General features: G+C 43.6%; 2 protein-coding genes, 1 long non-coding RNA gene and 1 pseudogene across 4 annotated transcripts; 2 read left to right on the forward strand and 2 right to left on the reverse strand.

Annotated features, from left to right (window-relative positions):
* Positions 1–1,638: 1,638 nt before the first annotated feature.
* Positions 1,639–14,450, reverse strand: prim1 (DNA primase subunit 1). Of its 2 annotated transcripts, none has more exons than XM_052482041.1 (13): positions 13,860–14,450; positions 10,452–10,609; positions 10,199–10,305; positions 9,965–10,038; positions 9,678–9,814; positions 9,347–9,405; positions 9,071–9,182; positions 2,948–3,037; positions 2,687–2,819; positions 2,437–2,506; positions 2,191–2,294; positions 1,986–2,084; positions 1,639–1,885 (listed from the first exon to the last, which is right to left on the reverse strand). In XM_052482041.1, the coding sequence occupies exons 1-13, from the start codon at positions 13,966–13,968 to the stop codon at positions 1,866–1,868; spliced, it is 1,272 nt and encodes a 423-aa protein (XP_052338001.1). In that variant the 5' UTR covers positions 13,969–14,450; the 3' UTR covers positions 1,639–1,865. The 2 variants fall into 2 exon arrangements, with proteins under 2 accessions (XP_052338001.1, XP_052338002.1); XM_052482042.1 differs by lacking the exon at positions 13,860–14,450 and adding an exon at positions 12,782–12,926.
* Positions 12,931–31,022, forward strand: LOC118359666 (uncharacterized). Its single transcript, XR_004820727.2, has 3 exons — positions 12,931–13,040; positions 29,904–30,040; positions 30,728–31,022. It is a non-coding gene; the product is annotated as an uncharacterized LOC118359666 (long non-coding RNA).
* A 2,621-nt stretch (positions 31,023–33,643) lies between these two features.
* Positions 33,644–42,540, forward strand: LOC118359433 (rho-related GTP-binding protein Rho6-like). The gene is made up of 5 exons (XM_052482605.1): positions 33,644–33,899; positions 34,509–34,596; positions 39,787–39,896; positions 40,048–40,182; positions 40,548–42,540. The coding sequence occupies exons 1-5, from the start codon at positions 33,780–33,782 to the stop codon at positions 40,791–40,793; spliced, it is 699 nt and encodes a 232-aa protein (XP_052338565.1). The 5' UTR covers positions 33,644–33,779; the 3' UTR covers positions 40,794–42,540.
* Positions 42,541–59,067: 16,527 nt separating this feature from the next.
* On the reverse strand, positions 59,068–69,649 carry LOC118360288 (voltage-dependent L-type calcium channel subunit beta-3-like; annotated as a pseudogene).
* Between the last annotated feature and the right edge of the window lie 2,440 nt (positions 69,650–72,089).

Below are 72,089 nucleotides of genomic sequence, written 5' to 3' on the forward strand. Positions count from 1 at the left end.
GTTAGTGTTATAATTCATGCCAAAGGTGTTCGACGGGTTCAGTGCTCTGTGCAGGCCAGTCAAGTTCTTCAACACCAATCTCGACAAACCATTTCTGTACAGCCCTCGCTTTGTGCATGGGGGCATTATCATGCGGAAACAGGAAAGGACCTTCCCCAAATTGTTGCCACAAAGTTGGAAGCACAGAATCGTCATGAAAGTCATTGTATGCTGTAGCATTAATATTTCCCTTCACTCAAACTAAGGGGCCTAGCCAAAACCATGAAAAAAAGTCCCAGACCATTCTGCCTCCTCCACCAAGCTTTACAGTTGGCGCTATGCATTGGGGCAGGTAGCGTTCTTTTGGCATCCGCCAAACCCAGATTCGTCCATTGGACTGCTAGATGGCGATGCGTGATTCAACACTCCTGAGAACGCCTTTCCACTGCTCCACGATATTGCTTTTAGACAGTTTGGATCTCGGTAGTGTGTTGCAATAGAGGACAGACGATTTTTAAGCGCTACGCGCTTCAGCACTCGGGGGTCCGTTTCTGTGGCCTGCCACTAAACGGCATAGCCGTTGTTGCTCCCAGACATTTCCACTTCACAATAACAGCACTTACAGTTGACCAGGGCAGCTCCAGCAGGGCTGCAATTTGACAAACTGACTTATTGGAAAGGTGGCACGTTGAAAGTCACTGAGCGCTTCAGTAAAGGCCATTCTACTGCCAATGTGTCTCTATGGAGATTGCATGGCGGTGTGTTAAATGTTATACACCTTTTAGCCACAGGTATTGCAAAATAGCTGTCTCCACTAATTTGAAGGGGTGTCCACATGCTTTTGTATATATAGTGTGTGTATGCAGCCAATAAAATGTGATTTGAATGGTATTAATGATTTTAGCTATAGTCACTGGTACATAGGCCTATCAAAAGTTTCATTCTGACAGTTAAATGAACTGCATAATATAGCTGGAGTATATATGCTAGGGGGGAAATGCTTCTGACCTTGTCTTCGACTCTCATGGCAAAGAATCGTCCCGCTGTGGCAATGCTGAGTAACTTTACAGCATAGAAACGCAGTTAAATTTAAAAAAGTTAATGTCCCGTTGTCTGTCACGAATGTTGAATAAAATTATATTGGATCTTACTCTGCCGATTGCCTGTGGGGTTGGTCCTCCAGTGGGTTGAAATTTGAGAAAATATCCACAGGCAATAAACAGACATCAAAACACAAGTCTCTGTGTGTGGCAATCAATATTTGTTTGCTTGAGGCCTAATGCACGTGCACAAGATGGTAGTACATAAACACGATGCACACATACTAACCAAAGTCTTGCAGGTGTTTTCATGATTTGGCGCATGTGCCAGGTGATAGAAATAAAAAGTCAGGGAAATATAACTTTCCTGTAGGATACTTTGTCTCAGATTTCAACCCACTGAAGGCCCAACCTCACAAACAACTTGTAAAGTAAATTCAAATATCATTGTATTATACATTCTGGCTTGTGTGGAAACTTTCCAAGTTTTTGCAGTGCTTTGTTTGACTCAATTGGTATCAGTTGGATTTATTAGGCAAGGCACGTGCCATGATGGAACTGACTAGATCTAGTTGGTCTCCACTACAGCAATACTAAGACACAAAATAGGTTGACAAACTGGAGGACAAAGTCAATTTAATGAGAAAACAATAAGCCATATAAAAGTTTGCACAACTGATATTTTCAATCATTCATAGAGTAATATAATTGCATGACAATTCTCAGACTGAAACCATTTGCTTACAGTGCATATGTAATGTGTATTCATCTTTTAAATGTCAGATTATCAACTAAAATTACATGCTTGTTTAAGATTAGACAACTATTGTTGGACACCGCACAGGGTTAGAAGTCCTTTTGAAGATCTGAAAAGAAATTGAGAAATAAGGCCATGATCATCAAATCTTTTAGAAATATTCATGCAAACAATTGTATTCTTCCACTATGGATTTAAATTACACTCACCACTGTTTTTAAGAACCTCCCCTTTCCTTGAGTGAGCCATCTCCTCCAAGAAATGATCAAACAGTTTCACATACTTCGCCAAGCTTGTTCGTTTGTAATCTGAAACCAATAAGCTTTTGTTAGTCAAATCAACGTGCAATGAACAAACGCATATCAGATCCCTTGGCTCCCTTAGTAATGAATTGCACTGGTCTCTTTGAATTACCTCTCATCTTCCGCCGCTCTCCTGCTTCTTTTTTATTCTCATTCTCCATGGTGTCCTCCTGCTCCTCTTCAGTCTTGGGCTGATCCAGCTCCTCACAGATCAGACTACAAGGAGATACAATAACAGGATCGGTGAGAAAACCAACAGAGAACACTACAGACAACACAAACCTTCTGTTTAGCCCTTTGGGAATACCATTTTTGAAAAGTTCTTTACAAAGTTATGACAAACTGACTGTGGGCTTACCTGATAGTGGGCACTTCAAAGGGGTCAAAGCGATCCAGTTCTCCCAGGTCAATAGGAACAGAGATGCGCCCTGTGGGGAGGTAAGGAACATAGGGAGGAAAGGTGTTGCGTGTTGGGCTGACATCCAAAGATTATCTCCCTCAATTGGATGAGAAGCATCCTTTGACTGTTTCTCTCACAGGCAACATTTGGGTTAAATGTTTGTCATGGTTCAACGTGTTAGTCTTGCACTTCATGAGTTTCTCCTCACCTGTTTTGGGATGGACGCTGAAGGGGCTCTTCAGCAAGTGGTTGACTCCTTTACTGACGTTAATATCCAGCCGAGGGTAACAGTACTGAAGCATGATCTCCATCTCAAAGTAGTGGCCCTTCTTGGCAGTCGTCTGGTTGAAAAAAGCAGTTTTCATAAGGGCATGCTTGGCTGCCATTGACATCACCACATTGTTTTACTGTGTTCAAACAGTGCTTATGTCGGGCTTTATTGCAGTGTTGTGTGATCATGGCCACCTACGCGTTTGTCTTGGGCCATACTTCTGAGTGCATCCCAGCGCATCTCAGGGTTCTTTTCAGTCTGGAAGTACTGCAGCAGCTTCTTTCTGACATGTGAAGTCTCCGCTAAGGATAGGCATGTTCTCCCTCAACATGTAATGATATATCACAAAACCTGCTAAACTGCGACACACAGAACACTGATGGCCAGTTTTTAGGCATACCCATCTAGTACCGGGTTGGACCTCCCTTTGCCTCCAGAACATCTGGAATTCTTTGGGGAATGGAAACATTGCTCAATTGGTATCAAGGTACCTAACGTGTGCCAGGACAACATTCCCCACAACATTACACCACCAGCCTGTACTGTTCACACTAGGCAGGATGGGGCCATGGACTCAGGCTGCTTACGCCAAATCCCAAGTCTGCCATCAGCATGATGCAACAAGGACCGTGATTCATTGGCCCAGGCAATGTTTTTCCACTCCTCAAATGTCCAGTGTTGGTGATCGGGTGCCCACTAGAGCCGCTTCATCAGCCCATCTGTGACAGGGATTGACACCACTGTTGTACTGTGCCATTCTTTGCCTGTTTGTGGCCCACCTGTTAAGTTGCACGATTATTGCCACTCTTAGAACCTAAATCAACGAGCTGCTTTCGCCCACAGGACTGCCACTGACTGGATGTTTTTTGTTTGTCGCACCGAAGCCTGTGGCGGTCATGACATTTTGTCAGTAGGTGATTGTCATTCAAGTAACTGCCAGTCTTACAGTAACCGTCTTGTGACGGCCGGCCGCCCAACAACCTGCCCGCTTGACCCTATCCCCTCCTCTCTTCTCCAGACCATTTCCGGAGACCTTCTCCCTTACCTCACCTCGCTCATCAACTCATCCCTGACCGCTGGCTACGTCCCTTCCGTCCTCAAGAGAGCGAGAGTTGCACCCCTTCTGAAAAAACCTACACTCGATCCCTCCGATGTCAACAACTACAGACCAGTATCCCTTCTTTCTTTTCTCTACAAAACTCTTGAACGTGCCGTCCTTGGCCAGCTCTACCGCTATCTCTCTCAGAATGACCTTCTTGATCCAAATCAGTCAGGTTTCAAGACTAGTCATTCAACTGAGACTGCTCTTCTTTGCATCACGGAGGCGCTCCGCACTCCAATTTGTAAGTCGCTCTGGATAAGAGCGTCTGCTAAATGACTTAAATGTAAATGTAAATGCTAAAGCTAACTCTCTCTCCTCTGCTCTCATCCTTCTAGACCTATCGGCTGCCTTCGATACTGTGAACCATCAGATCCTCCTCTCCACCCTCTCCGAGTTGGGCATCTCCGGCGCGGCCCACGCTTGGATTGCGTCCTACCTGACAGGTCGCTCCTACCAGGTGGCGTGGCGAGAATCTGTCTCCTCACCACGCACTCTCACCACTGGTGTCCCCCAGGGCTCTGTTCTAGGCCCTCTCCTATTCTCACTATACACCAAGTCACTTGGCTCTGTCATAACCTCACATGGTCTCTCCTATCATTGCTATGCAGACGACACACAATTAATCTTCTCCTTTCCCCTTCTGATGACCAGGTGGCGAATCGCATCTCTGCATGTCTGGCAGACATATCAGTGTGGATGACGGATCACCACCTCAAGCTGAACCTCGGCAAGACGGAGCTGCTCTTCCTCCCGGGAAGGACTGCCCGTTCCATGATCTCGCCATCACGGTTGACAACTCCATTGTGTCCTCCTCCCAGAGCGCTAAGAACCTTGGCGTGATCCTGGACAACACCCTGTCGTTCTCAACTAACATCAAGGCGGTGGCCCGTTCCTGTAGGTTCATGCTCTACAACATCCGCAGAGTACGACCCTGCCTCACACAGGAAGCGGCGCAGGTCCTAATCCAGGCACTTGTCATCTCCCGTCTGGATTACTGCAACTCGCTGTTAGCTGGGCTCCCTGCCTGTGTCATTAAACCCTACAACTCATCCAGAACGCCGCAGCCCGTCTGGTGTTCAACCTTCCCAAGTTCTCTCACGTCACCCCGCTCCTCCGCTCTCTCCACTGGCTTCCAGTTGAAGCTCGCATCCGCTACAAGACCATGGTGCTTGCCTACAGAGCTGTGAGGGGAATGGCACCTCAGTACCTCCAGGCTCTGATCAGGCCCTACACCCAAACAAGGGCACTGCGTTCATCCACCTCTGGCCTGCTCGCCTCCCTACCACTGAGGAAGTACAGTTCCCGCTCAGCCCAGTCAAAACTGTTCGCTGCTCTGGCCCCCAATGGTGGAACAAACTCCCTCACGACGCCAGGACAGCGGAGTCAATCACCACCTTCCGGAGACACCTGAAACCCCACCTCTTTAAGGAATACCTAGGATAGGATAAGTAATCCTTCTCACCCCCCTAAAAGATTTAGATGCACTATTGTAAAGTGGCTGTTGCACTGGATGTCATAAGGTGAATGCACCAATTTGTAAGTCGCTCTGGATAAGAGCGTCTGCTAAATGACTTAAATGTAAATGTTAAATGTTAAAATAAACATGTTTATAATCTCTGGCTTCAACGCATAGCCTCCAAGCCACTGATGTGGACCTTTAAAACATCTACATTTTTTAAAGTCTAATAAATCAATTTAAAATAGCCTACACCATCACAGTAAATACATAATTTATTTTAGACAGGTCTAAAGAAACATATGAAGAAAATGTAGTCCATTTCAGAGGGGGGGTTGCAAATACAGGACTAGTAAAGGCCCAGGACACTACTTTCGGGAAATAAAAAAATATATACATACATAAGGTTGAAGTCGGAAGTTTATATTCACTTTGGAGGTTGGAGTCATTAAAACTCGTTTTTCAATCACTCCAAATTTCTTGTTGACAAGCTATAGTTTTGGCAAGTCAGTTAGGACATTACTTTGTTCATGACACAACCAATTTTTCCAACAATTGTTTACAGACATATTATTTCACTTATAATTCACTGTATCACAATTCCAGTGGGTCAGAAGTTCACATACACTAAGTTGACTGTGCCTTTAAAAAGCTTGGAAAATTCCAGAAAATGTCATGGCTTTAGAAGCTTCTGATAGGCTAATTGACATCGTTTGAGTCAATTGGAGGTGTACCTGTGGATGCATTTAAAGGCCTACCTTCAAACTCAGTACCTCTTTGGTTGACATCATGGGAAAATCAAAATAAATCAGCCAAGACCGCAGAAAGAAAATTGTAGACCTCCAGTCTTGTTCATCCTTGGGAGCAATTTCCAAACGCCTGAAGGTACCACGTTCATCTGTACAAACAATAGTACGAAAGTAAACACCATGGGACCACACAGCAGTCATTCCGCTCAGGAATTAGACGCGTTCTGTCTCCTAGAGATGAACGTACTTTGGTGCGAAAAAAAGTATCTATATCCACAGTAAAACAAGTCCTATATCGACTGAAAGGCCGCTCAGCAAGGAAGAAGCCACTGCTCCAGGGATGCCATAAAAAAGCCAGACTACGGGTTGCAACTGCACATGGGGACAAAAATCATACTTTTTGGAAAAATGTCCTCTGGTCAGATGAAACAAAAATAGAACTGTTTGGCCATAATGACCATCGTTATGTTTGGAGGAAAAAGGGGGATGTTTGCAAGCCGAAGAACACCATACCAACTGTGTAGCACGGGGGTGGCAGCATCATGTTGTGGGGTGGTTTGCTGCAGAAGGGACTGGTGCACTTCACAAAATAGATGGCATCTTGAGGAAGAGAAATTATGTGGATATATTGAAACAACATCTCAAGACATCAGTCAGGAAGTTAAATGGGTCTTCCAAATGGACAATGACCCCAAGCATACTTCCAAAGTTGCAGAAAAAATGGCTTAAGGACAAGAAAGTCAAGGTATTGGAGTGGCCATTACAAAGCCCTGACCTCAATTCTATAGAACATTTGTGGGCAGAACTGGAAAAGTGTGTGCAAGCAAGGAGGCCTACAAACCTGACTCAGTTACACCAGCTCTGTCAGGAGGAATGGGCCAAAATTCACCGAACTTATTGTGGGAAGCTTGTGGAAGGCTACCCAAAACATTTGACCCAAGTTAAACAATTTAAAGGCAATGCTACCAAATACACTCAATTAGTATGTAAACTTCTGACCCACTGGGATGAAATAAATAAAAGCTTAAATAAATCACTCTACTAGTATTCTAGTATTCTGACATTTCACATTCTTAAAATAAAGTGGTGATCTTAACTGACCTAAAACAGGGAATTTTTTTACTAGGATTAAATATCAGGAATTGTGAAAAACTGAGTTTAAATGTATTTGGCTACGGTGTTTGTGAAATTCCAACTTCAACTGTATGTATGTATATATAAATTCCGATTTTTTTAAGGGGGTGATGCAGCACCCTCAGCGCCCTTACTTTCTGAGGCTATGGTAAGAACAATAGAATTGAAAAAAAAAACCCACTGTTTTCACACTCAATTGCGCAATGACTGGGTTTAGTTTCACTAGGTTCTGTAGGCTATGGGCTTTCCAAACATGTTCCAGGGGTCTTGGGCCAGTAGGCAGTGGTGTAAAAAGTACCCAATTGTCATACTTGAGTAAAAGTAAAGATACCCTAATAGGAAATCACTCAAGTAAAAGTCACCCAGTAAAATACTTCTTGAGTAAAAGTAAAAAATTATTTGGTTATATACTGAACAAAAATATAAACTCAACACGTTAAGTGTTGGTCCCATGTTTCATGAGTTGAAAAAGCCCAGAAATGTTCCATACGCACCAAAAGCCTTTCTCTCTCTAATTTTGTGCACAAACGTATTTACATCCCTGTTACTGAGCATTTCTCCTTTGACAAGATAATCCATCCACTTGACAGGTGGGCATATCAAGAAGCTGATTAAACAGCATGATGATTACACAGGTGGACCTTGTGCTGGGGAAAATAAAAGGCCACTAAAATGTGAGGTTTTGTCACACAACGTCTCAAGTTGAGGGAGCTTGCAATTTGCATGCTGACTGCAGGAATGTCCACCAGAGCTGTTGCCAGAGATGTAATGTTAATATCTCGATCATAAGCAGTTTTATAGAATTTGGCAGTACGTCCAACTGGACTCAACCACAGACCACATGTAAACACGCCAGCCCAGGACCTCCACATCCGGCTTCTTCCCCTCCGGGATCGTCTGAGGGGAGTGCTGAGGAGTTTTTATGTCTAAAAGTATTTTTGTGGGGAAAAACTCATCCTGATTGGCTGGGCCTGGCTCCCGAGTGGGTGGGGCCTATGCCCTCCCAGATCCACCCATGGCTGCGCCCCTGTCCAGTCATGTGAAATCCATAAATTTAGTGCCTAATGAAAGTATTTAAATGGACTAATTTCCTTATATGAACTGTAACTCAAAAAACAAAATCTTTGAAATTGTATTATGTTGCGTTTATATTTATTTTCAGTATATAAATAGTAAAGTACAGATACCCTAAAAAACTACTTAAGTTGTACTTCAAGTATATTTACTTCAGTACTTCACGCCACTGCCTATAGGCTACGTTTGGCATTATTTGGCCACTTCAGTTGTGATAAACCTTAGCAAAACATATAGGCCTATGGGCTAGGCAACATGATGCATGAGATTATGATTTGAAAAAGTTGCTGAAAAATGCATGCGCTGTGCATCATTCACATGTGATAATATCCTCACCATTTACACTTTTCTCAAATTAATCTTGTCTTCACATATACTAAATAATATGTGCAAAATTAGTTTGTATTTAGAATGGGCCATTATCATGCACCTGTCGGAACAGGAAAATTAAAAATGAATAAATAAATTATATCCGCATCATTCTTGGCAAAGCCTACACTGACATGCGTGAAAAGCCCAGGAGGCCGGCCATTTCTGAGACACTGGAACTGGCACTGACAACCATACCTCGCTCAAAGTCGCTTAGGTCACTCGGTTTAGCCCATTCTAACGTTCAACCGAACAGTAACAATGCCTCGATGCCTGTCTGTCAGCCTTATATAAGCAAGCCATGGCCATGTGACTCATCGTCTGTAGGAGCAATCTATTTTCGTGAACTGGGTGGGGTACCTAATAAACTGGCCACTGAGTGTATGTACTGTATGCACACCAAATATCATATGAAAAGTGGCACAGAGGAAAAGGATATCTTCAGGTAAAAGAGACAGCACTTTGTCTACAGCCTCTTTGCTACCCAGTATGTCCTGTCCCAGCAGAGCGTACTGGGAGAAGTAGTGCTCCACCACAGTCAGGGATTCCCTGGAGGGGAGATGAGGGTTAGAAGTCAACTGGTCAATCAAAATTCAACATGATTCTGCCCTTTAACAGTTAGACAACAACTTAAATGAATGGTCCTTTTCTCAACTAGTAGAACCCACAACAGCTAACAAGGATACAAGTATGGCTCTGAAACGTGATCTTACGTGATGAATGGATGAATTGGGTCTGACAGCACAACTTTCCTCACAGTCTCATCTCCACCCTGAAGAACAGAATTTGTGATGACAATCTCCAGTGTTGATATCACTTTGATGATGTTGATCTTATGATTGTTAGCATTTCTTTACTCAGAACTTCTTGACTCAAATGAACAGAAGTCGATAAATGTAAGGCTCCCGCATCACCTCTATCAAATATTGCATGTGATTGAGTCTACTAATCCATTAAAATATAGCCAAGAAGAGTGTAACCCTTGATTGTTGGAAACCTCTTTTAGCCTAGAGTGGGTTATGATGTCATGAGAAGTGGTCTTACCTTGACCAGACTCAAGTACTCAGCCACAGCGGAGCGTGCCGCCACAGAGAGCTTCCGGGCGGCCTCGTCACACACCCAGCAATGCACCCCTCTCCTGCCAGAGTACACCCACAGGCAGTGCCGGAAACCGAAGTCATCTGGAGCACCCCAGAAAAAAGTCAACAAACACAGGTAACAATGAAAATCAATCAACATCAGACAATTTTGTAAAATGACCAATAGAAAGATGGGTTCAAGACAAGAGCTCACTTTTAATCCTGTGAAAACTAACCGTTTTTCTGACTCACCTCGAAGGGCCCGGTCCAATATACGGATGGCAATGGTCATCAGAGTCCAGCACTTTGGGCAGATGTCTGCACCACTGCAAGACAAGACAGCTAATGAACGGTCCCAGATCCCCAAAACTTCAAAAATATTAATCCCCAAATTATAATCTGTTGTACATTCAAACATACTCCACAACTTTACAATCGTAAAGATGGTTGAACTACAGACACTTTCTGGCTAATGTGATCAAGTACCTGCAACAGCTTCTGACGTCATCATAGTCTGTCATATCAATATCAAACACCAGCTCCTTCTCCAGAGCCTGGAAGGACCCAGACTTGACTGTGTTGCGCTGATTGGGCTGAGGGTGGCAGAAGAAGAAAAATAGAATGGACACTTGAGTGACGAGAGGTGTGTGAGAGAGATAGAGACAGATAAAGGGAGAAGAGGGCAAGAGTATGTGAGTAAGTGGTGGTCAGATCCAGACAGTGGGTAATGGATCCTCACCCTGTGACTGTAGACTGCTCCAATGTCAATCTTGTACGGGTTCATCTTCTGCATCTCCTTCTCCAGCTCGTTCTGTGTGCTGAACGACTGATATCGTACGTAGATGTCATCCTTCAACGTGAAGGAGAACTCTCGATTCTGGAAGTAGTTCTTTGTCACTGAGGGGTTGCAAAAGAAGTTGTTCTCCACCATTAAACTTGACTGGTTGTGAACTAGATAGCAAGTGTGTTGTTGGAGGGGCAAAACTGTTTCAGTTAAAAAATGCCAAAGGCATGGGGCACAATGTCATTGTCTGCAAAGCTGTTAAAATCCTTACATGCCCTATGCTGTTGGAAATTTGAGACAAAATATCCCCAGTAATCTAGTGAGGAGATTCTATTAGGCATGTTTTGCACTGGATGCAAGTTGATTGCATTTGTTTTGAAAGGTGCCCTGTTCAAAGCCAACTGTGAACGCGGCTCAAGACAAGTGATGTAATTAAGCATGTCGACTAGAGGTCGACCCATTAATCGGAATGGCCTATTAATTAGGGCCGATTTCAAGTTCTCTTAACAACCGGAAATTGGTATTTTTGGGCGCCGATTTGTTAAATTCTTTTGTTTTTATACCTTTATTTAACGAGGCAAGTCAGTTAAGAACACATTATTTTCAATGACGGCCTAGGAACGGTGTGTTAACTGCCTTGTTCAGGGGCAGAACGACAGATTTTCACATTGTCAGCTCGGGGGAGCCAATCTTGCAACCTTACAGTTAACTAGTCCAACGCAATAACGACCTGCCTCTCTCGTTGCACTCCACAAGGAGACTGCCTGTTACGCGAATGCAGTAAGCCAAGGTAAGTTGCTAGCTAGCATTAAACTTATATTATAAATAACAATCAATCATAATCACTAGTTAACTATACATGGTTGATGATATTACTAGATATTATCTAGCGTGTATCTGACTGAGCGGTGGTAGGCATATTCATTTAATATTCATTCAAACAGCACTTTTTTTATTAAATTGAATAGACATGATTTGGAAAGGCACAGAGCGGTCAATTATTGGTCCCACAGTTATGCGGCATGTCAGAGCAAAAAACAAGCCACGAGGTCAAAGGAATTGTCAGTAGAGCCCTGAAACAGGACTGTGTCAAGGTACAGATCTGGGGAGAGTACCAAAAAATGTCTGCAGCATTGACGATCCCCAAGAACACCATGGCCTGCAACATTCTTAAATGGAAGTTTGGAACCACCAAGACTCTTCCTCGAGCTGGCCGCCTGGCCAAACAGAGAAATCAGAGGAGACGGGCCTTGGTTAGGGAGGTGACCAAGAACCCGATGGTCACTGACAGAGCTCCAGAGTTCTTCTGTGGAGATGCGAGAATCTCCCAGGAGGACAACCATCTCTGTTGCACTCCACCAAATCAGGTATTTATGGTAGAGTGGCCAGACAGAAGCCACTCCTCAGTAAAATGCACAGCAGCCCGCTTGGAGTTTGCCAAAAGGCACCTAAAGGAATCAGACCATGAGAAACAAGATTCTCTGGTCTGATGAAGCCTGAATGCCAAACGTCACATCTGGAGGAAACCTGGCACCATCCCGATGGTGAAGCATGGTGGTGGCAGCATGCTGTGGGGATGTTTCCAGTGGCAGGGACTGGGAGACTAATCAGGATCGAGGGAAATATGAACAAAGCAAAGTACAGAGATCCTTGATGAAAACCTCCTCCAGAGTGCTCAGGACCTCAGACTGGGGGCGAAGGTTCACCTTCCAACAGGACAACGACCCTAGGCACACAGCCAGGACAACTTAGGAGTGGCTTCGGGACAAGTCTCTGAATGTCCTTGAGTGGCGCAGCCAGAGCCCAGACTTGAACCCAATCCAACATCTCTGGAGAGACCTGAAAATAGCTGTGCAGCAACGCTCCCCATCAACCTAACAGAGCTCGAGAGGGTCTGCAGAGAAGAATGGGAGAGAGTCCCCAAATACAGGTGTGCCAAGCTTGTAGCGTCATACCCAATTACTCTCGAGGCTGTAATAGATGCCGAAGGTGCTTAAACACAGTACTGAGTAAAGGGTCTAAATACCTATGTAAATGTGATATCAATTTAGTATTTTTTTAATACATTTCCTAAATGTATATGGATTATGGCAGCCCCCCCACATCTCTCTGATTCAGAGGAGTTGGGTTAAATGCTGTAGACACATTTCAGTTGAATGCATTCAGTTGTACAACTGACTAGGTATCCCCCCTTCCCTTTCATAACAGATTATAGTTTTGGGAACAAAATCTATCTACTCCCACTGCGGTCCAAACACTTAAGTGACACACCCTTGTCCACTTACCCTCGCCTTATTCCCTTGGCGTAATCCGCCTCACCATCTTGGAGGGTAGTCCAAATTATTAGCCAAGCAAGGAAAGTTTGCAACCTAAGCCGATCAGCCCTTGTTTTTAGTCGGCTTTGCGAGTTACCAATTATGTTCACTCCTGGTCTGAAACGCCCCATAATTCAATTCGCGAAGATTGTACATCCGCTAAGAAAAGACAGCGAAAGATTAAAAACATCAATGGAGAAATCAATATACATCGTCACACATGTAACAGGTTTGACGATCTCATTCTGATTCACTTTTAGGACCGGTGACTTTTGATTAGCGTCTATTATTAACAACGAATGCAAATAAGTTAGAAATGTCGCTACTATGTAAAGTAAATATTTTTGTTTGGGTATCTTTTGGAAATTGTAGAAATATTTTTTTTTTCCTTCAGAAGTTCCAGCTAGGCAGGCTAACGTTAGTTAGTTAGGTAATTAATTTGCTACCTATCATACTGTAGGCATATATTAATAATTATATATTTAATATACGTAGACATGCACTCAATTGACTGCAGCGCATATAAACCGCCCACAAGTTTACTGTGGCTGAAAACAATCATCGCGGGATGAACAAGTGATTAATTTCAGGCTACGGGTGGTCCATTTAAAAATGATTCCTTCCTCCCTTGCCCTGCAAGTGTATATTCTTCAGACGTCATCAGAAGTGCCCATTTAATTTGGGGGCTGAGGGAATAGGGTGTTTCTTTTACGTGTTTGGACCGCGATTCTCTATCTGTGGAGAAACCATGTTACGCCTGATCCTCCCACTTCTCTCGATACGTCAAATAAAATAGTTACTCCAGCGATTTTTCTACCGACACTATTAGAGTTTTAGCCTATATTCATATTATACTGTCCTTTGCTGGTACTGCCGTTAAAAAAACTTTGCTGTTTATGTTTGTCTCATTTCTAGCAACATAACGTTCGCTGACAACCAACCGATAGAGTTTATTGAACATTCTGAATAAAACAACTGTTCGAGTGGGGAGAGAGAACTTCCCACTCGGAAGCGTAGAGGCTAGCAGTAGCTAGCTTACTGTACTCACCTCCTCCATAGTTCAGCCACCGGTGGTATTGAGAGAAAGGGAAAAGTCGGCGGTAGTACAGAGGCAATAAGTCCGGTAGAGAAGCCTGGTCGTAATCAGCAGTTGTCATTTCTGAAGTTATTCAAATGTATTGATTTAATCGAAAATGTTGATAGCTGAATGTACCCGCAGTTCTTTGTCTGACATTCGAGCGCGCGTGAAAATCTGAAAGTTGACCGGAATTTCCTTCTTCTTCTTCGGTGGGGTTTATCGGCGGTTGGCATCCACAATTATGGTTCATTGCCGTCACCTACTGCACTGGAGGGAGAAACTAAATCCTACCTGCCAGCCCCATTTCTCTTAAAAAATACAGACTCAAATATTTTGTTCTCAACCTCTCTCTTTCCCTCTAATGCTGCCCGTACTGTATCAATACTGTTTGAATGTTAAATGACGAGACACCCATAACAAATACATGCTCCACTATCTCTGTTTTCTGGAAATAATCACACTTTCCTGTTGGATGCTTTCCTATCACATTTAAAGTCTTATTCAACCGGCTGTGTCTCACCCTTAATTCTTGTAAAAATAGTCTCCTTTCTTCTGTCCATTCCTACTGTCCTCCCTGACTTTCTTCTGTACTTGAAATAAATGCCTGAGATTTGTATCTCTATTCCACAGCTCTTGCCATCTCTGCACACTCACTGTCCATATTAGGCTTTTTGCGTCTGCCTTGCTCATTGAAACGACAACATCAACATCCGCATGACTAAGTGCTTGTTTAGCCAGTACAGTACTTCAACTGCCTCGTTCCCCTCCACTCCCACATGGGCTGTGACCCAAGTAACTCTTCTCTGTATACCCATTCGTCTAATCCTGCCATGGGTTTGTAGTACATCATGAGCTAAAGGACTGCATACTCATCAACACTGCACATGAATCAGAGCAAATAAGTACTCTGTCTGGCTTGACTTTCTCCGCCCACTGGAAGGCCAACAGTGTGGAAATCAGCTCCTCCATATATACAGCCAGATTATTTGGAATATGTTTCCTGACTGCCACCCCTCCCTTCCATACAGTCCCATCTCCCTCGTCTGAGTATTACCCATCCACCCAAAGCTTGTGTTCTGTCATTTACATTTACATTTAAGTCATTTAGCAGACGCTCTTATCCAGAGCGACTTACAAATTGGTGCATTCACCTTATGGCATCCAGTGGAACAGCCACTTTACAATAGTGCATCTAAATCTTTTAAGGGGGGTGAGAAGGATTACTTTATCCTATCCTAGGTATTCCTTAAAGAGGTGGGGTTTCAGGTGTCTCCGGAAGGTGGTGATTGACTCCGCTGTCCTGGCGTCGTGAGGGAGTTTGTTCCACCATTGGGGGGCCAGAGCAGCGAACAGTTTTGACTGGGCTGAGTGGGAACTGTACTTCCTCAGTGGTAGGGAGGCGAGCAGGCCAGAGGTGGATGAACGCAGTGCCCTTGTTTGGGTGTAGGGCCTGATCAGAGCCTGGAGGTACTGAGGTGCCGTTCCCCTCACAGCTCCGTAAGGCAAGCACCATGGTCTTGTAGCGGATGCGAGCTTCAACTGGAAGCCAGTGGAGAGAGCGGAGGAGCGGGGTGACGTGAGAGAACTTGGGAAGGTTGAACACCAGACGGGCTGCGGCGTTCTGGATGAGTTGTAGGGGTTTAATGGCACAGGCAGGGAGCCCAGCCAACAGCGAGTTGCAGTAATCCAGACGGGAGATGACAAGTGCCTGGATTAGGACCTGCGCCGCTTCCTGTGTGAGGCAGGGTCGTACTCTGCGGATGTTGTAGAGCATGAACCTACAGGAACGGGCCACCGCCTTGATGTTAGTTGAGAACGACAGGGTGTTGTCCAGGATCACGCCAAGGTTCTTAGCGCTCTGGGAGGAGGACACAATGGAGTTGTCAACCGTGATGGCGAGATCATGGAACGGGCAGTCCTTCCCCGGGAGGAAGAGCAGCTCCGTCTTGCCGAGGTTCAGCTTGAGGTGGTGATCCGTCATCCACACTGATATGTCTGCCAGACATGCAGAGATGTGATTCGCCACCTGGTCATCAGAAGGGGGAAAGGAGAAGATTAATTGTGTGTCGTCTGCATAGCAATGATAGGAGAGACCATGTGAGGTTATGACAGAGCCAAGTGACTTGGTGTATAGCGAGAATAGGAGAGGGCCTAGAACAGAGCCCTGGGGGACACCAGTGGTGAGAGCGCGTGGTGAGGAGACAGATTCTCGCCACGCCACCTGGTAGGAGCGACCTGTCAGGTAGGACGCAATCCAAGCGTGGGCCGCGCCGGAGATGCCCAACTCGGAGAGGGTGGAGAGGAGGATCTGATGGTTCACAGTATCGAAGGCAGCCGATAGGTCTAGAAGGATGAGAGCAGAGGAGAGAGAGTTAGCTTTAGCGGTGCGGAGCGCCTCCGTGATACAGAGAAGAGCAGTCTCAGTTGAATGACTAGTCTTGAAACCTGACTGATTTGGATCAAGAAGGTCATTCTGAGAGAGATAGCGGGAGAGCTGGCCAAGGACGGCACGTTCAAGAGTTTTGGAGAGAAAAGAACGAAGGGATACTGGTCTGTAGTTGTTGACATCGGAGGGATCGAGTGTAGGTTTTTTCAGAAGGGGTGCAACTCTCGCTCTCTTGAAGACGGAGGGGACGTAGCCAGCGGTCAGGGATGAGTTGATGAGCGAGGTGAGGTAAGGGAGAAGGTCTCCGGAAATGGTCTGGAGAAGAGAGGAGGGGATAGGGTCAAGCGGGCAGGTTGTTGGGCGGCCGGCCGTCACAAGACGCAAGATTTCATCTGGAGAGAGAGGGGAGAAAGAGGTCAGAGCACAGGGTAGGGCAGTGTGAGCAGAACCAGCGGTGTCGTTTGACTTAGCAAACGAGGATCGGATGTCGTCGACCTTCTTTTCAAAATGGTTGACGAAGTCCTCTGCAGAGGGGGGGGAGGGGGAGGAGGATTCAGGAGGGTTCAGGAGGGTTCCCAGCATGCCTGTAAAATCGCTTTTGCAGGAGGAGACACCGCATGTCCCTGTAGGTTGACCCAATATTTATTTGCCAGCTGCTGTCTCCTAATCCGCAATGACTCCAACACCATCATTAAGTTTGCTGACGACACAATAGTGGTCGGTCTGATCACCAACAACAATGAGACAGCCTATAGGGAGGAGGTCAGAGACCTGGCCGTGTGGTTCCAGGATAACCTCTCCCACAATGTGATCAAGACAAAGGAGATGATTGTGGGCTACAGGAAAAGGAGGACCGAGCACGCCCCCAATCTCATCGACAGGGCTGTAGTGGAGCAGGTTGAGGGCTTCAATTTCCTTGGTGTCCACATCAACAACAAACTATCATGGACCAAACACACCAAGACAGTCGTGAAGAGGGCACAACAAAACACATTCCCCCTCAGGAGACTGAAACGATTTGGCATGGGTCCTCAGATCCATCGGGTAGTGCGTATGGCCCAGTACACCACTGGGGCAAATATTCCTGCCATCCAGGACCTCTATACCAGACGGTGTCAGAGGTAGGCCCTAAAACTGTCAAAGACTCCAGTCACCCTAGTCATAGACTGTTCTCTCTGCTACTGCATGACAAGTGGTACCAGAGCGCCAAGTCTAGGTCCAAGAGGCCAAGTCTAGGTCCTAAACAGCTTCTACCCCCAAGCCATAAGACTCCTGAACATCTAATAAAATGGCTACCCAGACTATTTGCATTGCCCCCCCCCTCTTTTACACCGCTGCTACTCTCTGTTGTTATCATCTATGCATAGTCACTTTAATAAATCTACCTACATGTACATATTACCTCGACTAACTGTTGGCCCCGCACATTGACTCTGTACCGGAGCCCGCTTGTATATAGTCTCGGTATTGTTATTTTACTGCTGCTCTTTAAATACTTGTTACTTTTATTTCTTATTCTTATTCTTTTTTTCTTTCTTTTTTTACTGCACTGTTGGTTAGGGGCTCATATGTAAGCATTTCACTACAACCTGTTGTATTTGGCGCATGTGACTAAATAAGCAAAGAGAAACGACAGTCCATCATTACTTTAAGACATGAAGGTCAGTCAATCTGGAAAATTTTGAACGTTTATTCAAGTGCAGTTGCAAAAACATCAAGCGCTATGATGAAACTGGCTCTCACGAGGACCGCCACAGGAAAGGAAGACAGAGATTTACCTCTGTAGCAGAGGATAAGTTCATTAGAGTTAACTGCACCTCCGATTGCAGCCCACATAAATGCTTCACACAGTTCAAGTAACAGACACATCTCAACATCAACTGTTCAGAGGAGACTGTGTGATCAGGCTTTCATGATCAAATTGCAGCAAAGAAAACACTACTAAAGGACACCAATAAGAAGAACAGACTTGCTTCGGCCAAGAAACACGACCAATGGATATTAGACTGGTGGAAATCTGTCCATTGGTCTGATGAGTCCAAATTTGAGATTTTTGGTTCCAACCGCCATGTCTTTTGAGATGCAGAGTAGGTGAACGGATGATCTCCGCATGTGTGATTCCCACCGTGAAGATTGGAGGAGGAGGTGTGATGGTGTGGGGATGCTTTACTGGTGACACTGTCTGTGATTTATTTATAATTCAAGGCACACTTAACCAGCATGGGTACCACAGCATTCTGCAGCGATACGCCATCCCATCTGGTTTGCGCTTAGTGGGACTATCATTTGTTTTTCAACAAGACAATGACCCAACACACCTCCAGGAAGTGTGAGTTGGGAAGAGTGGGACCGTAGAGTGAAGGAAAATCAGCCAACAAGTGCTCAGAATTGGTGGGAACTCCTTCAAGACTGTTGGAAAAGCATTCCAGGTGAGGCTGGTTGAGAGAATACCAAGTGTGTGCAGGGCTGTCATCAGGGTAAAGAGTTGCTTTTTGAAGAATCAAAAATATATTTTGATTTGTTGCAACACTTTTTTGGTTACTACATGATTCCGTATGTGTTATTTCATAGTTTTGATGTCTTCACTATTATTCTACAATAATATAATAAAGAAAAACCCTTTAATGAGTAGGTGTGTCCACACTTTTGACTGGTAATGTATATATCACTATTTAATAAAATAAAAATCACCACCCCATTAACTCTTTGTAGTAAAATCTCATACACCCATGTCCTACCACTACATCATTCCAATACTTTGACTCTATTTGCCAACGGCATGGGCGGGCGGACACCACTCCTTAACACACCCTGTAACTCTTCTGGCCAAATCTTGTGTACCCAAATACTTCTCTGCAGCTGCCACCACAACATCTATTCTCTATAATTGACGTTCCATTTCTGTGGTACAGTTGATAACCAATGCTATGAACGGTAAGAAGCCAACCTTAATGAAACATATATCACTCGTTGGCCTATCCCTCTGTGCCGGCACAAATCTACTTCTCACTGGGATCCTCTCAGGATCCCTTACATTTGACCCATCCTCCTCCACTTTCTTCACTGCCTCAGCATATGACACCCTCTGCACTATTCTGACTCTGGCAACTTCGACCTGCCTATCTCGCACCCCTACAGTTTACACACACTACTTTATCCACCGAAATACACAATCGTCTGTCCCATGCCCCCCTACACACTTCCCACATCTTGTAATCTCCCTCCTTCACACAGCTGCAACATGACCATAAAATAAGATGCATGGTCAATCTGAAGTCTGCATTGCCCATAATAAGTCTGCATTGCCCATAATAAGTCTGCATTGCCCATAATAAGTCTGCATTGCCCGTAAGAAGTCTGCATTGCCCGTAAGAAGTCTGCATTGCCCGTAAGAAGTCTGCATTGCCCGTAAGAAGTCTGCATTGCCCGTAAGAAGTCTGCATTGCCCGTAAGAAGTCTGCATTGCCTGTAAGAAGTCTGAATTGCCTGTAAATGCAGCATTTATGGTGATATGGCCTCTGCATAAGTCAGTGCATTCATACTTTTTGCTCTTCACCGAGCAATGCAGAGTTTTGTGAAGGAAATTGTCAAGGAAGTGAGTTTGTGTTTACACAGGACCTTCCGACCTCACCTACCGTCAACCAATCATGTAAAATTTGAGAGGCACATGCACGGCGATGCAGTACAGAGCTCAATTTCCTACAATTGCATCATCCATAGGCGCCACCGACCACAATTTGCCGCAATTGCATCATCCATTGGCGCCACGACCACATTTTCAGATCAAGCATAAATTGGCTCTAAATGTTGCACCTGAAACAGAGCAGGGGATTCAGCACAAAAGCTCCATCAGGATAACTGATATACTGTATCCTAACATGACTTAGTCTGGTAGAGACTCTGAATTAAAACTCTAAAGGACTGACAATGACTCCTCTGTTTCACCACGCTCCCCACCGGTTCTACTTCGCACCAAACGTAGGGCGTCACAGACACAGGGAATCTTCAACTTTAGTTGAACCTTTTCAACACTTAACACCACTTCAGTTATCACTCCTTTCAATGTTGCCCTGCTCCGGAGAGGAAAGCAATTCACAGTTATTTTCCCAGGTCGAGTAATGCAAAGCGCACACTCCCTCTGTACAGTAGAAATTCAAAAAATCTACACGATTTCACTTCGAGTCACGGCCCAACATTCTCCAACCTCTTCTCCACACAATCTGACACCACATATGGATCAGCCAGAAGACATGGATCCATTCTCTTCAAATATCTTAGTCCCACTGGGCAAAACATATATTTATCACCATCAGGAGGAGGCTCAAACTCAGCGGTCTCCACCACACCTGCCACAGCAGTTAATTTCATCCTCACTCTCGTCAAGTTCAATTTCCTTCTGCAACACTCCATATTTACTCATGATATGTTCCACTTTTTTCATTTTTTTCCCTGCCTGCCTTCTTACCAACCTCTATGGGTTCCCCTGACTCCATCTCCTAATCCGACAAACATTTGGGCATACCCGCCATCTTGTCCCTAGGCTAGGCATCCTTCAGTGATCATTCATAGCAGCTCGAAAAGGTAAAGGTTCATGTGAAAGATGTTGCTGGTGTTTAATAACCTGCTCATTTGTCACACCAAATAAGATCATTTTCATGAGATGATATCATTCATGATTTGATCTTCCTGACAGACATATAGCAATGTTATTTTACTCTGCAAATGATGACTGGATTGGCAGATTTTACAATTCACTTTAATATTCTCTGGTTTGATGTAATACTTTCTGTTTATAAAATGGTTCTTATGATAGTCTACTGCTGTTCATTGACACAGGCCTAAGTGGTGATGGATTGCATTTTTCCTCTATGACCATCAGATGGCGATGCAATGTCAGCTAATCTCTTCCTGAAAGATTGCCCATGTGTGTGATGCCTCTCCATAGATACCCGCTCCTTCACGCCCACCACACTGCAGTTAATCAGCAGAGGAGATAGATTGGGTAGATGTGCCCCCTGTTAATGGAATGACTCATGTGTTTCTCAGGGGCTCCTCAGAACCCAGCCAACAGGGTTCTAAATTCTGAACCAAGCCAGGTACCTTTTGCTCCCCCGGCTGTTGATGTGTGTGTGTGTGTGTGTGTGCGTGTGTGCGTGTGTGTGTGTGTGTGTGTGTGTGTGTGTGTGTGTGTGTGTGTGTGTGTGTGTGTGTGTGTGTGTGTGTGTGTGTGTGTGTGTGTGTGTGTGTGTGTGTGTGTGTGTGGATCATGTATGTTTGCTATACCTGGAGAATGTTGTCCTTCAGGTGTACAAGCCCATATCAACATGCAGTGCCTTCGGAATGTATACAGACCCCTTGACTTTTTCCACATTTTGTTACATTATAAAATGTATTAAATAAATACAAATCCTCAGCAATCTACACACAATACCCAATAATGACAATGCGAAAACAGGTTTGTAGAAACTTTTGTATAAAACATATATAAATAACAGAAATAACTTATTTATATAAGTATTCAGAACCTTTGCTATGATACTTGAAATTGAGTTCTGGTGCATCCTGTTTCCATTGATCATCCTTGAGATGTTTCTACAACTTGATTGGAGTCCATCTGTGGTAAATTCAATTGATTGGACATGATTTGGAAATGCACAGACCTGTCTATATAAGGTCTCACAGTTATGTGGCATGTCAGAGCAAAAAAACAAACCATGAGGTCAAAGGAATTGTCTGTAGAGCTCCGAGACAGGATTGTGTCGAGGCACAGATCTAGGGATAGGTACCAAAAAATGTCTGCAGCATTGAAGGTCCCCAAGATCACAGTGGCCTCCGTCATTCTTAAATGAAAGAAGTTTGGAACAACCAAACTCTTCCTGGAGCTGGCCGCCCGGCCAAACTGAACAATCCCGGGAGAAGGGCCTTGGTCAGGGAGGTTACTAAGAACCCGATGGTGACTCTGACAGAGTTCTAGAGTTTGTCTGTGGAGATGGGAGAACCTTCCAGAAGGACAACCATCTCTGCAGCACTCCACCAATCAGACCTTTATGGTAGATTGGCCAGACGGAAGCCACTCCTCAGTAAAAGACAGCCCACAAGTAACAAGATTCCCTGGTTTGATGAAACCAAGATTCAACTCTTTGACCTGAATGCCAAGTGTCAAGTCTGGAAGGAACCTGGCACCATCCCTACGTCTAAGCATGGGGGTGGCAGCATCATGCTGTGGGGATGTTTTTCAGCGGCAGGGACTGGGAGACTAGTCAGGATTGAGGCAAAGATGAAGAAGCAAAGTACAGAGAGATCGTTGATGAAAACCTACTCCAGAGCGCTCAGGACCTCAGAATGGGGTGAAGGTTCACCTTCCAAAAGGACAACGACCCAAAGCACACAGCTAACACAAAGCAGGAGTGGTTTCGGGACAAGTCTCTGAATGTCCTTGAGAAGCTCAGACAGAGCCCAGACTCGAACCTGATCAAACATCTCTGGAGAGACCTGAAAATAGCTGTGCAGGAACACTCCCCATCCAACCTGACAGACCTTGAGAGCATAATTGCTGCCAAAGATGCTTCAACAAAGTACCGAGTAAAGGGTCTGTATACTTATGTAAATGTGATATTTCTGTTTTAAATATCTTTAAAAAAAATAGTTTTTGCTTAGTCATTATGGGGTATTGTGTGTATATTGATGAGGGGAAAAAAATCTATTTTCAAATAACGATGTAACTTAAAATAATGTAGAAAAGGGAAGGGGTCTGAATACTTTCTGAAGGCACTGTATGTAGCCTTAGAAACAAGGTTAATGAAATCAATAAATTGTAGATAACATCAGATAACATTGATATATTCTGGTTATCGCTGAATCTCACTTAGATAATTGCTTTGATACAGTGGTACCAACATATGGTTATAAAATCTAGAGACAAGTCAGGAACGACAATGGGAGAGGTGTTGCTGTATATATTCAGAGTCATATACCTGTAAAATAATATGGCCATAGGTTCAACTGCCTCACCTAAAGCCTACTCTTGTGGGAACTTGCTGTAGACCACCGAGTGCAAAAATTCTGGATTTTGATAATATGTGTGAAATGCTCCAGCAGTCTACCAAGCACTTTGCGCACCAGAGACACATGCGCGGTGTGAGTGGCCGAGTAGATCAGAATGTCATCGATATAAACAACCACTCCCTGCCCGCACAGGTCCCTGAGAATCTTGTCTACAAAGGATTGGAAAACGGCTGGAGCATTCTTTAACCCATATGGCATGACGAGGTACTCATAGTGGCCGGATGTAGTACTAAATGCGGTTTTCCACTCGTCTCCCTTCCGAATACACACCAGACTATACCTGCTCCTGAGATCCAGTTTTGTGAAGAACTGCGCTCTGTGGAACGATTCCACCGCTGTAGCGATGAGAGGTAGAGGGTAACTATACCCCACTGTGATGGCGTTTAGACCTCTATAATCGATACACGGACGCAAACCTCCCTCCTTTTTCCTCACAAAAAGAAACTCGAGGAGACGGGTGAAATGGAGGGCCGAATGTACCCCTGTCCCAGCGACTCCGTGACATATGTCTCCATTGCCAACGTCTCCTCCTGGGACAGTGGGTACACGTGACTCTTGGGAAGCGCAGCGTCTACCTGGAGATCTATAGTACAATCCCTTCCCGGTCGATAAGGTGGTAATTTAGTCGCTTTCACTTTACTGAAAGCGATTGCCAAATCGGCATACTCGGGGGGAATGCACACCGTGGAACCCTGGTCTGGACTCTCCACCGACGTGGAACCGATGGAAACTCCCAAACACCTTCCAGAACACTCCTCTGACCACCCCTGGAGAACCCCCTGTCTCCACGAAATTTTAGGATTGTGCCGGGCCAGCCAGCGAGTCCCCAGCACCACTGGAAACGCAGGCGAATTAATAATAAAGAAACTGATACGCTCCCTATGATTCCCCTGCGTCACCATGTCCAGTGGGACCGTGGTCTCCCTGACCATCCCTGACCCTAATGGCCGGCTATCTAGGGAGTGCACGGGGAAAGGAGAATCTATCGGCACCAGCGGAACCCCTAACTTAAGGGCGAGTCCGCGATCCATAAAGTTCCCAGCTGCGCCTGAATCGACTAGCGCCCTATGCTGGGAAGAGGGAAAAAGTGAAGGAAAGAGATTAAGACAAACATATGGCCAACAAGGGGTTCTGGGTGAGTCTGATGCTGACTCACCTGGGGTGACCGAGAAGCGTTCCGCCTGCCATCTCTACTCCCAGACGGACCCCCCCAGCACCGATCAGACGTGTGCCCTCTCCGACCATAGTTGGTGCAGGGAAGGCCACCTCCTCCGGTACCCCTCGGCGTAGCCCCTCCCAACTCCATGGGAATGGGAGCGGAGGGGCTGGGTGGTGGAACGCACAGAACCCTCTCTGAACGCCCGCGGGCAGCCAGCAGATTATCCAGTCGAATGGACATGTCGATCAGCTGATCCAGTGACAGAGTGGTGTCCCGACACGCTAACTCCCGGCGGACGTCCTCTCGGAGACTACACCTGTAGTGGTCCATAAGGGCCCTGTCGTTCCACCCAGATCCGGCTGCCAAGGTCCGGAACTCCAGCGCGTAATCCTGGGCGCTCCTCTTCTCCTGCCTGAGATGAAATAGTCGTTCTCCCACCGCTCGGCCGTCTAGAGGGTGATCAAACACGGCACGGAAACGGCAGGAAAACTCTGTGTAGTGCTCCCGCTGAGTCTGGGCCATTCCAGACTGCGTTCACCCACTCCAGAGCACGACCCGTGAGGCAGGAGATGAGGACACTCACCCTCTCTGCTCCTGAGGGAGTGGGTCTGATGGTGGCCAGGTATAGCTCCAGCTGAAGCAGAAACCCCTGGCAACCCGCCGCCGCTCCATCATAAGCCCTCGGTAGCGTCAGACGGAGGGTGCTGGCGTCGGGAGATGGGGAGTCCGGAACCGTGGGTGCCGAAGGTGGAGAGAGGAGACCACTCCTCTCCCATCTTTCCATTCTCTTCATCACTTGATCCATCGCGGATCCGATCCGATGGAGGACGGTGGTGTGGTGGAGAACCCGTTCCTCCATCGATGGGAGAGGGTTGGCTGCTGCTCCTGCTGACTCCATCAATCTGATAGGTGCGGGATTCTGTAATGCTCCGGGTGTCGTGGGTGTGGAGTCAAAATGCAGGAGACAGAGTTCAATGCTGTGCGTCTTTTACTAGCACCAACGCACCACAGGGTGCTCACAAAAGTAACGTTCCCAAACACAGGAGAAAAAATACAATGGAAAAATACACGACTAGGCACTAAACACGTACCTCTACAACAGAGCCGAAGTTTACAATGAAAATAATCCCGCACAACAACCAGGCGGGCCGGCTGTCTAATAAAGACAAACTAATTAAACATGAACAGGTGCTACCACTAAACATACAAGGAAGGAGAGGAAAAACAATCAGTGGCAGCTAATAGGCCGGTGATGACGACCGCCGAGCGCCACCCGCCCGGGAAGGGGAAACACCCTCGGTCGGACTCGTGACAGGTCTGTGATTTTGGTTGCATTGAGGTCCAGGTAGTTCTGCCTATGCTACAGTGAAAACCGGTCAATTTCAGCCTGAGTTGCCTGCTGTGTCCATAATTACTGTGTCATCCGAATACTTAATGCACATCATCTTTGGGTCTGAACTCCTACAGTCGTCTGTGTACAGGGTGAATAAAACAGGCGAGATGAAAGAGCCTTGTGGTGAGAGATGGTTCTGGACAAGCTGCAATGACCATTGAATCTGACTATCTGTTCTCTATTTGTCAGGAAGGAGAGGACCCAGAGAATCAGATGTGGATTGAAATTCATGTTCTGGAGCTTTGACCCATTAAGTGAGACCTGACTGTATTAAAGGCACTAAAGAAATCCACAAATACCACCCTGACTTATTGTACAGTATATCTTGGGCTTCTCTGGGTGGGTATTGTATGTTTGCATGTAGTTCATACAGTTTGTTGTGCAGGGATTGGACATTGGCCAGCATGATAGAGGGTAAAGGCCGGCATGCCTGCTTACTGGCTAATCTCTTGAGCCTCTGTCTCACTCCTCCTCTCCTCCCTTGCTTCCTCCTAGGCTGTCCTCGCCAAACATGGTCACAGGACATACCATATAGACCACAATTTAAGGAGATGGGGAAGATGGGGAAGAGTACGGGGGTCTGATTGGTCCAGTAGAGATTCATAGTGATACAGGATCCCCAGACATATGTTACATCCTCAAGGCCACACTGTCCCATCTGGTCAATCAATCTATTTTTCTCTCTCTTCTCTTCCACTCATCCGCCCATCTCTCTCTCTTTCACTCTTTTTATCTCTCTACCCTCTCAGAACCAGAAGACACATTTTGGTTGTTCGCTGTAACATATGGACAATAAAGTTGTATTGAATTCTATTCTATTAGACCATACATTCATACAGCATCCTGTAACATCGCCTTTTCCTTTGTCCACATCCTTCTAAAGATGTCAGCATGCTTCAGCTCAGGTGGTGGCTAGTTGAAGTTGGCTAGGTTAACCGAACGAGTGTGCTTGCTTAGTCCCTTAAAAGACTGCTTGAAAAACGACAAAGAAGCGGCAATAGTACTGTGTGTCCATTTTTAGATGCTGTAGCCAGTATACACTTCCTAAAAAATAGTCAGAATTAATCTAAGATAACTCAAGAAACGTTTTTGTCAAGATTGCACAATTTAACATCTAACTAAGATGTTCGGCGCAGTATTTCTCAATGAAAACATTTGCATGAAAATTAGTCATCTCTCGTTGAATGACAACAAAGGCTTTATTAAAGAATCCCTACAGTTGACCAATCATGAATGAAGGGGTGTAGACTTGGATCCCAAACTTTGGCTCGAACAGCCAAAAATACCCATACCGAAGCCCAATTCAAACAAAAACGTCACAAAATGTCGTCATAATACATGCATAAACTCCGAATTGTTTTAGATGGGAAATGTGATGGAAATGTTATGTTGGTGGTTTTTTATTTACCAATTTCTATGTCCTATGTTTGTGCTTTTCTAATAACCGTTTTCTGTGTTTATGTAAGTGACTGATTGAACGAACCCTCACTATCAGTATCTGCAATTTGGCAGTACAAGGTTTCAAGGTAACAGCTTAGAGAGAAGAAGCCTCGTGAGGTATTGTTCTGTCACATGCGTGACTCAGTATTGGTCGGTCACATGAATGAAGCCAACGTTAATGATGTATGAATTATGAATAATCTAAAGCATGCAAATATGACTTGTGTGCAGTACATAAGAGAACTAACGGGACTGCTGAGTTAGAGCTCCTGACAGATGTTCACTATGGTGCATCAAGTTTGTTGGAACCTCTCTAGCGTGCTGACAATAAACAAGGATTCATTTAAGATTGACATTGAGTGTCCCTGTGTAAGAATTTCCATAACAATTTGATCTCACTGCAGAGTTACAGGTCAGGGAGTTAGAGGGATCAAATCAAATCAAAGTTTATTTGTTACGTGCGCTGAATACAACAGGAGTAGACCTTACAGTGAAATGCTTACTTACAGGCTCTAACCAATAGTGCAAAAAAGGTATTAGGTGAACTATAGGTTGGTAAAGAAATAAAACAACAGTAGAAAGACAGGCTATATACAGTAGCGAGGCTATAAAAGTAGTGAGGCTACATACAGACACCGGTTAGTCAGGCTGATTGAGGTAGTATGTACATGTAGATATGGTTAAAGTGACTATGCATATATGATGAACAGAGAGTAGCAGTAGCGTAAAAGAGGGGTTGGTGGGTGGTGGGTCGGACACAATGCAGATGGCCCGTTTAGCCAATGTGCAGGAGCACTTGTTGGTCGGCCCAATTGAGGTAGTATGTACCTGAATGTATAGTCAAAGTGACTATGCATATATGATAAACAGAGAGTAGCAGCAGCGTAAAAAGAGGGTTCGGGGGGGGGCACAATGCAAATAGTCCGGGTAGCCATTTGATTAACTGTTCAGGAGTCTTATGGCTTGGGGGTAAAAACTGTTAAGAAGCCTTTTTGTCCTAGACTTGGCACTCTCCATTGGGAGAAATTCCGACCATCCAGCAGACCCAATCTGGTGAGATTTGTTATTTAAGTAAGACAAAAACAAAGGAAGGAAAACTAAGATGATAGGGGAGTATAATTAGAAATCTGTATGAAGAATCAGAAAGTAATAACAACCTTGTCACAACATCCAGTCAAAGCTATCAACTGCCATTTCTTTCATGCCTTTTCTCTCAGAGTGCGACATGGGTCCACGTGGAGTGAGCATGTAGAGAGATCCCGTCCAAACTTGCTAACGTCATGCTAATAAACTTGTTGTTTTATTAATATCAACATGTTTTAAATGCTTTATCCATGAACTGTAGCATCATCAAAGGCAATAACTGAAAGCTAAACATTTCCTGTTTATGATTACATTTGTGTATGGAATCTCATTTAATCATGACCTAATTTGCATAATGTAACCCTCTCAACCACGTCTTGGTTTAATTATGCAAATTCCGTGACTGCAAGACATTGTCACGTCCTGACCATAGAAAGACTTTATTTTCTATGGTAGAGTAGGTCAGGGCATGACTAGGGGTTTAGTCTAGTTTATATTTTCTATGTGGGGGTTTTAGTTTGTTTTTTCTATGTTGGTGTTTTAGTATGATTCCCAATTAGAGGCAGCTGGCTATCCTTGTCTCTAATTGGGGATCATACTTAAGTAGCATTTTTTCCACCTGTGTGTTATGGGATATTGTTTTGAGTTAGTGCACGTAGCATCTCTGTAGTCACAGAGTTTCACTTTCTAATAAATAATGTGGAACTCAACATCCGCTGCGCCTTGGTCCGACATTTATTCCAATGAACTTGACAGGCATGCTGGATGTGATTTATTCTGTTGCTTATTGGTCGTGCCCAGCCTACTGAGTGACTGATGGAATAGCATTTTCTTGCGATGCAGCATGTAGATACACAACCACAACTTTGTTTACCACTTTGGCGTCTTGATGCTCACAGTATACAACCCTTCATGGAAGATTACGCATACTATGTTACTTGTATATTAAATCTCTCTTAATGCACTGCCTGCTTTATTCCATACATGTTCGCTCCTTGAGTATACAAGTGTGGCTCACTTTCCCTCTCTCTCTCTCTCTCTCTCTCTCTCTCTCTCTCTCTCTCTCTCTCTCTCTCTCTCTCTCTCTCTCTCTCACACACACACACACACACACACACACACACACACACACACACACACACACACATAGACAGTGGGGTCTTTTAGTAACTATTACTACGTTATTAGAAGCATAGCACTACGGGCTGCAAAAAGGAATAGGCTATATCTAATCTGTTTAATTGGAATAGAGGAAAGAAGAAATCAATGAATAATAAAACACTCCCAGGAGGAGGGATAGTGAAGATCTACGCCACATCACGCCTGAAACAAACTAGGTTATGCAACACATCATTATGAAACAAACACACAGAAATGACCAAGCCCAAGCTAGGTTTAAAGGAAGAGATTGCTCAGAAATTAGTAGGACATATATTTGTCTCGCCGTTTTTAACTGAGTGTTTTACCCATCTTTGGTCTCTTCACCAGTGGTTAATGCGTCTGACCAAGGACTTGGGCATGTCCTTCGTCGACCATTTTGACTCCTTCTGGAACAGGCCTGGCTACTTTGGTAGACGGAATTCACCTGGGTGAAAATGGCTCCCGGCTGTGGTCATCAAACATTGGTAAGGTTATTGGTCAACTAAATTGATGTGAGGACAATACTAGCATCACATGTAAGACAGTTTTACCATCTCCTCTTTGGTCACTGTGAGAGTTACACATATTGTGCCTGAAAGTGGTGACATGCCAAATGGTGCTAACCGGAGAAATGTAACTAAGATTCCTACTTTGTTTTCTTTTATAATTTGAGTCTCCTGTTGTTCTGAAATTCCAAAGTAATCTGACTTGTATTGAAACTCCATATGATTTAAATGCAGAAAAGGTTTGACATTTTTACATCTTAATATTCATAGTTTATTACCTTAAATGGATCATGTCAAGATCTGGGTCTCTCAGGCAGACCCTGATATTTTTATTGTATCTGAGACCTGGTTAACTGATAAAACCCCTGTATTCTGAGGTTGCTATGGATGGTTACAATGTGTTTAGGGCTCGAAGCCACAGAGCAGCAGCAGTAGTGGTAAGGGTGTGAGAAGAAGGGGGAAAAGAGCTGCAGTCTCATTCCTTGACACATCACTCGCAAAGGCATTGCAAATGATTAAAGGCATACCTCTGGAGAACGTCATGCACCATGTCACCGGCCTGTCACAGAGGTAAATACAAATTATTTCAGACTTTATTCTCTAATCCCCTCCCTCTCTTTTGTTGTCCTTTTTCCTCCTCTCCTCACCATACACACTGATCTCCAGAGTCTCCTGACTTCAAGAAGGGAACATGGACCAATTGACTGGGGCCACAGTGAAATGAACAACTTGTTCTGTTAGACACTAGACACTTTCATTTTATTCCATAGACACTTTTGTTATCTACATGTCTGTTCATAACAGACACTGTTTTACTATTGTTCCAAAATATTTATATTCAGAAACATTTGTAACTACACTGACACATTTTAATCCATAGACGCTTGTTTACAAGTCTGTTCTCAGCAGTTGCTTTTGTCTTGTGGTTTACTTTCAGAATCAAGAATAAAGGTTTATTAATATGCTGAAAAATCTTTGTTGGAATTTCTTTGAGGTGTTTCAATGCATTCTATATGACAATTAAGTGCTGACAATGTACAGAAGAGCTGTGTGATACATACTTACAGGTTTTTTCTACTTGTGTTGTAGATCAATCTAATCTAAATTACTGCAAACTGAGACGTCCCAGAATCAGGTTTCATTTTATTAACAAGATTAAAAGTCTACATTTTAGTACAAAATACTTGGTCCTTTGTGTGCACTGTGAAGCAGAGTCTGTGCATCGAAGAATCCTCATCCTTGCCGCTGTCACGCCTTGGTCATAGTATTTTGGGTTTTCCTTATATATTTGGTCAGGCCAGGGTGTGACATGGGTTTATTTTGTTGTGTTTCGTATTGGGGTTTTGTAGGTATTGGGATTGCGGCTGAGTAGGGGTGTAGCATAGGTTTGGCTGCCTGAGGCGGTTCTCAATCAGAGTCAGGTGATTCTCGTTGTCTCTGATTGGGAACCATATTTAGGTAGCCGGGGTTTCACTGTGTATTTCGTGGGTGATTGTTCCTGTCTCTGTGTTAGTTGTTCACCAGATAGGCTGTGATAGGTTTTCTCGTTCCGTTTGTTGTTTTTGTATATTTTATAAGTTATTTAATGTATCGCGATTCTTCATTAAAGAACATGAGTAACCACCACGCTGCATTTTGGTCCGACTCTCCTTCAACAAACGAACGCCGTTACAGCAGCCATAATGCCGAATGCATTCTCTGACTCTCTGACAATGAGAATGGTGGTAGTTCTAGGCAAGCCCAAGTTTGTTGACATGGACAGCTGTGAATGAGAGGTAACAAGAATATATGTCACATATATATTTGGTAAACAAAACAAACACCATACCATTTTCCAGGAACCATATTTCAAAAGCCTTGATAAAATGGCACTTCTGATATAGAGGTGCACACATGTACAGTATGCAGTAACAAGGGAAATTAGAAACAGACAGAGTGAAATCGATTCCAACATTCTATTATCGACATACCTGCATAAGGGTGCATGAGGTTCTCATGTAGGGGGAAAGCTGCATTTCCCATACTTGAGTAAAAGTAAAGATACCTTAAAAGAAAATAACTGAAGTAAAACTGAAAGTCACTCAGTAAAATATTACTTAAGAAAAAGTCTAAAAGTATTTGTTTTTAAATTTTCTTGTTTTTTAAATTTACGGATAGCCAGGGGCTACATAACTTACAAACTGAGCATTTGTGTTTATTGAGTCTGCCAGATCACAGGCAGTAGGGATGACCAAGGATGTTCTCTTGATAAGAAGGTGAATTACACCATTTTTCTGTCCTGCTAAGCATTCAAAATGTACTGAGTACTTTTGGGTGTCAAGGAAAATGTAAGGAGTAAAACATACATTATTTTCTTTAGGAATGTAGTGAAGTAAAAGTAAAAGTTGTCAAAAATATAAATAGTAAAGTAAAGTACTGTCACGTTCTGACCTTAGTTCCTTTGTTTTGTCTTTGTTTTAGTATGGTCAGGGCGTGAGTTGGGGTGGGCAGTCTATGTTCATTTTTCTATAATTTGGGTTTCTGTGTTTGGTCTGGTATGGTTTTCAATTAGAGGCAGCTGTCAATCGTTGTCCCTGATTGAGAACCATACTTAGGTAGCCTGGTTTCACTTTTGAGTTGTGGGTGATTGTTTCCTGATGAGTTATAATTTAACCAAGTCTTACACTGTGCAAAAAAGAGTGATCTATAAAAAGCATGTATGATACATTTATAACATATTTACAATTTGTATTCACATAGAATACATTTGTGACTAATTTGATCTAACACTGGAGTACCGTTTGCTTAGGAGTTCATGACGCTCAGTTCACGTTTAAAGCAGATGTTTTATTGCTTCCACACGGAACTGTTTCAGTTTGTTATTTCACTTTGTTATTTTTGGTAGACCTGAAACAGACTTCTCGCCTCAAGTTCAGCTGTCAGAGTCAGTTGGAGGGCCGGGGTGCACTGTCTTCATGTCATAGACCTGCAGTAGCTAAAGCTTATTAATAGCCACACCATACCAAACCTTCACAAACATTTCTTAACTTTGTTAGGGTAATATCAAAAGTAAGTCAAGCCATTGTTTATAGTGAAACTAAGAGCAGAAGAGTGAAAATAAACCAGGGAAAAAACGCACTACCCTCCTCTGTGCCCAATAAAAAAACATACAACCCTCCCCACTCACTGCTTCTCTGTCCAACAGGCGAAGAAAGAGAGAGACATTTGATTGACCTAGAAGGTATTGACTGACATTACTTTGATATTGGAAGGATTAATGCATTAAATGTAGCCGTAAATATAATTCTAATAAATAATTATAAAATTGCTGTTGTGATCATTCATTAGGCCTACTCCATGATGACAAACATTTAACAATATAACATTAAATAACCTGTAGCCATTTTCCCTCCTCTCTCTAATATCACACAAAGCGTATCATCCACTAGACATGGATAGACTATGTAGGTCATTTCGCCCTTTAGAACAGTTGACTACAAAAACCTTGTATATTTCGTCCGAAGCGCGTGCCGCGCAACCATTAGCAGAACGCTCATTGGCTGTCGCGACAATATAAAGTTCCGCAGTGTCATATCTCATCAATCCCGCTGGCAGCAAGCTTCATCGCAGGAGGAGAGAATCACGGCACAAACCACTGATAACTGACAGAGGATTTACAAAGGAGTTGTTTTGTTTCACATATACATTTATTGTATTCATCAACCAAATATTTTTCACAATGAAGGAAAGAAGACTTACCCAGCCTATGGTGGCGAGATGTAAACTGGTGTTGGTTGGGGATGTTCAATGCGGGAAAACCGCAATGTTGCAAGTCCTGGCCAAGGATTCCTATCCTGAGGTATGCGATTTCTACCTGGCACATTTGATTGGATTACAGTCAAAACCTAAAGGTATAGGCCTACTGGAATTGTCAACATACATAGGCTATAAAGAGGTGATAATTATATGATAATAACAAAGAGAATGTGTCAAGTTTATATTTTCACTAATAACTGCATTGCTAGATTGTGTTAGATTTATGATAGAGTTTCAAGACATAGATTATTTATTGCTTAATTCGTATATGATACTTTATCCCAAGATAAGTATTAACTTCCTAACTGTATAATTGATAGGAAACAATTATTTCCTATTTCTTAAAATGCTAAAATACCTCCTTAAAATGATTTGTATTATTTTTCTGTTATCATGGAGTTGGCCTTTGTTTTGAAATGATCAGATGCCTTATTTGGTCAGACAGACAGTAGGCAGTGGCACAGTAGCCACAAACTGGGATGATCGTTATATGTAAAACGAACACAATTTACACTGTATGTAAATGTAGGACTGAGGATTACAAGGGTCATCATTTCACAGGTTGACTGTATTATAATTTCTAAATCCTACATTTACATAGTGTAATTGCCTTTAGTAGTACAAATGAACCCATTCCTTTCTGCATCCACAGACATATGTTCCAACAGTATTTGAGAACTACACAGCCTGTCTGGAGCTGGAGGACCAGCGCGTAGAGCTCAGTCTCTGGGACACATCAGGTGAGCATTACACTCTGCTCTCTCCCTGCATACATCCAACATACCCTTACAGTAGCACTTTACTTAAAGCATTACTGAAGGTATTTAAGCATGTATAAGCCTTTATAATGTATTATAAAAAGGGATATAATGTATCATGTCTCTCTATACAAGGTGCTCTACCTGCAGATATAGTGGAGGGGGTTTATCATGCGTGAAATGTTCCTCCAACTTGTTCTCAGGCCACTACCTTGAAACTCCTTTCTCTTGAACAGAAGAGAGTCCAAAAGCATTCCATTTTAATGTGTCTTTATATTCAAGTTCTCAGAGGAATTGTACTGCAAAACCTGACTTACATTTACTTGCCCACCCGCTCTGAAAACAATGCAATCTGTAAACAACGGTAGACTCATCCCCACCTTTACATTTTCACACCTTGTTTTAACCTCTCCCTAGCTCTTTCCACCTTTCTTTTTTCCACTTTATCATCATGCCATCAAAAGTGCCTCTCTAGTCTAAACACGGAGATCTGTCTCTCTGACATCCTGTGCTGGCAGTGCTCTCATCCATTATGGCCATATCATGGATTTCTCCGATTGTCCTATAACTAAAGTCTCAGCTCCAGGGTTCAGAGCCATCATCATCTCTGTTTCCCCATCATTGCATCACCCTGGACACCTCTGACAATATGGTCATTGTCTCCTAGTGGAAAAACAAGTCCAATCACTGCCATTCAGTTCCCTCATCTCTTGCCTTTACACACTATACAGTTATTCCTTGTAAACGTCAGACAATTGCCTCCTTCAAAGGAGAATGTTTGTCAGGCTTTTAATAATGGATTGGATCTGAAGAGAATGGCACACCTACAGTAGAAGGAGGGAATTCTATATCATGCAAATGCATTTAACACTACCCATAAAGGCATAAGTTAAATAAAGGTTAAATAAACATTTTTTTAAAAGAATAATAAGTAGGTTACACTGTACATCTGCATGATGAAGCTTTTCTTAGTTCATTATTTGCTGGTTTAGTTTGTGTTTAACACGTTTCTGGAGAAGGTTAAAAATGTAATCTGTTGTTGGTGTGGTGAGAGGATGGACATCCTGTCAGCGTCTGATTTTAGCACAGAGACCTTCCTGTACAACAGAGGGAACCACATATATCGCTGTAAGCACTAATGTAAGCACTCATTTCATGTAAACATTAACACACGTTATACTTTGGTGTGTAGGCATGCATGCACACACATACGCACACCAGTGGAGGCTCCTCCTCAGAGGAAGGGGATTTTCAGAAAAATGTAAAGTGAAACATAACAAAAGTTAGCCTTTTTCGATAAAACTGTATTAAATATATTCATGTCACCAAATATTTAATGTCACCATGTCACCATGTCACCAATGTCACAATGTTACCATGTCACCATGTCACCAAATATTTAATAACTATGAAGGTCTATAGTTGCTTCAACGGCACTCACTGGGGTAGCACCATGGTGTAGCCAGAGGACAACTAGTTTCCGTCCTCCTCTGGGTACATTGACTAGGAGGCTCATAAAATGATCAGATAATTAATCTAGTACAGAAAGCATAAGCTACAGCTAGCTAGCACTGCAGTGCATAAAATGTGGTGAGTAGTTGACTCAAAGAGAGAAAGACAATAGTTTAACAGTTTTGAACAAATTAATTTCCTTTAAAAACTGAAGGAGAAGCAAGAGAGAGAGAACAAGCTATATTTTTTGTATTTTTTTCCCTTTCACTTACTTTGCTAACGAATGCAGCTAGCTAGTTTAACCTACTCAAACACCCGGCTCAAACAGAGAGGGATGCTACATTGGCTAGCTGGCTATGGCTATCCAACACGGGAACTATTCCAATTCAATGTAAGCTTTTGGATTGATTAATTTATTTCCACCGGGGCCCGCTGGTGTAACTGCTAAACTGCTTGCTGTACACTGTACTACATGATTGTAGAGGGTTTACTAACGCGTTACTTCTAGTAGCTATGTTGACTATGACGTTAGCTAATATGGTGACAATTATGTAGGCTGTGTGTAGTGGTTAGCGGTTAGCGGTTATGGTATGAATATTTGGCTTGGAAAGGTTTTTTCGCCTGGTCACAGACAGTTATTGTGTTGTGCAATGAATTCCACAAGTGAAGGGAAAAGGTGAGAGGAGGACAGCATATATGCGAGGAGGAATTATACAACTAGCAAAGTGAGCATGCTGTCTGTATGTGGCTGCTATGAAAGTGAACTTCGTTTGCAGGTGATTAGGGGTGTGGTCATTCCTCTGATTTTGTTGAAAAAAAAATCTTAAATGGAAGCAAACGGAACGAAACAAAGATAAACATACCTTAGATGGTCGAATAGAAAATCTCGTTTGCAACTGTTGGACTAATGAATACACCCTAGATCAGCTAGATGCAGGCAATAGTGTGCAAGGCGCTATTGGATGTGCCACTGTCTGTCACCTTGATTACTAAAATTTTTCTCTTGACCTGTGCACCTACGTTGTAAACTTTCATTCATAGGCTAGGTGGTAGCAACCTCATGATGGGTATAGGGGAAATTTGAGTATCATGTAGTAGCTTTAACCTATCGATCTTACTGTAACGATGTGCGCTGAGAGTCGGGAAGCAAGTTCAGGGAGTGAGTGTTTTAATAAAGACACGCAACATAATACAAAACAGGAAACACGAACAACGCACATACAGGAAACTGAAACAGAAACAATAACGCCTGGGGAAGGAACCAAAGGGAGTGACATATATACGGAAGGTAATCAGGGAAGTGATGTAGTCCAGGTGAGTCTGATGACGCGCAGGTGCGCATAACGATGGTGACAGGTGTCCGCCTTAATGAGCAGCATGGTGACCTAGAGGCTGGAGAGGGAGCACACATGACAGTTACATTGAACTGGGTGAATGGAATATGAATGACAGTCATCCAATATGCTGTAATAGAAATAAGGCCATGCTGATAAAAAATGTTGCGTCCTCCCTCATTTTAAACGGCAGCAACTGCCACTGATGCACACACACATGCACACACAACCAGATGAAGGTTTTCTAAGCAATAGTCTTCAATTTCTAACATGTGAAGCATTTACTTTTTAGTTTAGGTACCATTGTTAATGACATTTTACATACAGTACAGTTTGTGTTATGCATCACATAGAACCCACGCCCTAAACACATAAATCAATGATTCTCCCCTGATACAGAGATCTTTGTTACATCTCTCTGATTTAAAGTGGGATTTCTGCACAAAACAGAGTTCAGCATAAATTGTTTACAAAACACAGGGGTGGGACTGGGATAGAGTTGTGTACTGTGTCTCTCACTCTTTCTGTATGTCTGTATATCTGTGTTTGTGTATGTTTGTCTGTTTGTGTGTTAATGGGAATTATTGGAGAAATCTTCTACTAAGTGGGAAGGCGCAGAACTTTAGTGAAGTGATATACTGTAGATCTGAGTGTGAGGGAGGAAGAACATTTGAGTGTACAGTGTGTGTGTGGGGGGGGGCGTATTATAGAGTATTGGATTCAAGCATTGCTGACCAAGGCTTTTGCCGTAGTTACCAGGGGGAGTGAATGGTGTCCTGTGCTGCAACGGATCATTCTTAATGGAACTAATGGAGTTTCTTATTCACTTGGTACTACGCTCTCCGTAGCCGATATGAGTAAGACCTTTAAACAGGTTAACATTTATAAGGCCACAGGACTAGACGAATTACGAGGACGCTAACTCAGATCAAGCGCTGACCAGCTGGCAAGTTTCTTCACTGGCATTTTCAACCTCTCTCTGACCCAGTCTTTAATACCTTCATGTTTCAAGCAGACCACCATACTTCCTGTGCCCAAGAATGCCAGGGTAGCCTGTCTAAATGACTATTGCTCCATAGCACTCACATCTGTAGCCATGAAATGATTTGGAAGACTGGTCATGGTTCACATCAACACCATCATCCCAGACACCCTGGACCCATTCCAATTTGCATACCACCCCAACCAATCCACAGACGATGCAATCTCTATTGCACTCCACACTGGCCTTTCCTACTTGGACAAAAGGAACACGTGAGAATGTTGTTCATTGACTACAGCTCAGAGTTCAACACCATAGTGCCCTCAAAGCTCATCACTAAGCTAAGGTCCCTGGGACTGAACACCTCCCTCTGCAACTGGATCCTGGACTTCATGACGGGCTACCCCAGGTGGTGAGGGTAGACAACAACACATCTGCCACGCTGACCCTCAACACTAAGTATCTATAATGGTCCAAACACACCAACACAGTCGTGAAGAGGGACAACATGGCCTCTTCCTCTCCAGGAGGCTGAAAAGATTTGGGCCCACAGATCCTCAAAAAGTTATACAGCTGCACCATCAAGAGCATCTTGACTGGTTGAATCATCGCTTGGTATGGCAACTGCTTGGAAAACCGACTGCAAGGTGCTACAGAGGGTAGTGCATACGGCCCAGTGTTTCACTGGGGCCAAGCTCCCTGCCATCAAGGACTTGTATTATAGGCGGTGTCAAAGGAAGGCCCAAAACATTGTCAAAGACTCCAGCCATCCAAGCCACAGACTGTTCTCTCTGCTACCGCACGACAAGCGGTACCAATGCATCAAGTCTGGAACCAACAGGACCCTGAACAGCTTCTATTCTCAAGTCATAAGACTTTTTAACAAGACTCCTAAAAAGCTAATCAAATGGCTTCCTGGACTACCTGCATTGACCCTTTTTTTCCACTGACTATGCACCAACACTGGACTCTACCCAGACACTCATACATACTTGACACCCCAACACACACACACTTTCACACTCACCACATATGCTGCTGCTGTCTATTATCTATCATGTTGCCTAGTCACTTTACCCCTACCTATAAGTACACTACATAGCTACACCAATTACTCTGTACCCCTGCACATCGACATCGGTACTGGTACTCCCTGTATATAGCCATGTTATTTTTACTTGTTAAATATATATGTTTTTCACTGTGTATTTATTCATTGTGTCACTATTTCTAATATTTGATTGAATATTTTATCTTATCTTTAACTCTGCATTGTTGGAAATGGACCCGTAATTAAGCATTTCACTGTTGTCTACGAAGCATGTGACAAATAAAATGTGATTTGATGTACTGTACTATTGAAAGCCCTGTGACTGACCCCAGCCGATCTGTTTGACCCTATAGGCTCCCCGTACTATGATAACGTCCGACCCCTGTGCTACAGCGACTCAGACGCCGTGCTCCTTTGTTACGACATCAGCCGACCAGACTCAATTGATGGTGCACTGAAAAAGGCAAGGCCATTGTCATTGTGATCCTCATCATTGTTGTTGTCAATTTCTTCTTCCTCCTCATCTTAGCCATCATCACAATCATGCACTTTACATCTGTGGTGATGATACATTATAACAACCTCATGCCAGCCATATGTCCTTTTCGTTGCAGTGGAAGACAGAGATACTGGATTTCTGCCCCAGCACACGCATCCTCCTGATAGGCTGTAAAACAGACCTGCGCACAGACGTGTGTACGCTCATGGAGCTGTCCAATCAGAAGCAGACACCCATCTCACATGAGCAGGTGAGTCTTACATAATGCTCTCTCCCTCTCTCTCTCTCTCTCTCTCTCTCTCTCTCTCTCTCTCTCTCTCTCTCTCTCTCTCTCTCTCTCTCTCTCTCTCTCTCTCTCTCTCTCTCTCTCTCTCTCTCTCTCTCTCTCTTTCTCTCTCTCTTCTCTTCTTTCTTTCTCTCTCTCTCTCTCTCTCTCTCTCTCTCTCTCTCTCTCTCTCTCTCTCTCTCTCTCTTTCTTTCTCTCTCTTTCTCTCTCACTTTCTCTCTCTCTTTCTTTCTCTCTCTCTCTCTCTCTCTCTCTCTCTCTGCTCTTTCTCTCTGTTTGGTGTCTCGCTTCCTCCGTCTCACTCCTGTTCTTTCCCCTTCATGTTGCAGGGTTCCTCCATGGCCAAGCAGCTAGGTGCGGAGGCCTACTTGGAGTGTTCGGCCTTCACCTCGGAGAAGAGCATCCACAGTGTGTTCCGTACTTCAGCCCTGGCCTGCATCAGCAAGCTACAGCCCTCCACCAAGACCAGTCCTGCCCGACGCCTCTCCAAGAGACTCCTTTTCCTGCCCAGAAAGTCTGACCTCCTCTCCTCCACCTTCGGCAAGGACAAGGCCAAGGGCTGCTCCATTATGTGAGGGAGGGGGAAGAACCCAGACTGGGGTGGCCAGAGATTCACTCCATTGAACAGTCCAGCGGGCAAAAAGGGGTGCAAGGTGGTAGAGGGGCAAGGGAATCGGAAGTAAGGGGGAAGGAAGGGGTTTCTTTAGAACCCCTCTGGCCTCCCCCAACATCCTCCCCAGTCCCCACCCCCACTGACTCCCCACTTAAAAAAAACATGGTTTACTCTGTATAGGATATACTGGTCCTCTTCATGATCACCCCCCCACAAACAAACAAACAAACAAACGCACACACGCACGCACGCACGCACACACACACACACACACACACACACACACACACACACACACACACACACACACACACACCTCGGGGCGGTAGGTAGCCCAGTGGTTAGAGCGTTGGGCCAGTAACCAAAAAGTTGCTGGATCGAATCCCTGAGCTGACAAGGTAAAAATCTGTAAAAATTCTGAGCAAGGCAGTTAACCCCTGTTCCTCGGGCGCTGAAAAAGTGAATGTTAATTATGGCAGCCCCCCACACCTCTCTGGTTCAGAGACTGAAAAATAAGTCTCCTTCATGTTCCACAATTGATCACCTGGGATGACTCTCTGGAGTTGTCATTCTTGTAGTGTGGCTGGCCATTATTGATGAGAGTACAGGATCAAGGCATTTATAAAAATGGGTCTCTCATTCATACTTAGTGGAGACTGTAAGAAATGGGGTAAAGGGTCCGTGAGGGTTGGGCGTGGGTGGGATGGGTGAATTTGAGCCGAAACAACTAACAGGCTGGTCCTGTCCAAAGTAAGTTATTTTTCAGTTTGTTTTGCTTTGAAATCTTTTAAGTATAAGGTGATTTATATTTTTCAGTATTCTTCAAATTTGTAATCTGCTTTCTGCCCAGTCCTTTTTAATTGTAGTTGTTGTACTCACTGAAGTCATCTTGTATTAGGAGCTGTCTACGACCCGGCTAATAGAGGACTTCATGATTTGCACAGACAGGGGCTCTGAGTTGTTTGGACTTACAGAACACTGGAATTTAAGGGTTGCTTAGCAACTGTGTGAGCAGTGGCAGAAGTCAGCAGAATTGTGATGATGGGTGCAGTTTCTGGCTCTGAGAGAAAAGAAAGAGGGCTCCAACAGTTTTTTATTGATTTATTTCACCTTTATTTAACCAGGTGCGTCTCACCTTTCATTTGTAGCATGAGACCACTGCTAAGGTGACGGCTAGACATTTCAGTTCGTAGTGCACTGCTGAAAAACATCTGAAAAATATCTGAAAAACTAATTTGAAGCCTCCGAACTCAGTGGCAGCTCAGTGGCTTGTGTCAGAACAAAAAAAGCTATTTGAGTATCTTTTATAACCTGAGTTCCCAGCAGTGAGTGAATAAGCTCCAAATTTGCCTGGAGTGACTGAAACACTGTTCAGAAAAAAAGTCAATTTGACTGAATATACAGCCGTCATAATGTTTCTGCTCCCACTCCTGATCTAAGAACAGACCATGTCTGGTTGTACATATCCTGCTTTATATGCCATTTGTAAAGCTCCAAAAAGAATGTTGTTGGAACAAAACTCAGTGTTTGTGTTAAGTAAAATGGCTTCAACTTAATTTATTAATAAAATACTGTATTGCTCAATGTTGTCATTTTATTTTTGACTGTACATTTTGGGGTAGAATTCTTCATTTGAATGGACACTGATTTTTTTTCTGTCCATATGTTTTCTCTTTGGTTCTGAATAAAGCTCGCCTTTGTTCATCATATTCTCAGATGTCTGAGTTTTTGTGGAGTACAGGTTTGTTGGTCCATAAGGGGAAAAGTAACATCTATATGTTGTGAATGTTTATGAGGCATTAACATATGAAGGTGACTTAAAGTGTTATCAACATACAGTATGAAACTTAAACAGATGGCTTCACCCTCAATAGCACAACCACACTCCCTGTGATGAGGGACACTCTAGGGCCCTAGCAGCACTACCAACTCATCAAGCTCTTATCTAACTTCTGTAGAGGAGTCTTTGGGTTAAATACCCTCCTTTAGCTAAGCATTATGATGAGTACTGTATATACTTGGTTGGTTGAAGTTATTGAAAATGTTGCAGTAAAACGTGAGCCATATAGAATAACTTGAGAGTTAAGAGCCATTCACAGATATAGATGACCTCTTACCTTGGGACAGACTGAGATATTGATAATGGGTGATACACACGTACTAGGACAAGACAGATCAGTCTAATGATACCAGAGCATAATTGATCAAATTGCTGAGGGATGTTGTAATTTAGTCAACATTAAATGCTCAATTTGAATCATTATAAGCTCAGAAAGACATAATTTGCCCATTAGAATGTTGACAGGGAGGGTTATTACATTACTGCAGCACATCCACCTGCAGTGAAATCTCTTCACTAAATGCTCTGCTACACTGTGATGGCAGACACATACTGTAGCTGCCCTAAGTAAGATTGCAGCTTAGTAACATGAGGTTTGGTAAATAGAAAAGTATATTGGTGCGTTGTATTTCAACTTTACTTTGAGCTATGATGTAGGCTAAATTGCAGTTATTCATTGCGTGTCTTTAAATGATATCAAAGTGGTGTTGGATCAACAAAGCTTGCTTCAATGTTCTTACAGTGAAAGAACGTAGAATCGATGATATACTGTAGCTCATTGTGAGGTTTGTCTTTGAAGAAGCCTGACATGGTTATTTTATCCCTGGTTCAAGGGTACATCATAATAATCTGCCTCTGTATGTTTGGCTGTTGAGTTTACTGCTATGATTCAACAGCAGAACATTATTTGAAAATTGAAATGGTGGAGACTAAACGTAAACAACATGTGTATAGCTGATATTTCTGTCAGAAACAGACTGGACACATGCAACTGAAGCGTGAATATAGCCTTGGGGACACCCCTCCCCCAAAACATACACGCACAACCAACCTGGGTGATGCCTCTGGAGGAGGGGGTTGGGTATTTTAGTCATGTACCATACCCTGTATTAAGTATGAAGGTAAGATGCAGATGCAGACAACCTCAAATTAACAATGGTTTAATAATCCAACAGGGGCAGGCAATAGACAGGTCAAGGCAGGCAGGGGTCAGTAAAGGTGGGGCAACGGTACCGGACAGCAGGCAGGTTCAGGTTAGGCAGAAGTCAATAATCCAGAGTTCGGGCAAAGGTACAGATCGGCAGTCAGGCTCAGGGGCAGGCAGGGTGGTCAGGCAGGCAGGCTCAGAGTTGGGACAGGCAAGGGTCAAAATCAGGAGGGCGAGGAAAAAGCTTGACTGGGAAAAGCAGGAGCTGAGAAAAACCCCTGGTTGACTAGACAAACAAGCCGAACTGGCAACAGACAAACAGAGAACACAGGTATAAATACACAGGGGATAATGGGGAAGATGGACGACACCTGGAGGGGGGTGGTGACAACCACAAAGACAGGTGAAACAGATCAGGGTGTGACACCCTGTGGTAATGCCCACAGAAGAAGTGACCTATTGGGCAGTGCCAGCACTAAAAACCATCCAAGCATCTCTGAACTGCCCTGACCAGCTCTCTCGCTCGCTCGCTCATGCTCTCTCTCTCTCTTGCTCTCCTTTTCTCTCACTCAATTCAATTCAATTCAATTTAAGGGCTTTTTGGCATGGGAAACATATGTTGACATTGCCAAAGCAAGTGAACTAGATCAGAAAAAAAAGTGAAATAAACAATACAAATGAACAGTAAACATGACACTCACAGAAGTTCTGAAAGAATACAGACATTTCAAATGTCATATTATGTCTATATACAGTGTTGTAACAATGTGCAAAGAGTTAAAAGGGAAAATAAATAAACATAAATATGGGTTGTATTTACAATGGTGTTTGTTCTTCACTGGTTGGCCTTTTCTTGTGGCAACAGGTCACAAATATTGCTGCTGTGATTGCACACTGTGGTATTTCACCCAGTAGATACGGGAGTTTATCAACATTGAGTTTGTTTTCAAATTCTTTGTGGATCTGTGTAATCTGAAGGAAATATGTGTCTTTAATATGGCCATACATTTGACAGGAGGTTAGGAAGTGCAGCTCAGTTTCCACCTGATTTTGTGGGCATTGTGCACTTGGCCTGTCTTCTCTTGAGAGCCAGGTCTGCCTATGGTGTCCTTTCTCAATAGCAAGGCTAAGGTTTACTGAGTCTGTACATAGTCAAAGCTTTCCTTAAGTTTGGGTCAGTCAAAGTGGTCAGGTATTCTGCCACTGTGTACTCTCTGTTTAGGGCCAAATAGCATTGTAGTATGTTATGTTTTGTTAATTCTTTCCAATGTGTCAAGTAATTATATTTTGTTTTCTCATGATTTGGTTGGGTCTAATTGTGTTGCTGTCCTGGGGCTCTGTGGGATCTGTTTGTGCTTGTGAACTGTGCCACAGGACCAGCTTTCTTCGGGGACTCTTCTCCAGGTTAATCTCTCTGTAGGTGATGGCTTTGTTATGGAAGGTTTGGGAATCACTTCCTTTTAGGTGGTTGTAGAATTTAACGTCTCTTTTCTGGATTTTGATCATTAGCGGGTATCAGCCAAATTCTGCTTTGCATGCATTATTTGGTGTTTTACGTTGTACACAGAGGATATTTTTGCAGAATTCTGCATGCAGAGTCTCAATTTGGTATTTGTCCCATTTTGTGAATTCTTGGTTGGTGAGCGGACCCCAGACCTCACAACCATGAAGGGCAACAGGCTCTATAACTGATTCAAGTATTTTTAGCCAGATCCTAATCGTTTTTTTTGTGTTCTCTAGGGCAACGGTGTCTAGATTTGTATTTGTGGTCCTGGTGACTGGACCTTTTTTGGAACACCATTTTTTTTTGTTTTACTGAAATGTACTGTCAGGGCCCAGGTCTGACAGAATCTGTGCAGAAAATCTAGGTGCTGCTAGAGGCCCTCCTTGGTTGGTGACAGAAGCACCAGATCATCAGCAAACAGTAGACATTTGACTTCAGATTCTAGTAGGGTGAGGCCGGGTGCTACAGACTGTTCTAGTCCCCTCGCTAATTTGTTGGTATATATGTTGAAGAGGGTGGGGCTTAAGCTGCATCCCTTTCTCACCCCACGGCCCTGCCTGTGGGAAGAAATGTGCGTGTTTGTGTACATGGATTTCATAATGTTGTATGTTTTTGACGTAATTTGGTAAAAAGCCAATTTTACATTTGCTCAGTACATTGTTTTCACTGAGGAAATGAACTAGTCTGCTGTTAATGATAATGCAGAGGATTTTCCCAAGGTTGCTGTTAATGCATATCCCATGGTAGTTATTGGGGTCAAATATTGGGGAAGATGCCAGAGCTAAGGATGATGTTAAAGAGTTTAAGTATAGCCAATTGGTGTTTGTGGTCGGTATATTTTATAATTTCATTGAGGATACCATCAACACCACAGCACTTTTTGGGTCTCTCTCTCTCGTCCTCTCCCTGTTGCACTCTGTCCCCTCTTCTCCACCCCCTTCTGTATTTAAATCTTTCCTTCTCATGATCTTTGTCCGCCTCTGTATCTCTGTCTGTGTCATGCTGTCCCTCTCTGTGCCATGATGATACAGTATATTCACACAGGAGCAGCTGAGAGTTTTAGATTCCTGGGCTTATCAGAGACAGACAACGTAATCCTAAATGACACACACACACGCACGCACGCACGCACGCACGCACGCACGCACGCACGCACGCACGCACGCACACACACACGCACGCACGCACGCACGCACGCACGCACGCACGCACACACACACACGCACGCACGCACGCACGCACGCACGCACGCACGCACGCACGCACGCACGCACGCACACACACACACACACACACACACACACACACACACACACACACACACACACACACACACACACACACACACACACACACACACACACACACACACAGTAGTAAAGGGGGCAGAGACACATCTGTCCAGGCTCAGAGAGCATCTGAGCTGGGGTAGTGTCTGTGCCTGTGGGGTTGTCTGAGACACAGGGAAAGTCAGCAGAAAGAGGCCAAGGTGAGAAACACTTTCCTGTTGACAATCTATGACAGATCTCCTCTCCTGCCATATCCTGGCAATGATCCATGGATCAACTGCAAGTTTTGTATTTTTTACAGTACAAATTATCTACAATGCTAATGGGCAGAGTGGTGAAGATAGCGTGTTTGTGGTGATTCACCAAAGATTTTCTGTCTCTGTCTGTCTGTCTGCAGTACATAGGCTTACCACAAACGCATGCACACTTGCACACATGCACACAAGGTTGAAAATAAATGCCCAGCATAAGCCAGGAGTCCTGGCAAATTAAGCAAACATCTGGCCAGACACTGCAAGTTCATTTAGCCAATGAGCCACGACAGGTTGCTCCAGGGCGTGCGTGGCTATTGTGAATTGGTAAATTATGTTTTGGCACAGCCCAGGCCAAGCTCTTTGGCTATAGACTGCAGCCGTTTAAGGAGGCCATTTTGTTTTCACAGTTGTTTTTGCTGTACAATATGTTTGGATCCAAATACAGTATCTTTAATTTGGTGTGGAAGAAGTTCCCAAAAGGATTTATTCGAGATTCATTAGTACAAAATCAAACATCAAAGATTACAAAATATCCTAACATAAACACATCTGTTTATTTGTATTTTTTCTAGCACACTTCGGAAACCTGTCATTTGAAATACATTGGAGAAAGGCCCAGATGTCTTTACCAAAAATTTGCAATTTATTATATTCCCCTTGTGGATGGAAGAGAAGGGCCTGGGGTGGAGTGGGGCAATGAGAGGGTAGCCGAGGTTGGGGAATTAGGAGCCACAGAGAGGGTGATTTAGGGGGAGAGTTCAACCCCAGTGGTCTGAAATCCTCTTGGGACCCGATGGGGGTTCAACTATTAGCCTGGGAAAATGGCCGATCTGCAGTGTTGCTCTTTACCAAATAAGTACATCATCTATCAGACATTGCCTCCCACACACACACACCGCCTCTATCAGACATGGCACAGAGACGGCAGGAGAGTGAGAAAGGGGGCAAGGAAGGGGAGTCAGAGCTATGCTGCCTTATTACTGATGAGCTGTCTGCACCCAGTGAGACACACGCACACACACACAAAGCCTCCCCCTGAGCGAGCGCTACTGCGGCTGCTGTGACAATGCCATAACTCCTGTCTCCTAAATGGGTCTCTATGACACAGGCTCAGTAGAGCGAGGAGGGGGAACTGACGTTTGTGTCTGTACCCTCTGAGCATCTGTCTCACCATGTTTCCATCCTAATGTGTATGTGTGTGTGAATATGTGCATGCGTGCATGCACATAGTATGTTTGTGTATGTGTCATTGGGTGTCTGCCTATTTCTCCCTGCTTCATCTATGTGTGTGTGTGTGTGTTTGTCTGCATGTATCTGTTTGTTTATTTCTACATCTGTATATCTGTTGATTTGTATCTACATGTTGCGTGTGTGCAGGTCTGCTTGTCTACACCAATTTAATATCCACAGCTAGTAAGATGGAGCGACACACAGAAGCGTACCAAGAAATAAAGAGGGGCGCTCACCTTCTAGAATCACATAGGACTTCATCTAAGTGAACCTCTGCCATGACATCCCATAGATATCTGTTTGATTTCTCTATCCAGAGCTATTTTGATGTAATGAGATCAGGCAGCCCTGTAGCATCAGTCTGTGCATGGCTGTGTGCTCTGGGCTGCCCAATGAAGCACATAGACTTCCCCAGACCGCATACACCAAGGCTTTTCTGTAGGCCCCGCACCCGCAGGACAGAGACATTTAAATATGAACTATATTCAACGATATTAGCATACTTAATATTATCACAATCAAACCAAATTTGAACAGCATTTCCAGCAAAATGTCATCCACTGACAGTACATCACTTCTATTATTGCCATGCTCTTATTATTCAAGCATTCTTCTCTGTCTGGTTGATCTTGTATTGCTCATCGTTAGCTATATTATGGTGATAGTAATTGGAGCAGTGGGATGAGAGTTAGCAATAGTGGTTATTAGAATGTGTGCTATGGCCTGAACCCTGCATCATTGTCTCGTACCCATGTGTTTGTACGTTCAGTCCTACGGGGTTCCTTTAATCTGTTTGCATGTGTGTGTGCATCTCTGTCCTGTGTATACCACTAAGCAGTTTATGCTGTGTACTCCGCATATCTCCCATTCCCATGTGTAGCCGACATAGGTGAGCAGCAGTGGCCCTGTTGGCTCACACATGCCTGCACTCTGTTCGCGTCTGCTGGATTGATGTCCTCCTATGTGACCCCCAGGCAAACCCTCTCTCTCTGCTCTACTACAGAGACCCCATAAGTTTACCCATCCTGCCCCCGCATCACCTTTCCATCCTCCCCCATCCCCAGTTTGGCAAGCCCCGCAAGCATGTTCACAGTGAATGCACTTATTTAGCCGTTTAATTAGACAACCAAGCTTGGCATCGGAGTATAAGGGGTGGGGGTTGGAGCACTGGGTGTGTTGGGGGTGGGGGGTTTTGTATGTGGGAAAGGAATGAGGGCAGGAGGTTGATGTTGATGTTGGAGGTTTGAGGTGTATAGATATATGGAGGTCAGGTTAAGTAACTGTGGCTCATCTTCTGATTGCAGGTTTTGTTTTGTCTAGTTTGCATCATAGTCCTAATTTCCCTTAAACAATAGCATGGCTTCTCTTTCCTGCATTCCCTTGAATCAAGACGAAGGTGTGCATAGGTTCAAATGGATAGATCAGCAATCCACCATTTGTGTGCATTTCAAAGTACCCAAAAAATATGAAACTATTGAATGATTTTGCAACCAACATTTAACACTAATCAACACTACATCGCCCTATACAACCAATCATTGATGTCCTCTGGTTCAAAAGCCTATAGTATTGACGTGCACCGAACTAATGCACCGAACGATCCTGCAAAATGACCAATGATCCAACAAGGCAGGCCATGTACCATAACAGAGGTGAATTAAGTTGTCTGGATAAACAGAAGCTAATTAGGTCAGTTAGAATTCCCAATCGCATTTGAATATTCATGGAGAGTCACCTGTGTGCTATCCAGTTCATGCCAGTTCTTGTGTTGGCTACTCACTACAGCATACAATACATACTGTAGAACAGACAACTGTAGCTACCCTGTAGCTATAGGATGCCAACAGTGTACACTGCACAACAACTTGTCCACTCTGCTGTTTGATGATTATATGTCCTTGAAAAAGACAGAGCCCTCTGCCAAGATGTATGACCTCTGGACATTTCTCTGGGAATGAGGCATTCCTTCCTCACACAGGAGAAGCAGGAAGGAACATCCATCCAGTAAGAACACACGGTATCAGGTTGATGATACAGCTTGTGGGAGACTTTATTTAATTTTCACTCCGTACTTATTATGATTTAGAACATGACATTTTCTCTCAAATCTCTCTTTGTCAGAGAATGTTATTATTATTATATTATTATTATTAGAATGTATTTTGTGGCAAGAACTCGGTAGTCATAGCAACAGTAGGATTGCATAAAATGTGTGTGTGTTTGTGAACCGTCTGCTGAGGTTTTTCATACACCAAAAAATGCACAATCATGTCGTTGACCTTGATGTGTCCATACATTCTTTTGTGAGGAAATCCTCCACCTTGAGATGTCTTTTGTCACCACCTACAGAGCCTATATCCCATTACACTTCAAATTTCAATACATAGCTTTTGGTAGATGTACATAGCTTTGTTTTACAACAGTGACACTGAAGCTGTGTATGAATGTGGAGATACAGTATTAACCCCGTCTACACTTGTGCCTCATTTTCACCTTTTATTACTTCTCCTCTTTTGTCCACAGATGAGAAAAGACTAAACAAAATTCAAAGAGAGAAAGATTCTCATTAACCGCCTTACCCCAAATTCATAACAGGATCCACCGTTACTATGCAACCTAGTGAACAACCATTGTATAATTCACCCTTTGTATTTGTCAGTTTCACCCCTGGTTAGCATCAACTTTGATCTGCCTCCATGCTGATATAGTTTCCCCACCATAGCTGCTCCACACCTCTCTCTCAACCTAAACTGGAGCCAAAGACAGGCCCAGAATAAGAATCAGCTCCTCTCTCATCTCAGTGCCTGGCGAGGCTGTCTCCAAACTCTGTTTCCCTTGCACAGACTATAGTACATTTTGAGAGGCCTGATATGAAGAGTGTTACAGTACAGTGACATTGATACTCTGACAAACCCTGCAAAAGCCATCAATTTACTGTCACCTATACTAATTTTGTAGTAGCACTCTACTATGCCTTGCTGTTCCTGCCTGCTTGTGTGTGTGTCCTATGTGGGAGTGGCTGTGGGATTGTGGATCCAAATGGCAGATACAACAAATCATCCCTCAATCAGTTCATCCAGATAAAATTACACTCAATCACAGAGAGAGCCATTCTCTTTTTAAAATCTGCTGACTACAGTGCAGAGACAGTAGGCAGAGGGTGGGGGTGGGGGAATGGGGCATGTGGCTTTTAGTGAGATAGGGAGAGGAGGTCCCGTGATTCAAGTGGCGGCTGCAAGGGACTGTACAGTGAGGGTAAAGCGGGAACAATAACTCCAAGGACAAATGGGGGAGAGGTGAGCGGCAGCCAAGCATGAATTGGTTCTGAGAGAAACCCCTGTCATTCACTGACTGGAACCAGATCTACAGGCTCTACACTAACAGAGGGCTGATTAAATCTCACTTGGCAAAACAGAGCTGGGCTGTCTTTATTTTCCTCACCCTCCATCTGTCTCTACCACCTACCTGTTTCCTGATATTGCACATGAATGGGGAGCTAGAAGCCCTTCCAATATTAGGCGATACACAGTTAGGTGGCAATTTCCTTTTCTTTCATTGTTACCAAAGGCAGAGATATATAGAAGGGGAATGCCACAACTTCATTCCAACCAACGTAGGCCTAATTAATTGATATTCTATTGATAGAATGTTTCCGTTCTGTTCTCCGGAGCATTGTAATAAGACTACTCAAAGGGAGTGTTCCTCTCTTAAAGGAAGGGAAACACAGATTATCAAACCATTGAACACATATCACACCTATTACCTAAAAATAATGACATCTTCAAGTTAGTTGTGTGAGTGAGGGGCTGTGTTTACATACCAATTTGCTGAAAATAGCAGTTTCTGATGTCTGGTTGAAAACACATTTAAGCAAGTTTGCCACCTTGTGTTTCAAAAGTGCATAACAGCTCAATGAATTACCACGCAGGCCATGATCAAATAAAATCAACGTTTATTTGTCACATGCGCCAAATACAACAGGTAGACCTTACAGTGAAATTCTTACTTATCTTGTACCAGTGTTTCTGGGGAGGTGTAATGAAAATGGTTTTAACACAATGCTGAAACCACTGACCTGGCAGTGTAGTGCCGGAGGAAAAACCTCTCCCTCAACGTCAGCAAGACCAAGAAACTGATCATGGACTACAGGAAATGGCACGCCAACCGTCCACATTAACGGGCGGCAGTGGAGCAGGTATACAGCTTCAAGTTCCTTGGTGTCCAAATCACTAAAGACTTAAAATGGTCCAAACACACAAAGCAGTCGTGAAGAAGGCGTGACAGTACCTCTTTCCTCTCATGAGGTTGAAACAGTTTGGCATGGGCCCTGAAATCATGAAAAGGTTATACAGCTGTACCAATGAGAGCATATTGACTGACTGCATCACTGCTTGGTATGGCAATAGCACCGCCCTCGATATTCAGGCGTTGTGGAAGAAAGACCCGGAAAAACTTCAAAGACCTAAACCACCCAAGCCAAAGACTATTTTTTCTGTTGCCACATGGCAAGAGGTACCAGTGCATCAAGTATGACACCAACAGCTTTTATTCCCAAGCAATATGACTGAAAAATATTGAACAAAATAGCTACATGGACAGAATGGACCTTGTATATTTATTGACCTTTTCTTTAAATACTTGCACTATATTTTTGTCCATCAAAATAACATCAAATTGATCAGAAATACAGTGTGGACATTGTTGATGTTGTAAATTACTATTGTAGCTGGGAACGGCTGATTATTTAATGGAATATCTACATAGACTTCAGTAAACATCACACCTATGTTCCAATGGCCGTTGTGTTAGCTAATCCAAGTTTATCATTTTAAAAGGCTAATTGATCATTAGAAAACCCTTTTGCAATTATGTTAGCACAACTGAAAAGTGTTGTTCTGATTAAGGAAGCAATACAACTGGCCCTCTTTAGACTAGTTGATTATCTGTAGCATCAGCATTTGTGGGTTCGATTAAAGGCTCAAAATGGCCAGAAACAAATAACTTTCTTCTGAAACTCGTCAGTCTATTCTTGTTCTGAGAAATGAAGGCTATTCCATGTGATAAATTGCCAAGAAACTGAAGATCTTGTACCACGCCTTCACAGAACAGCGCAAACTGGCCCTAACCAGAATAGAAAGAGGAGTGGGAGGCCCTGGTGCACAACTGAGCCAGAGGACAAATACATTAGAGTGTCTAGTTTGAGAAACAGATGCATCTTCAACTGGCAGCTTCATTAAATACCACCTGCAAAACATCCGTCTCAGCGTTAACAGTGAAGAGGCGACAAAACAAGCACATTTCTAAGTGACTCCAAACTTTTGAACGGTAGTGTATCTAACTCCATCACTTCAGTATCTTTTCCCATGTAAATATGGTATTGGAACTGACTTTTTAAATATTTCCTGTAAATAGTATGCTTACCTACTTACTTTATTGTGTATTTATTATTCTTATTTCTCATGTTTTTTCTAGTAATATTGTTATTGATTGCATTGTTGCAAGAAAGGCATTTCACTGTACTTGTACTTGTACATGCGACATTGAAATTTGAAACTACTGTTCAACGACCCCGGTTATTTTACACCTGTGCGCTAAACTCAGAAACTACAATTCCCAAACTCTGAATCCACTGTTAATTTCCTGTGGCTTCGTATAAACTGTAACTCAGTAAAAATGTTGAAATTGTTGCATGTTGCGTTTACATTTTTGTTCAGTATAGTTATGAAGAGCCCAATATTGGACTAAAGGAGTCTCTCTAAAATGACTTTAGTCCAAGGGCCTTAGCCACATGTTCTGTTTAAAGGGTCACTTAGCTCTGGAAGCCAAAAAATCCCATCTAAACGTGAACCGATTCTCAATTGTTCTACGGTTCTAGAAACAAATCCATCTACTTTCATATCACAAAAATATTTTCACAAATACAAAGTACACACTTACTGTGTACACTGTTTTAAAACCGTTGCAGCCGACAGTATTTTTCAGTCACAACGTGCTTGTGGCGTCTCTTCCGTTTACACACAGGTGTTCGGAGACGCGTATAGCTAATTAACACAAATAGTCCACACGGTCTTACGTCAGTTTTCCCTAAACAAGCGCTGCAATATGTAAATATGGCCGTGTGTGAACCCTAACCCTATACAGCTGTGTATCAATTTAACCTTTTGTTTTTTTGGAAATAATTTCTAGCCGATATGAAAGATAAGGTCCCTTATGCTTCCAAAACCATATCACAAGCGATGCGTGTTACTGTTCAGACCAAGCGTCACGGCTTTAACATAACTCCCTACAGAAGACTCCTTTGTCCAATGACTCGTATGTGTAATATAATGGAACTGAGAGTCATGATCAAGGGCTAGTCGTGGAGTGTGATTTATTCCATCACTAAACACTTAACTAAAATTATCATTGCATTTGATGATTAGCTAGTTGATAGGATGATGGTAACACCATTAGGTGTCAGACATGAAATCGATTAAAGGAAGACAATAAGAAGTTCATGGGGATTGGTGACCTAATACACTGAGACAATGGCAACATGGACTTGAGGACCTACAACTCAGAACTCCTTCTGTCCTCACAGATGGCTGGTGAATCGACCGACAAGAACCATGCAGCAGAGACCTCAGGAGTCAAGGATAAGGAGCGGAAATGCAAAGGCTCCCCATCCATGGACCGGAAACCACGCCAACACTCTCGTGAACCCAACCGATCCAAATCGGCAGAAAGGTTTGAATGATGCATTGCTGGTAGTGGGTGCATGCGAACAAGTAGCCAGAATCATCTCGACCTTTTGGTTGAAGTGAGTAGATATTCACCACGATATGGCTTGAAAAACTGTCAACTATTCTGTCTAGCGAACAATATCTGGTATCTGGTATCTTCCCACTGTATGTGAAAGGTGTCCAGTAGGTTTCTAAAAATGTGTATAACAAGTTGGTAATATTTCTATGTATCTGACCTTTCTTTCCCCTCCAGTGATCGCCGTCTGAAGGACAAGGAGAGCGAGAAGGAGTGTGACCGGGACAAGGACAGAGAGAGGGGTCACAAGGACATTCACTGCAGAGACAAAGACCGCAGTAAGAAATCCAGGTGTGTAGGCTTGAGTCAGACTGCTGTTTAAGTCACTGGGTGACTATTGGGTGCAGGCCTGAGCAGATTACAAGATCACCCAGAGACGTTAACTTCTGTAGGCGTTATAAAGATCTGATATTCTCAGCAGAATGTGTGATCTGGAACACGCCCGCTTTGTGTCTTAAAACATCCCTCACATCATATGCAGAGCCATTATCAGAGCCTTTTTCTTTACCTTTTCAACTTGAGTGGTTGCGTCTCCTTACAGAAGCGTCTCCCCCAAGTCCAAGGACAAGATAAAGAGGGAGAAGGATTTGAAAAAAGAGGAAAAAGAAGAAAGGAAAGGTTAGACAAGGGAATAGTCTCTCCAAAGCCAAGCTAGCTACCACTTAGTTATGTATCTTGAGTTGTGATGGTGACTCTCTTTTAGGTACAACCACTCTCTCTAGAAGAGCTTCTAGCCAAGAAGAAAGCGGAGGAGGAGGCGAAGGTGAGACCATAAGTGTGCCCATTTAGTAGTCTCTGTGTTTGGTGTTGCAGTGAGGAGCAAGATGGGAGTGTAAAAATCAAGAATCTTAAGGTATGTTTCTCCACACAAAATGTGAATGTTTGTAGTTTAAAACCTCTTCCCCTTTATTCCTATCCCCCTCTTTCTTTTTTTCTCTCAGCCCAAGTTCCTGTCCAAGGCAGAGCGTGAGGCGGAGGCTCTGAAAAGGAGGCAGCAGCAGACTGAGGAGAGGAAGAACACTATCCATGGGGACAGGAAAAAGAGGAGTATTTTCCAGGACATCGGGAGGAAGATGATGGGTGAGTAGGAGGGGTTTGGGGTTAGTCAGGAGGAAGGTGATGGGTGACTAGGAGGGGCTTGGGGTTAGTCAGGAGGAAGGTGATGGGTGAGTAGGAGGGGCTTGGGGTTAGTCAGGAGGAAGGTGATGGGTGAGTAGGAGGGGCTTGGGGTTAGTCAGGAGGAAGGTGATGGGTGAGTAGGAGGGGCTTGGGGTTAGTCAGGCGGAAGATGATGGGTGAGTAGGAGGTGCTTGGGGTTAGTCAGGAGGAAGGTGATGGGTGAGTAGGAGGGGCTTGGGGTTAGTCAGGAGGAAGATGATGTGTGAGTAGGAGGGGCTTGGGGTTAGTCAGGAGGAAGGTGATGGGTGAGTAGGAGGTGCTTGGGGTTAGTCAGGAGGAAGGTGATGGGTGAGTAGGAGGGGCTTGGGGTTAGTCAGGAGGAAGGTGATGGGTGAGTGGAAGGTGGAAGGTGGAAAGTCAGATTGCAACATTCTGAAAGTTGCTGACAGAAATGTCTTCAAAAGAGCTTAAATGATTTTCTATTCTACATGACAGAGAAGCATGTCTATTCTACATCATGTATTTCTATCTGAACGATCAGTAATGTTGCACCCCATTATTTTGTTACTTCTAGGTCAGACTACTTCAATGCTCTACTTTCCGGCTACCCGGATAAAGCACTAAATAAACTTCAGTTAGTGCTAAATACGGCTGCTAGAATCCTGACTAGAACCAAAAAATTTGATCATATTACTCCAGTGCTAGCCTCCCTACACTGGCTTCCTGTTAAGGCAAGGGCTGATTTCAAGGTTTTACTGCTAACCTACAAAGCATTAAATGGGCTTGCTCCTGCCTATCTTTCTGAATTGGTCCTGCCGTACATACCTACACGTACGCTACGGTCATAAGATGCAGGCCTCCCAATTTTCCCTAGAATTTCTAAGCAAACAGCTGGAGGCAGGGCTTTCTCCTATAGAGCTCCATTTTTATGGAATGGTCTGCCTACCCATGTGAGAGACGCAGACTCGGTCTCAACCTTTAAGTCTTTACCGAAGACTCATCTCTTCAGTGGGTCATATGATTGAGTGCAGTCTGGCCCAGGATTGTGAAGGTAAACGGAAAAACTCTGGAGCAACGAACCACCCTTGCTATCTCTGCCTGGCCGGTTCCCCTCTCTTCACTGGGACTCTCTGCCTCTAACCGTAATACAGGGGCTGAGTCACTGGCTTACTGGTGCTCTTTCATGCCGTCCCTAGGAGGGGTGCGTCACTTGAGTGGGTTGAGTCACTGACGTGATCTTCCTGTCTGGGTTGGCGCCCCCTCTTGGGTTGTGCCGTGGCGGAGATCTTTGTGGGCTATACTCGGCCTTGTCTCAGGATGGTAGGTTGGTGGTTGAAGATATCCCTCTAGTGGTGTGGGGGCTGTACTTCGGCAAAGTGGGTGGGGTTATATCCTTCCTGTTTGGCCCTGTCCGGGGGTATCATTGGATGGGGCCACAGTGTCTCCTGACCCCTCCTGTCTCAGCCTCCAGTATTCATGCTGCAGTAGTTTATGTGTCGGGGGGCTAGGGTCAGTTTGTTATATCTGGAGTACTTCTCCTGTCTTATCCGGTGTCCTGTGTGAATTTAAGTATGCTCTCTCTAATTCTCTCTTTCTCTCTGAGGACCTGAGCCCTAGGACCATGCCTCAGGACTACCTGGCATGATGACTCCTTGCTGTCCCCAGTCCACCTGGCCGTGCTGCTGCTCCAGTTTCAACTGTTCTGCCTGCGGCTATGGAATCCTGACCTGTTCACCGGACGTGCTACCTGTCCCAGACCTGCTGTTTTCAACTCTCTAGAGACAGCAGGAGCGGTAGAGATACTCTTAATGATCGGCTATGAAAATCCAACTGACATTTACTCCTGAGGTGCTGACTTGCTGCACCCTCGACAACTACTGTGATTATTATTATTTGACCATGCTGGTCATTTATTAACATTTGAACATCTTGGCCATGTTCTGTTATAATCTCCACCCGGCACAGCCAGAAGAGGACAGGCCACCCCTCATAGCCTGGTTCCTCTCTTGGTTTCTTCCTAGGTTTTGGCCTTTCGAGGGAGTTTTTCCTAGCCACCATGCTTCTACACCTGCATTGCTTGCTGTTTGGGGTTTTAGGCTGGGTTTCTATACAGCACTTTGAGATATCAGCTGATGTACGAAGGGCTATATAAATAAATTTGATTTGATTTGTTTAACACTTTTTTGGTTACTACATTAATCCATATGTGTCATTTCATAGTTTTGATGTATTCACTATTATTCTACAATGTAGAAAATAGCAAAAATAAAGAAAAACCCTTGAATGAGTAGGTGTGTCCAAACTTTTGACTGATACTTTATATACTGTATAACCATATGCCTGCATACCTGTGCCTCTCCAAAAAAACATATTCTCAGTCAAAACAATCTGGACTAAAAACATTTCTCTGAAATGAAGAACAAGTCCACACACTGACAAATCTAAATAAACTAAATAAAATATAAATAATACTTATTATAATCACTTGCCCCTTCAATATATACATTACATTACATTCCGATGCATTAATATTTCCCATTGCAGGTTACTAAGAAGTAGACATTCCTACTTTTGTTGATCCAGAAAGAGCCTATGGTTCCTGCTCTGACCATAATGTGCAAATAGTCCTAAAGTAATCATATGCATAAATGCAATAATAAAGACACAAATGTCTTAGGGATTGAAGGCCAGTAAATCTGTTGTCCTACAATAGAGAAACCTTGCGTGAAGCAGCTTAAGGTTTGACTTGACCTACAGCCAGTAGTTATAGCCTGCTACTAGCTTTCCATTGTAGAAGTGAGTAGACCTGTTGACGTATAGCCTTTTATCTGATTAACATGACCCCAGCTAATCAGAATTAGTGAAACCAGAATCCTGTAAGTGTGTGATTGTAGAAGGTGGCAATGTGCATAGCAGTAATTGTTTTCAGTAGTTGGAGTGAGGGGTGAGTGGTGGGAGACATGGAGCACATGTGTGTGTCTTGTGGCCAAAGTTGTGTATATTATTGTATCTTATATAGCCTTGTAGTTTGGGTAAGGCTAGTGGTATACTGGGCCAGGGGTACATTAGATATGTCAGTTGTTGTCTCTGGGCCAGGGGTACATTAGAGATGTCAGTAGTTGTCTGGGACCAGGGGTACATTAGAGATGTCAGTAGTTGTCTGGGACCAGGGGTACATTAGAGATGTCAGTAGTTGTCTGGGACCAGGGGTACATTAGAGATGTCAGTAGTTGTCTGGGACCAGGGGTACATTAGAGATGTCAGTAGTTGTCTGGGACCAGGGGTACATTAGCTATGTCAGTAGTTGTCTCTGAGCCAGGGGTACATTAGAGATGTCAGTAGTTGCCTGGGACCAGGGGTACATTAGATATGTCAGTAGTTGTTTCTGGGCCAGGGACGGCTGCGTTGGCGATTGTTGCGCTGGTTGTGCCCCTGCTGGGCATCATGCTGGAGCAGCCTGTCCTGTGACTCATGCCCGTTGGCGCTGTGGACACCCCCGGGGTGCCCGCGGGGAGGGGGGTACCTGTCCCTGTAAGTTTGGGCATGGCAGGGAGACTCTAACTCATTATTCTTCTCCTCATCTAGCTCCTCTTCTAATTCCTCCACCAGCTCTTCCTCCTCCTCGTCCTCCTTGCCCTCCCAGAGACGTGGGCCCCCCTTAGGCCGCAGGACAGGGTGTCACTCCCGTCTTCAGACAGCATCAGGCTGTCCTGCTCCAGGGGGGTGTGGGCCTCCTCCCTTATCTCCTCCTCCTCACCCTGCACCCCCACACCGCCATGCTGCATTGGGGGCTGGTTTTTATTCTGGGTCTGGGGTTTGTTGTTGGAGAGAGAGGGGGGCGCGATTAACTAAGAGCTCCATCACAGTATCCGAGACAGCTTCCAAAAGTAGCCTACTCGTCTATTACTATCCTCATCATACCAAAGACAAATGGCTGAAGCTACAACTGGTGGGCACACAGCACACATAAGACTAACAGACAGATGATGATACTCTACAGAAAGGAAATACCACAAATGACAGTGGAACAATTACAATAATTACATAGTATTACAGTGTTCATCTTAAATTAGTGGCATGTTTTGCATTTACATGTTTTTATGTTCTCAACCAATCACGGTGAGCACACCTCTTAACAATATACTTTTAACTGGAGCATTCTCAGCAATTATTTTTTTTTAATGAGCTGTTTAGTCGTACTTCTATTTTTCTTTACGCAAGCCAAAGGTTTCATTCAGGTAGCATTCCGTGCCAGCGTGAGAGGGTGTGCCATTAAAAAAGCATGAGTCTGGTCATGGAACAGGTCCATTTGTTTACAGCAGATATCTAATACGTCCACTGTGTGCATTATAACGTATATGCCATTTAACAGACGTTATGACATTCTTATTACTACACTTTGTTTGATATAGCATGTGGCTGCTTTATGGAATTCATCATAGAATCCTTGAAGCTTGTAGCACAGTGTCCATCAAATATGCAGGGGCTTAGAGGTGGCAGGTGGATAAGAGATGAGACGGAGTCTACATACTGTAGGTATTAGTGACTTTTGTGTGTGGAGGGGAGTTTATTGTGTGAAATGGAAACAAGACACATTGGTTGATCTTATTCCACCAAGTGTGGTTGGTGTAGGGTGGTGTGGTGAGGTGGTTAAGGGGGGCAGGGGTTACTTGGGTGGAGAAGTAATGCACATACAGAAACCCTCCAACTCACCCGTTTGGTAAGCGCTCATTCAATGAATTCCTGTGTTACAGAAAACTGCAAAAACGTTAAGCAGGGATGAGTGAGAAGACGGGTGGACAGACAGACGTGAGAGAGGGAGGGGAGAGGGGGAATCTGGCATAGTATTGTAAGAGCTGCAACACAACAACCACATAAAGACCTCCCCTCCCATAATAAAGAAACCCTTCCCATAATCTGTCCTCTTTCCATTCTCCCTTCTCCAACTATCTCTGTTCCTCTCCACCTTCCCTCCTCCATCCATATGAAAGCACCTCACCTGTAGGCTAGAGATGGCTGAAGGCAGGATCATGATGTTCTGCTCCGATAGCCCGTTGATAGGGGTGGTGCCGGGAAGATGAGTGGCATGCCAGTAGACTTCTAAGTATTCAGCCAAGTGCTCACATGCATCCTCCAATTGGTTCTCATCCAGAATTATATCAAAAATATCCTATGAGGGAACAGTGGGAGGGTAATCAGACAGCTGGTTGGGTTGTAATTGTGAATAGTACTGTATGATGGGGAAGCAGGTAGCCTAGCGGTTAAGAGTGTTGGGCCAGTAACCAAAAATGAAAAACCTGTCGATGTGCCCCTTGAGCAAGGCACTTAACCCTAATTGCTTCTGTAACTTGCTCTGGATATGAGCGTCTGATAATTGACTGAAATGTGAAATGTGTCCGCGTACAGGGGGGCATTGAGACCGCTTGTTCCCAAGCCATCATCTGCACGTTCAGATGTTTGCTCTGAGACTTCCCCCGGGACTTGACCAGCCTCTGGAGCACCTGGGAGAGAGTGGGGAGGAGAGACAGGGAGATAGAGGGAGAAGGTCGCTTTATAAAGAAGGATTCATAAAGGCTTAATAAAGAAGAGAAATTGGAAAGATGAAAAGATATCATCATATATCCTCAATGAGGCCCACTTACACTACATCTGCAAGACATGTATTAGGTGCCTGATTGTGTCTCACCTTCGGTGAGGAAACTTTGATGTAGACCAAGATGGGGGCCAGGGAAGTCTTGGCTAGCTGGGCCAAATGGTTGATGGTGTCTGCATCCAGGACCACCAACTGGAGGGTTTTGGCCAGCTCAAATATCTGTAGGGGAGAGAGATACATTACTGTACCTGACCATGAGATGTCAACATGAGCAAATGTTTGTGAATGTGTGTGTGTGTGTGTGTGTGTGTGTGTGTGTGTGTGTGTGTGTGTGTGTGTGTGTGTGTGTGTGTGTGTGTGTGTGTGTGTGTGTGTGTGTGTGTGTGTGTGTGTGTGTGTGTGTGTGTGTGTGTGTGTGTGTGTGTGTGTGCTCACCCAGGCTGGAGCGAGTATTGGATCTCTCCATGATGGGCCTCTTGTTGAGGACAGATCTCTTAGCTAGAGAAAGGTCTGCCGTGATGCGTGTACTGGAGATTCTGCAGGTGTCCAAAACAAAACATGATAAACACAAATAACACAATTACGTTGCAAATACACACTACAGATAGAATACCACAGTGGTGAATGTGATGGTTATTCAGAAAGGGACCAAACAGAGAAAAAGCAAACAAAAGAAAACTTGTGTCATAGATGTGCATACAATAGAGAAGTAAACAATTAACTACATTAATCTGCAACTGTAGGTTAATTATGATGCCTGTCTATACTAACCTTCCATCAAACCTGTGTTTCAGGAAATCAAACAGAGCTTTCTGCTTCATATCTGTCACCTGAGAGAGGGTAGAGAAAGATCTTGGATGCACACATATCATTTTCGAAGAAACTAGCTAAGCATCAGGGTATAAAACATACAACTTTACTCCAGTATCTCCAAGTCTAAGCATCCAGCTTCACCATGCACCTTTGGCAAAATGTGTAGAGTATGTGAGAAATCCTCTTCCCTAAAGAAGTATACTTTGAAATCCATTGAATTTGAACCCCAGATCAAATAAACATCAACAGTTGAAGTTGGAAGTTTACATTCACTTAGGTTGGAGTCATTAAAACTCATTTTTCAACCACTCCACAAATTTCTTGTTAACAAACTATAGTTTTGGCAAGGTGGTTAGCACATCTACTTTGTGCATGACACAAGTAATTTTTCCAACAATTGTTTACAGACAGATTATTTCACTTATAATTCACTGTATCACAATTCCAGTGGGTCAGAAGTTTACATACACTAAGTTGACTGTGCCTTTAAACAGCTTGGAAAATTCCAGAAAATTATGTCATGGCTTTAGAAGCTTCTGATAGGCTAATTTACATTGTTTGAGTCAATTGGAGGTGTACCTGTGGATGTATTTCAAGGTCTACCTTCAAACTCAGTACCTCTTTGCTTGACATCATGGGAAAATCAAGAGAAATCAGCCAAGACCTCAGAAAGAAAATTGTAGACCTCCACAAGTCTGGTTCATCGTTGGGAGCAATTTCCAAATGCCTGAAGGTACCACGTCCATCTGTACAAACACTAGTACGCAAGTATAAACACCATGGGACCACGCAGACGTCATACAGCTCAGGAAGGAGACGCGTTCTGTCTCCTAGAGGTTAACGTAATTTGGTGCGAAAAGTGTAAATCAATCCCAGAACAACAGCAAAAGACCTTGTGAATATGCTGGAGGAAAAAGGTACAAAAGTATCTATATCCACAGTAAAACGAGTCCTATATCGACATAACCTGAAAGGCCGCTCAGCAGGGAAGAAGCCACTGCTCCAAAGCCTCCATAAAAAAGCCAGACTATGGTTTACAACTGCACATGGGGACAAAAATCATACTTTTTGGAGAAATGTCCTCTGGTCAGATGAAACAAAAATAGAACTGTTTGGCCATAATGACCATCGTTATGTTTGGAGGAAAAGGGGGATGCTTGCAAGCCAAATAATACCATCTCAACTGTGAGGCACAGGGGTGTCAGCAATATGTTGTGGGAGTGCTTTGCTGCAGGAGGGACTGGTGCACTTCGCAAAATAAATGTCATCATGAGGAAGTGAAATTATGTGGATATATTGAAGCAACATCTCAAGACATCAGTTAAAGCTTGGTCACAAATGGGTCTTCCAAATGGACAATGTCCCCAAGCATACTTCCAAAGTTGCGGCAAAATGGCTTAAGGACAACAAAGTCAAGGTATTGGAGTGGCCATCACAAAGCCCTGACCTTAATCCTATAGAACATTTGTGGGCAGAACTGAAAAAAACATGTGCGACCAAGGAGGCCTACAAACCTGACTCAGTTACACCAACTCTGTCAGGAGGAATGGGACAAAATTCACCCAACTTATTGTGGGAAGCTTGTGGAAGGCTACCCAAAACGTTTGACCCAAGTTAAACTATTTAAAGGCAATGACTCCAAATACTAATTGAGTGTATGAAAACTTCTGACCCACTGGGAATGTGATGAAAGAAATAAAAGCTGAAATAAATCACTCTACTATTATTCTGACATTTCACATTCTTAAAATAAAGTGGTGATCTTAACTGACCTTAAACAGGGAATTTTTACTAGGATTAAATGTCAGGAATTGTGAAAAACTGAGTTTAAATGTATTTGGCTAAGGTGTATGTAAACTTCCAACTTCAACTGTAGATCAATGAATTAGCCATACTTGGTGTTAATTCCACTGTCTGAATTAGATGTTATTCAGCTGTGGAGCAGAGAGAGAAATGAGAATGTTAATCCATATCACTAGTTGGAGCAGACTCGAGGTTACGCTTAACTGGTTCTAGGAAAGTGTTTCTCAACCAACCGTTACCTCAGATGGTTAGCTTAACTGACACCCAGTTTGTAAAATCTCCGGCGTATTTCGGTCCCCCAAGGAAGAAGACACATAGCTTGCCTGCTCCTGGTAGAGAAACTGTTTTAAGCCTTACTGGAAGGGAGACAGAGAGAGAGAGAGAGACGTTTACCTCATAGCCCTTCAGGGACGGTCCTACTAAGACCACTGTGGCCTCATAGATGGGACGACGTCATATGGAGGAAGGTGTTCTTTTATGACAGAAGAGCGAGATACAAAGAGAAAGAGAGAGTGTTAATCAAAGCTAAAAGTTTCCTATAATTGGCGAAAAATGACACCCTGTAAAATAGGTTCATGCTTGTATCAGAGAAAACTACATGATTAAAAACCTACCTGATTTTGCTTCTGTTTGTCTTTTGAAAACAAAAGAAGTACAATCAGTCACATTAGACATTATATCAGTGAGTGAGGAGAAAGATCAAGATTGAGGTGAAATACAGTATTATTCCTGAGGAAAAGGTCTGATGTTGTAATTCTTATACTTACCACCTGATGGCGACGCGGTCTTCCAGCTCCCTGAGACCATGTCACCCAGGCTAGACAGAGAGTTACGCACTGTTTTCCTGCACAACAGCAGAGGAAGAGGTGAAACGAGAGGTGTTATTTACTCTGCCCAAAATCTGTCCACGAATATAATAAGCCCACGAAGTAAGGCATTTTTGTATGGAGATCAATGAGAGTGTTGAAAAATGGTCAACAAAAAATGTAATTGCTTATTTGATTTAATAGAAGTTTTGTAATGTTTACATTGTAACGAACGCAGTAGACAAGTAGACACTCGTGTCAAAATTGTCATTGGTTCTCTCTCACAAAATTGGTTCTCTCTGCTACCGCATGGCAAGCGGTAACGATGCACCAAGTCTGGAACCAACAAGACACTGAACAGCATCTACCCCCAAGCCATAAGACTGCTAAATAGTTAACCAAATACCTACCCGGACTATCTGCATTGACCCCCTTTTGCAGTCTTTTGACTCATCACATACGCTGCTGCTGCTGCTTAATATCTATCATGTTGTCACAATACCCCTAACTATATGTCCATATCTACCTCAATTACTTCATACACCTGCACATTTTTTTATTTTACCTTTATTTAACCAGGTAGGCTAGTTGAGAACAAGTTCTCATTTACAACTGCGACCTGGCCAAGAGCAGTTCGACACATACAACAACACAGAGTTACACAAGGAACAAACAAACAAACATAAAGTCAATAATACAGTAGAAAAAGTCTATATACAGTTTGTGCAAATGAGGTAAGATAAGGGAGGTAAGGCAATAAATAGGCCATGGTGGCGAAGTAATTACAATTTAGCAATTAAACACTGGAGTGATAGATGTGCAGAAGATGAATGTGCAAGTAAAGATACTGGGGTGAGTAAGATAAATAAATAAATACAGTGTGGGGATGAGGTAGTTGGATGGGCTATAATACAGATGGGCTATGTACAGGTGCAGTGATCTGTGAGCTGCTCTGACAGCTGGTGCTTAAAGCTAGTGAGGGAGACATGAGTCTCCAGCTTCAGTGATTTTTGCAGTTAGTTCCAGTCATTGACAGCAGAGAACTGGAAGGAAAGGCGGCCAAAGAGGAATTGGCTTTGGGGGTGACTAGTGAGATATACAGTACCTGCTGGAGCGCGTGCTGCGGGTGTGTGCTGCTATGATGACCAGTGAGCTGAGATAAGGCGGGGCTTTACCTTGCAGAGACTTGTAGATGACCTGGAGCTAGTGGGTTTGACGACGAGTATGAAGCGAGGGCCAGCCAACGAGAGCATACAGGTCGCAATGGTGAGTAGTATATGGGGCTTTGGTGACCAAACGGATGGCACTGTGATAGACTGCATCCAATTTGTTGAGTAGAGTGTTGGAGGCTATTTTGTAAATGACATCGCCGAAGTCGAGGATCGGTAGGATGGTCAGTTTTATGAGGATATGTTTGGCAACATAAGTGAAGGATACTTTGTTTGCGAAATAGGAAGCCGATTCTAGATTTAATTTTGGATTGGAGATGCTTAATGTGAGTCTGGAAGGAGAGTTTACAGTCTAACCAGACACCTAGGTATTTGTAGTTGTCCACATATTCTCAGTCAGAACCGTCCAGAATAGTGATGTTGGACGGGCGAGCAGGTGCGGGCAGCGATCGGTGGAAGAGCATGCATTTAGTTTTACTTGCATTTAAGAGCAGTTCGAGGCAATGGAAGTAGAGTTGTGTGGCATTGAAGCTCGTCTGGAGGTTAGTTAACACAGTGTCCAAAGAAGGGCCAGAAGTATACAGAATGGTGTCGTCTGCGTAGAGGTGGATCAGAGAATAACCTGCAGCAAGAGAGACATCATTGATGTATACAGAGAAGAGAGTCAGCCCGAGAATTGAACCCTGTGGCACCCCCATAGAGACTGCCAGAGGTCCGGACAACAGGCCCTTTGATTTGACACATTGAACTTTATCAGAGAAGTAGTTGGTGAACCAGGCGAGGCAGTCATTTGAGAAACCAAGGCTGTTTAGTCTGCCGATAAGAATGTGGTGATTGACAGAGTCAAAAGCCTTGGCCACAGTAATGGCTGCACAGTAATGTCGAGCTGGAGCTGGGCCTGGCGCTCGGCTTCACGCCGATACGCCTCGCGGTCCTCCTCCGCTGACAGGTCGGAGTCCGACAGTCTACGGGTGTACAAATCAGCCTGGAGAGGGAGAGGAGAGGTAGAGAGGAGAGAGAGGGTAAATTCGTTGTGAGACAAATATAGACATGGTTGTGGTTGACTTCAGGACAGGGGTCAGAGGTGAGGTAAAAGCCTGAAGAATAATTTACAAAGGCAACCTTTCTCTTTCACAGACATACAGTACCAGTTAAAAGTTTGGACACACCTACTCATTCAAAGAGAAACAACAGTCCATCATTAATCGGTGTCCCCCCACGGGACGGTTAAGCTAACGTAGGCTAACGTGATTAGCATGAGGCTGTAAGTAACATGAACATTTCCCAGGACATAGACATATCTGATATGGGCAGAAAGCTTAAATTATTTTAAATCTAATTGCACTGTCCAATTTACAGTAGCTATTACAGTGAAATAATACCATGCTATTGTTTGAGGAGAGTGCACAATTATGAACTTGAAAATGTATTAATAAACCAATTAATCACAACAGATATACAATGGGTCATTGGATCACTCTAAAACTTTGCACATACACTGCTAGTGGCCCAAATCTAAATCGCACCTGGGCTGGAATAATGCATTATGGCCTTTCTGTTGCATTTAAAAAATAAATTGCAGCCCAAATAAATGCTTCACAGAGTTCAAGTAACAGACACACCTCAACATCAACTGTTCAGAGGAGGCTGCGTGAATCAGGCCTTCATGGTCGAATTGCTGCAAAGAAACCACTACTAAAGAACACCAATAATAATAAGAGACATGCTTCGGGCCAAAAAACACGAGCAATGGACATTAGACCATTGGAAATCTGTCCTTTGGTCTGATGAGTTCAAATTTGAGATTTTTGGTTCCAACCGCCTCGTCTTTGTGAGACGAAGAGTAGGTGAACAAATGATTTCCGTGTGTGTGGTTCCCTCGATGAAGCATGCAGAGGAGGTGTGATGGTGTGGGGGTATTTTGCTGGTTACACTGTCAGTGATTTATTTAGAATTCAAGGCACACTTAACCAGCATGGCTAACACAGCATTCTGCAGCGATACGCCATCCCATCTGGTTTGCGCTTATTGGGACTATAATTTGTTTTTTAACAGGACAATGACCCAACACACCAACAGGCTGTGTAAGGGCTATTTGACCAAGAAGGAAAGTGATGGAGTGCCACAGCACCTGGCCTCCACAATCACCTGACCTCAACACAATTGAGATGATTTGGGATGAGCTGTAACGGTTTTCTAGGTGTGGTGAAGGAGAGTCGGACCAAAATGCAGCGTGTAGATTGCGATCCATGTTTAATGAACAAAAAACGTAACACGAATCTAAAGCACAAACACTACAAAACAAAGAACGTAACAAAAACAGCCTATACTAGTGAAAACTAACATAGACAGGAACAAGGACACTAAGAACAATCACCCACGACAAACTCAAAGAATATGGCTGACTAAATATGGTTCCCAATCAGAGACAACGATAAACACCTGCCTCTGATTGAGAACCACTCCAGACAGCCATAGACTTTGCTAGATCACCCCACTAGCTACAATCCCAATACATACACACCAAAACCCAAAGACAAAACACACCACAATACAAAAACCCCATGCCACACCCTGGCCTGACCCAATACATGAAGATAAACACAAAATACTTCGACCAGGGCGTGACATGAGCAGAGTGAAGGAAAAGCTGCCAATAAGTGCTCAGCATATGTGGAAACTCCTTCAAGACTGTTGGAAAAGTGTGTGCAAAGCAGGCAGAGGGTGGCTACTTTCAAGAATATAAAATATAACATGTATTTTGATTTGTTTAACACTTTTTTTGTTTACTACATGATTCCATATGTGTTATTTCATAAAGTTGATGTCTTCACTATTATTTTACAATGTAGAAAATAGTAAAAATAAAGAAAAACCCTTGAATGAGTAGGTGTGCCAAAACTTTTGACTGGTACTTTATGTCAAAGACTGCAGGTGTAAAAAAGTCATAGACACACAAACATTCAGCATCATGGACAAAATTTGGTTTCATTCAACCAGCACAATTTGAATATATTTCAGTGGGTTATGGAGAGGGCTATGTATGACGCTGAGGTGAAATTATGATGACAATGAGAGATATAATGATCAGTGCAAAGAAAATATAGGACTTCAGCACCACAGGCGTTTGGACAGCAACCCTGGACCTATGTTGCCGCGCCACACCTATTTTACTGTGCCCAGCTCACCTCACTGGGCTGGATAGGGTAAGATGCAAAGTTTGGTAACAGAATGACAGTACAACCAGCACAAACCATCATTCTGTTACCAAACTTTTCATCTTCACAGTTCTTAACGTGCTTTTGTAAAATGCATAGAGTTGTATGATTTGTTTAACTTTGCAATCGTTGGTTTGTGTTTGACATACATTTTACAGCGAAAAAATCTGTGTCTCGGCATCGTTCTGTTATGGTGGAATTGTCCCTTACCATTTACCGGAATCCTTGAATGCATCTTTGACCGACAGCAACCTCTAGCAGCATTAAGCAGACAGGGTATCTGTGATTCTTCTCTAGCAACATCTAACATTTATAATAACATTTTTGCTGTGACATTTGTTTATTAAATTGTCACGTTTTGTTCATTCGCGTGAAATGCATTGATCATTGACCCCAATGTTAACTATGAAGGGTTAATGTTTGAAGCCTCTGATTAGTATAGGTCCTCCTGCTGTGCAACAGCGTGGCAGTACCTTGATTAAAGATAGAGAGATTCCTTCACTCAAAACAACTTGGCTCTCTTCACAGAATTGAATCGGGAGAGTGAGAGAGAGAGAGAGAGAGAGAGAGAGTGAGATGGTCAGCAGTTTAATCTCAGTGACGGGTACATCAGTGTACGGTGACATATGGACACCCCAGGGCCATTTCCTGAGTTTCACGCCTGTCACGCCTGTCACAACCAAACACCCCAGCTTTCAATCACCTGACGATGAGCACTATTGGTGGCCATTCAACACCCACTGCCATCCAACAGACATACTGATAGGATAGACACACACACACACACACACACACACACACACACACACACACACACACACACACACACACACACACACACACACACACACACACACACACACACACACACACACACACACACACACACACACACACACACACACACACACACACACACACACACACACACACACACACTCAAACACTCAAACACACACACAGATAGGTAGACAGACATAATCATATTTTTTGTTTATTCCAAAAAGCAATTCTACATTGTGAATTGGATGGTTTGAGTGTAATTTCTGTGATAAAGTGTGTGTGCCCTATCGGTAAGTTTGCAGTGTTTAGAACTAGTCAAATAGTAACACAACAAGTGGCAGGCACTGCTCAGTTCTACCATCAGGCAACAGTGAACCTGCCAAAGGCACCAGGTTGGCTGCAGAGGCAGAGTCATCAGTCAGCTGAGCACAAGGCAAACACAGCTCTATTGACTTTTAGCCTTTTAACATTTCACTTTCCTCCACCTCAGGCATCGGCACAGTTACATTACAAAGCACAAGCACAAGTCTGTAGTACACTTTTAATAGTAAGATATACAGTATATCTTGATTTGGATTCATAGCATGGAAGTGTGGATACCTAATATAACCATTCTCATTTTAAATTGACAGGGTAATTTCAGGGCTACGTTGATTCTGATGATAGCAGGGTGAACAGGCAGTACCTGTTGATCACTTTGATGCACTCACACCGTGATTTACTCTGGTATTAACATAGCCACTGCCTGTTCACCCTGCTATCATCCAGAAGGCGAGGTCAGTACAGGTGCATCAAAGCTGGGACCGAGAGACTGAAAAACAGCTTCCATCTCAAGGCTATCAGACTGCTAAACAGCCATCTCTAGCACATCAGAGGCTGCTGCCTATGTAACAGTATAATTTTAAACCGTCCCCTCGCCCATACCCGGGCGCGAACCAGGGACCTTCTGCACACATCAACAACAGTCACCCACAAAGCATCGTTACCCATCGCTCCACAAAAGCCGCGGCCCTTGCAGAGCAAGGGGAACTACTACTTCAAGGTCTCAGAGCAAGTGACGTAACCGATTGAAACGCTATTTAGCGCACACCGCTAACTAAGCTAGCCGTTTCACATCCGTTACACCTATAGATATAGATTTGGAATCACTGGCCACTTTAAGGAAATGAAACAATAGCCACTTTAATAATGTAATCTCATATGTATAAACTGTCCTCTATACTATTCTACAGTATCTTAGTCACTTTAATTGTGTGTAAATATTGCATCACCCATCTCATATGTATATACTGTATTCCGTACTATGCCACTGTATCTTAGTCCAATGCCGCTCTGATATATGTGTATATATTCTTAATCCATTCTTTACTTACAATTAAGTGTATTTTGGGTATATGTTGTGAAACTGTTAGATATTACTTGTTATTTTGCTACACCCGCAATAATATCTGCTAAACACATGTATGTGAACAATACATTTGATTTGATTTGATATAGTGCTCCCACCAACTATATGCACTGGCTCTGAACTGATTGATCAAATTTAGCCAAGATAAAAATAAGGTTTTCTCATTAACATTTTTTCTTTCTCTCAAATAATCAGATACCCACACTACCCAGGCTACCCAGATAAAAAAAACAGGCTATGAAAACTGGGAGACACTGTGGCCCCAGAGGACCGGATCTGTGCACCCTGTTGTAGTTTAACCAGGCACTTTGGTACTGACCTGCCAGTAAAAATGGCTACTAGATGCTATTGAAACTTTCGTGTGTGGAATGATAGTGTGTGGTATAAACATAGCAATCAAGAGTTTGTGATTGGTTGCTATTACACTGTAGCTATCTAACTGTTGCGTACTATTATCTCTTCATCACTTTATGCTTACACAGCT

Source organism: Oncorhynchus keta, chromosome 27, assembly GCF_023373465.1.
Source record: "Oncorhynchus keta strain PuntledgeMale-10-30-2019 chromosome 27, Oket_V2, whole genome shotgun sequence".
Lineage (NCBI taxonomy): Eukaryota > Metazoa > Chordata > Actinopteri > Salmoniformes > Salmonidae > Oncorhynchus > Oncorhynchus keta.

What these genes read in the sequence shown, in the direction of transcription:
- LOC118359433 (XM_052482605.1), top strand. Translation starts at nt 33,780, where the DNA reads ATGAAGGAAAGAAGACTTACCCAGCCTATGGTGGCGAGATGTAAACTG. An exon ending in CAGTCTCTGGGACACATCAG is followed by an intron (nt 34,597 to 39,786) that starts GTGAGCATTACA and finishes TTGACCCTATAG; the next exon opens with GCTCCCCGTACTATGATAAC. An exon ending in TTGATGGTGCACTGAAAAAG is followed by an intron (nt 39,897 to 40,047) that starts GCAAGGCCATTG and finishes TTTTCGTTGCAG; the next exon opens with TGGAAGACAGAGATACTGGA.
- prim1 (XM_052482041.1), bottom strand. Translation starts at nt 13,968, where the DNA reads ATGACAACTGCTGATTACGACCAGGCTTCTCTACCGGACTTATTGCCT. An exon ending in AGTACTTGAGTCTGGTCAAG is followed by an intron (nt 9,406 to 9,677) that starts GTAAGACCACTT and finishes TCTGTTCTTCAG; the next exon opens with GGTGGAGATGAGACTGTGAG. An exon ending in CCAATTCATCCATTCATCAC is followed by an intron (nt 9,183 to 9,346) that starts GTAAGATCACGT and finishes TCTCCCCTCCAG; the next exon opens with GGAATCCCTGACTGTGGTGG.